Genomic DNA, 72089 nt, shown 5'->3' on the forward strand with positions numbered 1-72089 from the left:
TGTAAAAGTTATGGTCATTTCTACGTTCCGGGCAACCTAGGCTTCACCCTAGGGCGTTGTTCCACCAGATCGAATAGTTAGGGCCCAAGAAGTGAACGCCAGAAGCATAAAATACAATATAAATACAACAGTTGTTCCATCGTATAAAACGAATAATTGCAACCATTATGAAACTTATGGTCATTTCTACGTTCCGGGTAACCTAGGCTTCACCCTAGGGCGTTGCTCCACCAGATCGAATAGCTAGGGCCTTAGAAGTCAACGCCAGAGTCATAAAATACATTATAAATACAACAGCTTTTCCATCGTAAGGAACGTATAATTGCAACCAGTGTGAAAGTTATGGTCATTTCTACGTTCCGGTCAACCTAGGCTTCACTCTAGGACGTTGCTCCACCAGATCGAATAGTTAGGGACTGTGAAGTCAACGCTAGAAGCATTAAATACAATAAAGGTGCAACAGTTTTTCCATCGTATAACAGGAATAGTTGCAACCAGTGTGAAGGTAATGGTATGTTCTACGTTCCGGGCAACCTAGGCTTCACTCTAGGTCGGTGCTCCACCAGATCAAATAGTTACGGCCTAAGAAGTCAACGCCAGAAGCATAAAATACAATATAAATACAACAGCTTTGCCATCGTATAAAATGAATAATTGCAAACAGTGTGAAGGTAATGGTCATTTCTACGTTCCGTGCAACCTAGGCTTCACTCTAGGGCGTTGCTCCACCAGATCGAATAGTTAGGGCCTAAGAAGTCAACGCCAGAAGCATAAAATACGATATACATACAACAGCTTTTCCATCGTAGAAAACGATTAATGTCAACCAGTGTGAATGTTATGGTCATTTCTACGTTCTGGGCAAACTAGGCTTCAGTCTAGGGCCTTGCTCCACCAGCTCGAATAGTTAGGTCCTTAGAAGTCAACGCCCGAAGCATAAAATACAAAATAAATAGAACTGCTTTTCCATCGTATGAAACGAATAATTGCAACCAGTGTGAAAGTTATGGTCATTTCTACGTTCCGGGCAATCTAGGCTTCCCCCTAGGGCGTTGCTCCAACAGATTGCATAGTTAGGGCCTTAGAAGTCAATGCCCGAAGCATAAAATACAATATAAATACAACAGCTTTTCCATCGTAGAAAACGATTAATGGCAACCAGTGTGAAAGTAATGGTCATTTCTACGTTCCGGGTAACCTAGGTTTCGCACTAGGGCGTTGCTCTACCAGATCCAATAGCTAGGGTCTTAGAATTCATCGCCAGAAGCATAAAATACAATATAAGTACAACAGTTTTTCCATCGTATGAAATGAATAATTGCAGACATTGTGAAAGTAATGGTCATTTCTACGTTCCGGGCAACCTAGGCTGCACTCTAGGGTGTTGCTCCACCAGACGGAATAGATAGGGACTTAGAATTCAATGCCAGAAGCATAAAATGCAATACAAATATAACAGCTTTTCCATCGTATAAAACGAATAATAGCAACCAGTGTGAAAGTTATGGTCATTTCCACTTTCCGGGCTACCTAGGCTTCACTCTAGGGCGTTGCTCCACCAGTTCGAATAGTTAGGGCTTTAGAAGTCAACGCCCGAAGCATAATATGCAAAATAAATAGAACAGTATTTCCATTGTATAAAACGAATAACTGTAACCAGTGTGAAAGTACTGGTCATTTCTACGTTCCGGGCAACCTAGGCTTCACTGTAGGGCGTTGCTCCCCAAATCGAATAGTTAGGGCCTTAGAAGTCAACGCCCGAAGCATAAAATACAATATAAGTACAACAGCTTTTCCATCGTATAAAATGAATGATTGCGAACATTGTGAAAGTTATGGTCATTTCTACGTGCCTGGCAACCTACGTGTCACTCTAGGGCGTTGCTGCTCCACATCTGATAGCTACGGCCTTAGAAGTTAACGCCGGAAGCATAAAATACAATATAAATACAACAGCTTTGCCATCTTATAAAATGAATAATTGCAACCAGTGTGAATGTTATGGTCATTTCTACGTTCCGGGAAACCTAGGCTTCAGTCTAGGGCCTTCCTCCACCAGATCGAATAGTTAGGGCCTTAGAAGTCAACGCCAGAAGCATAAAATTCCATAAAGATGCAACAGCTTTGCACCGTATAACAGGAATAACTGCAAACAGTGTGATAGTACTGGTCATTACTACGTTCCGGGTAATCTAGGCTTCACTGTAGGGCGTTGCTCCACCAAATCGAATAGTTAGGGCCTTAGGAGTCAACGCCCGAAGCTTAAAATACAATATAAGTGCAACAGTTTTTCCATCATATAAAATGAATGATTGCGAACATTGTGAAAGTAATGGTCATTTCTACGTTCCGGGCAACCTAGGCTGCACTCTAGGGTGTTGCTCCACCAGATGGAATAGCTGGGGCCTTAGAAGTCAACGCCCGAAGCATAAAATGCAAAATAAATAGAACAGTTTTTCCATCGTATAAAACGAATAATAGCAACCAGTTGAAAGTTATGGTCATTTCTACGTTCCGGGCAACCTAGGCTTCTCGCTAGGGTGTTGCTCCTCCAGATGGAATAGCTGGGGCCTTAGAAGTCAACGCCCGAAGCATAAAATGCAAAATAAATAGAACAGTTTTTCCATCGTATAAAACGGATAACTCCAACCAGTGTGAACGTACTGGTCATTTCTACGTTCCGGGTAACCTGGGTTTCACTCTAGGGCGTTGCTCCACCACATAGAATAGCTAGGCACTTAGAATTCAACGCCAGAAGGATAAAATACAATATAAGTGCAACAGTTTTTCCATCGTATGAAATGAATATTTGCAAACATTGTGATAGTAATCGTCATTTCTACGTTCCGGTCAACCTAGGCTTCACTCTAGGACGATGCTAACAAGATCGAATAGTTTGGGCCTATGAAGTCAACGCCAGAAGCATAAAATACAATAAAGGTGCAACAGTTTTTCCATCGTATAACAGGAATAATTGCAACCAGTGTGAAGGTAATGGATGTTCTACGTTCCCGGAAACCTAGGCTTCACTCTAGGGCGTTGCTCCACCAGATCAAATAGTTAGGGCCTAAGAAGTCGACGCCAGAAGGATAAAATACAATATAAGTACAAGAGTTTTTCCATCGTATGAAATGAATAATTGCAGACATTGTGAAAGTAATGGTCATTTCTACGTTCCGGGCAACCTAGGCTTCACTCTAGGGCGTTGCTCCACCAGTTCGAATAGTTAGGGCCTTAGAAGTCAACGCCCGAAGCATAATATGCAAAATAAATAGAACAGTTTTTCCATTGTATAAAACGAATAACTGTAACCAGTGTGAAAGTGCTGGTCATTTCTACGTTCCGGGCAACCTAGGCTTCACTGTAGGGCGTTGCTCCACCAGATCGAATAGTTAGGGCCTTACAAATCAACGCCAGAAGCATAAAATACAATAAAGATGCAACAGTTTTTCCATCATATAACAGGAATAACTGCAAACAGTGTGAAAGTAATTGTCATTTCTACGTTCCAGGCAACCTAGGCTTCACTCTAGGGCGTTGTTCCTCCAGATCGAATAGTTAGGGCCTAAGAAGTCAACGTCAGAAGCATAAAATACAATATAAATATAACAGTTTTTCCATCGTATAAAACGAATAATAGCAACCAGTGTGAAAGTTATGGTCATTTCGACGTTCCGGGCAACCTAGGCTTCACCCTAGGACGTTGTTCCACCAGATCGAATAGTTAGGGCCTAAGAAGTGAACGCCAGAAGCATAAAATACAATATAAATACAACAGTTTTTCCATCATATAAAACGAATAATTGCAACCAGTATGAAAGTTATGGTCATTTCTACTTTCCGGGCGACCTAGGCTTCACCCTAGGGCGTTGCTCCAACCGGTGGAATAGCTCGGGCCTTAGAAGTCAACGCCAGAAGCATAAAATACGATATAAATACAACAGCTTGTCCATCGTAGAACAGGAATAATTGCAACCAGTGTGAAAGTTATGGTCATTTCTGCGTTCCGGGCAACCTAGGCTTCACTCTAGGTCGTTGCTCCACCAGATCAAACAGTTAGGCCCTTAGAAGTAAACGCCCGAAGCATAAAATACAAAATAAATGGAACAGTTTTTCCATTGTATAAAACGAATAATTGCTACCAGTGTGAAAGTTATGGTCATTTCTACGTTCCGGGCAACCTAGGCTTCACCCTAGGGCGTTGTTCCACCAGATCGAATAGTTAGGGCCTAAGAAGTGAACGCCAGAAGCATAAAATACAATATAAATACAACAGTTTTTCCACTCCATAAAACAAATAATTGAAAACAGTATGAAAGTTATGGTCATTTCTACGTTCAGGGCAACCTAGGCTTCACTCTAGGGCGTTGCTCCACCAGATCCAATGGTTAGGTCCTAAGAAGTCAACGCCAGAAGCATAAAATTCCATATAAATACAACAGCTTTTCCATCGTATAAAACGAGTAGTTGCAAACATTGTGAAAGTAATGGTCATTTCTACGTTCCGGGCAACCTAGGCGTCACTCTAGGGCGTTGCTCCACCTGATCGAATAGTTAGGGCCTTAGAAGTCAACGCCAGAAGCATAAAATGCAATAAAGATGCAACAGTTTTTCCATCGTATAACAGGAATGACTGCAAACAGTGTGAAAGTACTGGTTATTTCTACGTTCCGGGTAACCTAGGTTTCACTCTAGGGCGATGCTCCACCAGATCGAATAGCTAGGGACTTACAATTCAACGCCATAAGAATAAAATACAATATAAGTACAACAGTTTTTTCATCGTATGAAATGAATAATTGCAAACATTGTGAAAGTACTGGTCATTTCTGCGTTCCGGGCAACCTAGACTTCACTCTAGGTCGTCGCTCCACCAGAACAAACAGTTAGGGCCTTAGAAGTAAACGCCCGAAGCATAAAATACAAAATAAAAGGAACAGTTTTTCCATTGTATAAAACGAATAATTGCAACTAGTGTGAAAGTTATGGTCATTTCTACTTTCCCGGCAACCTAGGCTTCACCCTAGGGCGTTGCTCCAACAGATTGAATAGATAGGACCTTAGAGGTCAATGCCCGAAGCATAAAATGCAATAGAAATACAACAGTTTTTCCATCATATAACAGGAATAATTGCAACCAGTTTGAAAGTGATGGTCATTTCTTCGTACCGGGCAACTTAGTCTTCACTCTAGGGCGTTGTTCCAACCGGTGGAATAGCTAGGGCCTTAGAAGTCAATGGCCGACGCATAAAATGCAATAAAAATACAACAGTTTTTACATCCTATAACAGGAATAATTGCAACCAGTGTGAAAGTTATGGTCATTTCTGCGTTCCGGGCAACCTAGGCTTCACTCTAGGTCGTTGCTCCACCGGAACAAACAGACAGGGCCTTAGAAGTAAACGCCCGAAGCATAAAATACTAAATAAATGGAACAGTTTTTCCATTGTATAAAACGAATAATTGCTACCAGTGTGAAAGTTATGGTCATTTCTACGTTCCGGGCAACCTAGGCTTCACCCTACGGCGTTGTTCCACCAGATCGAATAGTTAGGGCCTAAGAAGTGAACGACAGAAGCATAAAATGCAATAGAAATACAACAGTTTTTCCATCATATAAAACGAATAATTGCAACCAGTATGAAAGTTACGGTCATTTCTACTTTCCCGGCAACCTAGGCTTCACCCTAGGGCGTTGCTCGACCAGATCGAATAGCTAGGGCCGTAGAAGTCAACGCCCGAAGCATAAAATGCAAAATAAATACAACAGCTTTTCAATCGTATAAAACGAATAATTGCAACCAGTGTGAAAGTTATGGACATTTCTACATTGCGGCCAACCTAGGCTTCACCCTAGGGCGTTGCTCCACCTGATCGAATAGTTAGGGCCTTATAAGTCAACGCCAAAAGCATACAATGCAATAAAGATGCAACAGTTTTACCATCGTATAACAGGAATAACTGGAAACAGTGTGAAAGTACTGGTCACTTCTTCGTTCCGGGCAGCCTAGGCGTCACTCTAGGGCGTTGCTCCACCTGATCGAATAGTTAGGGCCTTAGAAGTCAACGCCAGAAGCATAAAATGCAATAAAGATGCAACAGTTTTTCCATCGTATAACAGGAATAACTGCAAACAGTGTGAAAGTACTGGTCATTTCAACGTTCCGGGCAATCTAGGCTTCACTCTAGGGCGTTGCCCCACAAGATCGAATAGTTAGGTCCTTAGACGTCAACGCCCGAAGCATAAAATACAAAATAAATGGAACAGTTTTTCCATTGTATAAAACGAATAATTGCTACCAGTGTGAAAGTTATGGTCATTTCTACGTTCCGGGCAACCTAGGCTTCACCCTAGGGCGTTGTTTCACCAGTTCGAATAGTTAGGGCCTAAGAAGTGAACGCCCGAAGCATAAAATACAAAATAAATAGAACAGTTTTTCCATCGTATAAAACGAATGATTGCAACCAGTGTGAAGGTAATGGTCTTATCTACGTTCCGGGCAACCTAGGCTTCACCCTAGGGCGTTGCTCCACCAGATCAAACAGTTAGGGCCTTAGAAGTCAACGCCCGAAGCATAAAATACAAAATAAATGGAACAGTTTTTCCATTGTATAATACGAATAATTGCTACCAGTGTGAAAGTTATGGTCATTTCTACGTTCCGGGCAACCTAGGCTTCACCCTAGGTCGTTTTTTCACCAGTTCGAATAGTTAGGGCCTAAGAAGTGAACGCCAGAAGCATAAAATACAATATAAATACAACAGTTTTTTCATCGTATAAAACGAATAATTGCAACCAGTATGAAAGTTATGGTCACTTCTACTTTCCGGGCAACATAGGCTTCACCCTTGGGCGTTGCACCAGCAGATTGAATAGTTAAGGCCTTAGAAGTCAACGCCCAAAGCATAAAATACAAAATAAATAGAACAGTTTTTCCATCGTATAAAACGAATAATTGCAACCAGTGTGAAGGTAATGGTCTTTTCTACGTTCCGGGCAACCTAGGCTTCACTCTAGGGCGTTGCTCCACCAGATCAAACAGTTAGGGCCTTAGAAGTCAACGCCCGAAGCATAAAATACAAAATAAATGGAACAGTTTTTCCATTGCATAAAATGAATAATTGCAATCAGTGTGAAGGTAATGGTCTTTTCTACGTTCCGGGCAACCTAGGCTTCACTCTAGGGCGGTGCTCCACCAGATCAAATAGGTAGGGCCTTAGAAGTCAACGCCAGAAGCATGAAATACAATATAAATACAAATGCTTTTCTATCGTATAAAACGATTAATTGAAGCCAGTGTGAAAGTTATGGACATTTCTTCATTCCAACTAACCTAGGCTTCACTCTAGGGTATTGCTCCACCAGACCGAATAGTAAGGGCCTTAGAAGTAAACGCAGGAAGCATAAAATACATTAAAAATACATCCGCTTCTCCATCGTATAAAACGAATAATTGCAACCGGTGTGAAAGTTATGGTCATTTCTACGTTCTGTGCAACCTAGGCTTCACCCTAGGGCGTTGCTCCACCAGATCGAATAGTTAGGGCCTTACAAGTCAACGCCAGAAGCATAAAATACAATAAAGGTGCAACAGTTTTTCCATCGTATAACAGGAATAATTGCAACCAGTGTGAAATTTATGGTCATTTCTACGTTCCGGGCATCCTAGGCGTCGCGTTAGGGCGTTGCTCCACCACATCGAATAGTTAGGGCCTTAGAAGTCAACGCCAGAAGCACCAAATACAAAATAAATACAACATTTTTTCCATCGTATAAAACGAATAGTAGCAACCAGTGTGAAAGTTATGGTCATTTCTGCGTTCCGGGCAACCTAGGCTTCACTCTAGGGCGTTGCTCCACCAGATCCAATAGATAGGGCCTTAGAAGTCAACCCCAGGAGCATAAAATACAATAAAGATGCACCAGTTTTTCCAACGTATAACAGGAATAATTGCAAACAGTGTGAAGGTAATGGTATGTTCTACGTTCCGGGCAATCTAGGCTTCACCCTAGGGCGTTGCTCCTCCAGATCAAATAGTTAGTGCCTAAGAAGTCAACGGCAGAAGCATAAAATACAATATAAATACAACAGCTTTTCCATCGTATAGAATATATATTTGCAAGCAGTGTGAAAGTAATAGACATTTCTACATCCCGAGCAAGCTAGGCTTCACTCTAGGGCTTTGCTCCACCAGATCGAGTAGTTAGGGCCTTAGAAGTCAACGCCAGAAGCATGAAATACAATAAAGATGCAACAGTTTTTCCATCGTATAACAGGAATAATTGCAACCAGTGTGAAGGTGATGGTCATTTCTACGTACCGGGCAACCTAGGCTTCACCCTAGGGCGTTGCTCCACCAGATGGAATAGTTAGGGCCTAAGAAGTCAACGCCAGCAGCATAAAATACGATATAAATACAACAGTCTTTCAATCGTATAAAACGAATGATTGCAACCTGTGTGAAGGTTATGGTCATATCTACGTTCCGGACAACCTAGGCTTCACTGTAGGGTGTTGCTCCACCAGATCGAATAGGTAGGGCCATAGAAGTCAACGCCCGAAGTTAAAAATACGATATAAATACAACAGCTTTTCCACCGTATAACAGGAATAATTGCAACCAGTGTGAAACTGATGGTCATTTCTACGTTCCGGGCAACCTAGGCTTCACTCTAGGACGTTGCTCCACCAGATCGAATAGTTAGGGCCTAAGAAGTCAACGCCAGAAGCATAAAATACAATAAAGGTGCAACAGTTTTTCCATCGTATAACAGGAATAATTGCAACCAGTGTGAATGTAATGGTCATTTGTACGTTCCGGGCAACCTAGGCTTCACTCTAGGGCGTTGCTCCACCAGATCGAACAGTTAGTGCCTTAGAAGTCAACGCCCGAAGCATAAAATACAAAATAAATACACCAGATTTTCAATGTATAAAACGAATAATTACTACCAGTGTGAAAGAGTTGGTCACTTCTACGTTCCGGGCAACCCTGGCTTCACCCTTGGGCGTTGTTCCACCAGATCGAGTAGGTAGGGCCATGGAAGTCAACGCCCCAAGCATAAAATACAATAAATATACAAGAGTTTTTCCATCGTATAACAGGAATTATTGCAACCAGTGTGAAAGTGATGGTCATTTCTACGTCCCGGGCAACCTAGGCTTCACCATAGGGCATTGTTCCACCAGATGGAATAGTTGGGGCCCAAGAACTCGACGCCATAAGCATAAAGTACGATATAAATACAACAGCTTTTCCATCGTATAAAACGAATAATGGCAACCAGTGTGAAAGTTATGGTCATTTCTACGTTCCGGGCAACCTAGGCTTCACTCTAGGTCGTTGCTCCACCAGATCGAATAGCTAGGGCCTTAGAAGTCAACGCCAAAATCATAAAATACAATATAAATACAACAGTTGTTCCATCGCATAACAGGAATAATTGCAACCAGTGTGAAAGATATGGTCATAACTACGTTCCGGGCAACCTAGGCTTCACTCTTGGACGTTGCCCCACCAGATCGAATAGCTAGGACCTTAGAATTCAAATACAGAAGCAGAAGATACAATAAAAATGCAACAGTTCTTCAATCGTATAGCATGAATAATAGCAACCAGTGTGAAAGTAACGATCATTTCGACGTTTCGGGCATCCTAGACTTAACTCTGAGGCATTGCTCCACCGGGTCGAAGTGTTAGGGCCTTGGAATTCAACGACAGAAGCATAAACTACAAAATAAATACAACAGTCTTTCAATCGTATAAAACGAATAATTGCAACCTGTGTGATGGTTATGGTCATATCTACGTTCCGGACAAACTAGGCTTCACTGTAGGGTGTTGCTCCACAAGATCGAATAGTTAGGGCCTTAGAAGTCAACGCCCGAAGCATAAAATGCAAAATAAGTAGAACAGTTTTTCCATTGTATAAAACGAATAATTGCAACCAGAGTGAAAGTTATGGACATTTCTACGTTCCGGGCAACCTAGGCTTCACCCTAGTGCGTTGTTTCACCAGATGGATCATTTAGGGCCTAAGAAGTCAACGCCAGAAGGATAAAATACGATGTAAATACAACAGCTTTTCCATCGTATAAAACGAATAATGGTAACCAGTGAGAAAGTTATGGTCATTTCTACGTTCCGGGCAACCTAGGCTTCACTCTAGGGTCTTGCTCCACCAGATCGAATGGTTAGGTCCTAAGAAGTCAACGCCCGAAGAATAAAATGCAAAATAAATTGAACAGTTTTTCCATCGTATAACAGGAATAATTGCCACCAGTGTGAAGGTAATGGTCATTTTTACGTTCCGGGCAACCTAGGCCTCATCCTAGGGCGTTGCTCCACCAGATGGAATAGTTAGGGCCTAAGAAGTCAACGCCAGCAGCATAAAATACGATATAAATACAACAGCTTTTCCATCGTATAAAACGAATAACTGCAACCAGTGTGAAAGTACTGGTCATTTCTACGTTCCGGGTAACCTGGGCTTCACTCTAGTGCGTTGCTCCACCAGATCGAATAGCTAGGGACTCAGAATTCAACGCCAGAAGGATAAAATACAATATAAGTACGACAGTTTTTCCATCGTATAAAATGAATAATTGCAGACATTGTGGAAGTAATGGTCATTTCTACGTTCCGGGTAACCTAGGCGTCACTCTAGGGCGTTGCTCCACCACATCTAGTAGCTACGGCCTTAGAAGTCAACGTCAGAAGCACAAAATACAATAAAAATGCAGCAGTTTTTCCATCGTATAGCATGACTAATTGCAACCAGTGCGAAAGTAATGATCATATGGACATTTCGGGCATCCTAGACTTAACCCTGAGACGTTGCTCCACCAGATCGAAGAGTTAGGGCCTTAGAAGTCAACGCCTGTAGCATAAACGACAAAATAAATACAACAGTCTTTCCATCGTATAAAACGAATAATTGCAACCTGTGTGATGGTTATGGACATATCTACGTTCCGGGCAACCTAGGCTTCACTGTAGGGCGTTGTGCCACCAGATGGAATAGTTAGGGCCTAAGAAGTCAACGCCAGAAGCATAAAATACGATATGAATACAAAAGCTTTTCCATCGTATAAAACGAATAATGGTATCCAGTGTGAAAGTTATGGTCATTTCTACGTTCCGGTCAACCTAGGCTTCACTCTAGGACGTTGCTCCACCAGATCGAATAGTTAGGGCATATGAACTCAACGCCAGAAGCATAAAACACAATAAAGGTGCAGCAGCTTTTCCATCGTGTAACAGGAATAATTGCAACCAGTGTGAAAGTTATGGTCATTTCTACTTCGCGGGCAACCTAGGCTTCACTCTAGGGCGTTGCTCCACCAGATCGAATAGTTAGGGCCTTAGAAGTCAGCGCCCTAAGCATAAAATGCAAAATAAATAGAACAGTTTTTCATTGCATAAAACGAATAACTGCAACCAGTGTGAAAGTACTGGTCATTTCTACGTTCCGGGCAACCTAGGCTTCACTCTAGGGCGTTGCTCCACCAGATCGAATAGTTAGGGCCTATGAAGTCAACGCCAGAAGCATAAAATACAATAATGGTGCAACAGTTTTTCCATCGTATAACAGGAATAATTGCAACCAGTGTGAAGGTAATCGTATGTTCTACGTTCCGGGCAACCTAGGCTTCACTCTAGGGCGTTGCTCCACCAGATCGAATAGTTAGGGCCTTAGAAGTCAACGTCCGAAGCATAAAATGCAAAATAAGTAGAACAGTTTTTCCATTGTATAAAACGAATAATTGCTACCAGAGTGAAAGTTATGGACATTTCTACGTTCCGGGCAACCTAGGCTTCACCCTAGTGCGTTGTTTCACCAGATGGATCAGTTAGGGCCTAAGAAGTCAACGCCAGAAGAATAAAATACGATGTAAATACAACAGCTTTTCCATCGTATAAAACGAATAATGGTAACCAGTGAGAAAGTTATGGTCATTTCTACGTTCCGGGCAACCTAGGCTTCACTCTAGGGTCTTGCTCCACCAGATCGAATGGTTAGGTCCTAAGAAGTCAACGCCCGAAGAATAAAATGCAAAATAAATTGAACAGTTTTTCCATCGTATAACAGGAATAATTGCCACCAGTGTGAAGGTAATGGTCATTTTTACGTTCCGGGCAACCTAGGCCTCATCCTAGGGCGTTGCTCCACCAGATGGAATAGTTAGGGCCTAAGAAGTCAACGCCAGCAGCATAAAATACGATATAAATACAACAGCTTTTCCATCGTATAAAACGAATAACTGCAACCAGTGTGAAAGTACTGGTCATTTCTACGTTCCGGGTAACCTGGGCTTCACTCTAGTGCGTTGCTCCACCAGATCGAATAGCTAGGGACTCAGAATTCAACGCCAGAAGGATAAAATACAATATAAGTACGACAGTTTTTCCATCGTATAAAATGAATAATTGCAGACATTGTGGAAGTAATGGTCATTTCTACGTTCCGGGTAACCTAGGCGTCACTCTAGGGCGTTGCTCCACCACATCTAGTAGCTACGGCCTTAGAAGTCAACGTCAGAAGCACAAAATACAATAAAAATGCAGCAGTTTTTCCATCGTATAGCATGACTAATTGCAACCAGTGCGAAAGTAATGATCATATGGACATTTCGGGCATCCTAGACTTAACCCTGAGGCGTTGCTCCACCAGATCGAAGAGTTAGGGCCTTAGAAGTCAACGCCAGTAGCATAAACGACAAAATAAATACAACAGTCTTTCCATCGTATAAAACGAATAATTGCAACCTGTGTGATGGTTATGGACATATCTACGTTCCGGGCAACCTAGGCTTCACTGTAGGGCGTTGTGCCACCAGATGGAATAGTTAGGGCCTAAGAAGTCAACGCCAGAAGCATAAAATACGATATGAATACAAAAGCTTTTCCATCGTATAAAACGAATAATGGTATCCAGTGTGAAAGTTATGGTCATTTCTACGTTCCGGTCAACCTAGGCTTCACTCTAGGACGTTGCTCCACCAGATCGAATAGTTAGGGCATATGAACTCAACGCCAGAAGCATAAAACACAATAAAGGTGCAGCAGCTTTTCCATCGTGTAACAGGAATAATTGCAACCAGTGTGAAAGTTATGGTCATTTCTACTTCGCGGGCAACCTAGGCTTCACTCTAGGGCGTTGCTCCACCAGATCGAATAGTTAGGGCCTTAGAAGTCAGTGCCCTAAGCATAAAATGCAAAATAAATAGAACAGTTTTTCATTGCATAAAACGAATAACTGCAACCAGTGTGAAAGTACTGGTCATTTCTACGTTCCGGGCAACCTAGGCTTCACTCTAGGGCGTTGCTCCACCAGATCGAATAGTTAGGGCCTATGAAGTCAACGCCAGAAGCATAAAATACAATAATGGTGCAACAGATTTTCCATCGTATAACAGGAATAATTGCAACCAGTGTGAAGGTAATCGTATGTTCTACGTTCCGGGCAACCTAGGCTTCACTCTAGGGCGTTGCTCCACCAGATCGAATAGTTAGGGCCTTAGAAGTCAACGTCCGAAGCATAAAATGCAAAATAAGTAGAACAGTTTTTCCATTGTATAAAACGAATAATTGCTACCAGAGTGAAAGTTATGGACATTTCTACGTTCCGGGCAACCCAGGCTTCACCCTAGTGCGTTGTTTCACCAGATGGATCAGTTAGGGCCTAAGAAGTCAACGCCAGAAGAATAAAATACGATGTAAATACAACAGCTTTTCCATCGTATAAAACGAATAATGGTAACCAGTGAGAAAGTTATGGTCATTTCTACGTTCCGGGCAACCTAGGCTTCACTCTAGGGTCTTGCTCCACCAGATCGAATGGTTAGGTCCTAAGAAGTCAACGCCAGAAGCATAAAATACAATAAAGATGCAATAGCTCTTCTATCGTATAACAGGAATAATTGCAACCAGTGTGAAGGTAATGGTACGTTCGACGTTCCGGGCAACCTAGGCGTCACTCTAGGGCGTTGCTCCACCAGATCGAATAGTTAGGGCCTTAGAAGTCAACGCCCGAAGCATAAAATGCAAAATAAATTGAACAGTTTTTCCATCGTATAACAGGAATAATTGCAACCAGTGTGAAGGTAATGGTCATTTTTACATTCCGGGCAACCTAGGCCTCATCCTAGGGCGTTGTTCCACCAGATGGAATAGTTAGGGCCTAAGAAGTCAACGCCAGCAGCATAAAATATGATATAAGTACAACAGCTTTTCCATCGTATAAAACGAATAACTGCAACCAGTGTGAAGGTAATTGTACGTTCGACGTTCCAGGCAACCTAGGCGTCACTCTAGGGCCTTGCTCCACCAGACCAAATAGTTAGGGCCTAAGAAGTCAACGCCAGAAGCATAAAATACAATATAAATGCATCAGCGTTTCCATCGTATATAATGTATATTTGCAAACAGTGTGAAAGTAATGGTCATTTCTACGTTCCGGGCAACCTAGGCTTCATTCTAGGGCGCTGTTCCACCAGATCGAACAGCTAGGGCCTTAGAAGTCAACGCCCGAAGCATAAAATACAAAAAAATAGAACAGTTTTTCCATGTGTAAAACGAATAATGGCAACCAGTGTGAAAGTTATGGTCATTTCTACGTTCCGGGTAACCTAGGCGTCACTCTAGGGCGTTACTCCACCAGATCGAATGGTTAGGGCCTTAGTAGTCAACGCCAGAAGCATGAAATACGATATAAATACAACAGCTTTTCCATCGTATAAAACGAATAATGGTAACCAGTGTGAAAGTTATGGTCATTTCTACGTTCCAGTCAACCTAGGCTTCACTCTAGGACGTTGCTCCACCAGATCGAATAGTTAGGGACTATGAAGTCAACGCCAGAAGCATAAAATACAAAAAAGATGCAACAGTTTTTCTATCGTACAACAGGAATAACTGCAAACAGTGTGAAAGTACTTGTCATTTCTACGTTCCGGGTAACCTAGGTTTCACTCTAGGGCGTTGCTCCACCAGATCGAATAGCTAGGGCCTTAGAAGTCAACGCCAGAAGCATAAAATACGATATAAATACAACAGCTTTTCCATCGTATAAAACGAATAATGGTAACCAGTGTGAAAGTTATGGTCATTTCTACGTTCCAGTCAACCTAGGCTTCACTCTAGGCCGTTGCTCCACCAGATCGAATAGTTAGGGACTATGAAGTCAAGGCCAGAAGCATAAAATACAAAAAAGGTGCAACAGTTTTTCCATCGTATAACAGGAATAATTGCAACCAGTGTGAAGGTAATGGTATGTTCTACGTTCCGGGCAACCTAGGCTTCGCTCTAGGGCGGTGCTCCACCAGATCAAATAGTTAGGGCCTAAGAAGTCAACGCCAGTAGCATAAATTACAATATAAGTACAACAGATTTTCCATCGTATATAATGTATATTTGCAAACAGTGTGGAAGTAATGGTCACTTCTACGTTCCGGGCAACCTAGGCTTCACTCTAGTGTGTTGCCCCACCAGATGGGATTGCTAGGGACTTAGAATTCAATGCCAGAAGCATAAAATTCAATATAAATATAACACCTTTTCCATCGTATAAAACGAATAATAGCAACCAGTGTGAAAGTTATGGTCATTTCTACTTCCCGGGCAACCTAGGCTTCACTCTAGGGCGTTGCTCCACCAGATCGAAAAGTTAGGGCCTTAGAAGTCAACGCCCGAAGCATAAAATGCAAAATAAATAGAACAGTTGTTCCATTGTATAAAACGAATAACTGCAACCAGTGTGAAATGACTGGTCATTTCTACGTTCCGGGCAGCCTAGGCTTCACCCTAGGGCGTTGTTCCACCAGATGGAATAGTTAGGGCCTAAGAAGTCAACGCCAGAAGGATAAAATACAATATAAGTACAACAGTTTTTCCATCGTATAAAATGAATAATTGCAACCAGTGTGAAAGTAATGATCATTTCTACGTTCCGGTCAACCTAGGCGTCACTCTAGGGCGTAGCTCCACCACATCTAATAGCTACGGCCTTAGAAGTCAACGCCAGGAGCATAAAATACAATATAAGTACAACAGCTTTTCCATCGTATAAAATGAATAATTGCAAACAGTGTGAAAGTAATGGTCTTTTCTACGTTCCGGGCAACCTAGGCTTCACTCTAGGGCGGTGCTCCTCCAGATCAAATAGGTAGGGCCTAAGAAGTCAGCGCCAGAAGCATAAAATACAATATAAATACAACAGCTTTTCCTTCGAATATAATGTATATTTGCAAACAGTGTGAAAGTAATCGTCATTTCTACGTTCCGGGCAATCTAGGCTTCACCCTAGGGCGTTGCTCCACCAGATCGAATAGTTAGTGCCTAAGAAGTCAACGGCAGAAGCATAAAATACAATATAAATACAACAGCTTTTCCATCGTATAAAATATATATTTGCAAACAGTGTGAAAGTAATGGACATTTCTACATCCCGAGCAAGCTAGGCTTCACTCTAGGGCGTTGCTCCAGCAGATCGAGTAGTTAGGGCCTTAGAAGTCAACGCCAGAAGCATGAAATACAATAAAGATGCAACAGTTTTTCCGTCGTATAACAGGAATAATTGCAACCAGTGTGAAGGTGATGGTCATTTCTACGTACCGGGCAACCTAGGCTTCACCCTAGGGCGTTGCTCCACCAGATCGAATAGTTAGTGCCTAAGAAGTCAACGGCAGAAGCATAAAATACAATATAAATACAACAGCTTTTCCATCGTATAGAATATATATTTGCAAACAGTGTGAAAGTAATGGACATTTCTACATCCCGAGCAAGCTAGGCTTCACTCTAGGGCGTTGCTCCACCACATCGAAAAGTTAGGGCCTTAGAAGTCAACGCCAGAAGCACCAATTACAAAATAAATACAACATTTTTTCCATCGTATAAAACGAATAGTAGCAACCAGTGTGAAAGTTATGGTCATTTCTGCGTTCCGGGCAACCTAGGCTTCACTCTAGGGCGTTGCTCCACCAGATCCAATAGATAGGGCCTTACAAGTCAACCCCAGGAGCATAAAATACAATAAAGATGCACCAGTTTTTCCAACATATAACAGGAATAATTGCAAACAGTGTGAAGGTAATGGTATGTTCTACGTTCCGGGCATCCTAGGCTTCACTCTAGGGCGGTGCTCCACCAGATCAAATAGTTAGCGCCTATGAAGTCAGCGCCAGAAGCATAAAATACAATATATATACAACAGCTTTTCCATCCTATAGAATGTATATTTGCAAACAGTGTGAAAGTAATGGACATTTCTACATCCCGAGCAAGCTAGGCTTCACACTAGGGCGTTGCTCCACCAGATCGAGTAGTTAGGGCCTTAGAAGTCAACGCCAGAAGCATGAAATACAATATAAATACAACAGCTTTTCCATCGTATAAAACGTTTATTGAAACCAGTGTGAAAGTTATGTACATTTCTACATTCCGAGCAACCTAGGCTTCACTCTAGGGTGTTGCTCCACCAGACCGAATAGTTAGGGCCTTAGAAGTAAACGCAGGAAGCATAAAACACATTAAAACTACAACAGCTTCTCCATCGTATAAAACGAATAATTGCAACCGGTGTGAAAACTATGGACATTTCTACATTTTGAGCAACCTAGGCTTCACTCTAGGGCGTTGCTCCACCAGACCGAATAGTTAGGGCCTTAGAAGTCAACGCCAGGAGCATAAAATACAATAAATTTGCAACAGTTTTTCCATCGTATAACAGGAATAATTGCAACCAGTGTGAAGATGATGGTCATTTCTACGTTCCGTGCAACCTAGGCGTCACTCGAGGGCGTTGCTCCACCACATCTGATAGCTACGGCCTTAGAAGTCAACGTCAGAAGCATAAAATACAATATAAATACATCAGTATTTCCATTGCATAAAATGAATAATCGCAATCAGTGTGAAGGTAATGGTCTTTTCTACGTTCCGGGCAACCTAGGCTTCACTCTAGGGCGGTGCTCCTCCAGATCAAATAGGTAGGGCCTAAGAAGTCAGCGCCAGAAGCATAAAATACAATATAATTACAACAGCTTTTCCTTCGAATATAATGTATATTTGCAAACAGTGTGAAAGTAATCGTCATTTCTACGTTCCGGGCAATCTAGGCTTCACCCTAGGGCGTTGCTCCACCAGATCGAATAGTTAGTGCCTAAGAAGTCAACGGCAGAAGCATAAAATACAATATAAATACAACAGCTTTTCCATCGTATAGAATATATATTTGCAAACAGTGTGAAAGTAATGGACATTTCTACATCCCGAGCAAGCTAGGCTTCACTCTAGGGCTTTGCTCCACCAGATCGAGTAGTTAGGGCCTTAGAAGTCAACGCCAGAAGCATGAAATACAATAAAGATGCAACAGTTTTTCCATCGTATAACAGGAATAATTGCAACCAGTGTGAAGGTGATGGTCATTTCTACGTACCGGGCAACCTAGGCTTCACCCTAGGGCGTTGCTCCACCAGATGGAATAGTTAGGGCCTAAGAAGTCAACGCCAGCAGCATAAAATACGATATAAATACAATAGCTTTTCCATCGTATAAAACGAATAATTGCAACCAGTGTGAAAGTTATGGTCATTTCTACGTTCCGGGCAACCTAGCCTCCGCTCTAGGGCGTTGCTGCACCAGATCGAATAGCTAGGGACATAGAAGTCAACGCCAGAAGCATAAAATACAATAAAAATACAACAGCTTTTCCATCGTATAAAATGAATAATTGCAAACAGTGTGAAAGTGATGGTCATTTCTAGGTCCCGGGCAACCTAGGCTCCGCTCTAGGGCGTTGCTCCACCAGATCGAATAGCTAGGGACTTAGAATTCAACGCAAGAGGCAAAAAATACAATAAAAATACAACAGTTTTTCCATCGTATAAAAGGAATAATTGCAACCACTGTGAAAGTAATGGCCGTTTCTACGTTCCGGGCAACCTAGGCTTCACTCTAGGACGTTGGTCAACCAGAGCGAATAGTTAGGGCCTAAGAAGCCAACGTCAGAATCATAAAATACAAAATAAATACAACAGTTTTTCCATCGTATAAAAAGGATAATTGCAACCAGTGTTAAAGTTATGGTCACTTCTACGTTCCGGGCAACCTAGGCTTGACACTAGGGCGTTGCTCCTCCAGATGGAATAGGTATGGCTATAGAAGTCAATGCCTGAAGCATAAAATACAATATAAATACAACAGCCTTTCCATCGTATATAATGTATATTAGCAAACAGTGTGAATGTAATGGTCATTTCTACGTTCCGAGCAACCTAGGCTTCACTGTAGGGTGTTGCTCCGCCATATCGAATAGGTAGGGCCTTCGAAGTCAACGCCAGAAGCATAAAATGCAAAATAAGTAGAACAGTTTTTCCATGTATAAAACGAATAATTGCTACCAGTGCGAAAGTTATGGTCATTTCTACGTTCCGGGCAACCTAGGCTTCGCTCCAGGGCGTTGTTGCACCAGATCGAATAGTTAGGGCATTAGAAGTCATCGCCTGAAGCATACAATAAGATAAATATACAACAGTCTTACCATCGTATAACAGGAATAATTGCAACCAGTGCGAAAGTAATGACCATTTCGACGTTTCGGGCATCCTAGGCTTAACTCTGAGGCGTTGTCCCACCACATCGAATAGCTAGGACCTTAGAATTCAAATACAGAAGCATAAAATACAATATAAATACAATAGCTTTTCCATCGTATAAAACGAATAATTGCACACAGTGTGAGAGTTATGGTCATTTCTACGTTCCGGGCAACATAGGCTTCCCTCTTAGACGTTGCCTCACCTGATCGAATAGCTAGAACCTTAGAAGTCAAAGCCAGAAGCAGAAAGAACAATAAAAATGCAACAGTTTTTCCATCGTATAGCATGAATTGTTGCAACAAGTGAGAAATTAATGACCATTTCGACGTTTCGGGCATCCTAGACTTAACTCTGCGGCATTGCTCCACCAGGTCGAAGTGTTAGGGCCTTGGAATTCAACGCCAGAAGCATAAACTACAAAATAAATACAACAGTCTTTCAATCGTATAAAACGAATAATTGCAACCTGTGTGAAGGTTATGGTCATATCTACGTTCCGGACAACCTAGGCTTCACTGTAGGGTGTTGCTCCACCAGATCGAATAGGTAGGGCCATAGAAGTCAACGCCCGAAGTTAAAAATACGATATAAATACAACAGCTTTTCCACCGTATAACAGGAATAATTGCAACCAGTGTGAAACTGATGGCCATTTCTACGTTCCGGGCAACCTAGGCTTCGCTCTAGGGCGTTGTACCACCAGATCGAATAGTTAGGGCCTTAGAAGTCAACGCCAGAAGCATAAAATACAAAATAAATAGAACAGCTCTTACATGTATAAAACGAGTAATTGCTACCAGTGTGAAAGTTATGGTCATTTCTACGTTCCGGGCAACCTAGGCTTCACCCTAGTGCGTTCTTCCACCAGATGGAATAGTTAGTGCCTAAGAAGTCAACGCCAGAAGCATAAAATACGATATAAATACAACAGCTTTTCCATCGTATAAAACGAATAATGGTAACCAGTGTGAAAGTTATGGTCATTTCTACGTTCCGGGCAACCTAGGCTTCACTCTAGGACGTTGCTCCACCAGATCGAATAGTTAGGGCCTAAGAAGTCAACGCCAGAAGCATAAAATACAATAAAGGTGCAACAGTTTTTCCATCGTATAACAGGAATAATTGCAACCAGTGTGAATGTAATGGTCATTTGTACGTTCCGGGCAACCTAGGCTTCACTCTAGGGCGTTGCTCCACCAGATCGAACAGTTAGTGCCTTAGAAGTCAACGCCCGAAGCATAAAATACAAAATAAATACACCAGATTTTCAATGTATAAAACGAATAATTACTACCAGTGTGAAAGATTTGGTCACTTCTACGTTCCGGGCAACCCTGGCTTCACCCTTGGGCGTTGTTCCACCAGATCGAGTAGGTAGGGCCATGGAAGTCAACGCCCCAAGCATAAAATACAATAAATATACAAGAGTTTTTCCATCGTATAACAGGAATTATTGCAACCAGTGTGAAAGTGATGGTCATTTCTACGTTCCGGGCAACCTAGGCTTCACTCTGGGGCGTTGTTCCACCAGATCGAATGGTTAGGGCCTAAGAAGTCGACGCCAAAAGCATAAAATACAATATAAATATAACAGTTATTCCACCGTATAAAACAAATAAATGTTTCCAGTGTGAAAGTTATGATCATTTCTACGTTCCGGGCAACATAGGCTTCACTCTTGGACTTTGCCCCACGAGATCGAGTAGCTCGGACCTTAGAAGTCAGCGCCAGAAGCATAAAATACAATAAAAATACAACAGGTCTTCCATCGTATAGCATGAATAATTGCTGCCAGTGTGAAAGTTATGGTCATTTCTACGTTCCGGGCAACCGAGGCTTCACTCTGGGGTGTTGCTCCAACAGATCGAATAGTTAGGACCTTAGAAGTCAACGCCCGAAGCATAACATACAAAATAAATAGGACAGCTTTTCCATGTATAAAACGAATAATTGTTACCAGTGTGAAAGTTATGGTCATTTCTACGTCCCGGGCAACCTAGGCTTCACCATAGGGCATTGTTCCACCAGATGGAATAGTTGGGGCCCAAGAAGTCGACGCCATAAGCATAAAATACGATATAAATACAACAGCTTTTCCATCGTATAAAACGAATAATGGCAACCAGTGTGAAAGTTATGGTCATTTCTACGTTCCGGGCAACCTAGGCTTCACTCTAGGTCGTTGCTCCACCAGATCGAATAGCTAGGGCCTTAGAAGTCAACGCCAGAATCATAAAATACAATATAAATACAACAGTTGTTCCATCGCATAACAGAAATAATTGCAACCAGTGTGAAAGATATGGTCATAACTACGATCCGGGCAACCTAGGCTTCACTCTTGGACGTTGCCCCATCAGATCGAATAGCTAGGACCTTAGAATTCAAATACAGAAGCAGAAGATACAATAAAAATGCAACAGTTCTTCAATCGTATAGCATGAATAATAGCAACCAGTGTGAAAGTAACGATCATTTCGACGTTTCGGGCATCCTAGACTTAACTCTGAGGCATTGCTCCACCGGGTCGAAGTGTTAGGGCCTTGGAATTCAACGACAGAAGCATAAACTACAAAATAAATACAACAGTCTTTCAATCGTATAAAACGAATAATTGCAACCTGTGTGATGGTTATGGTCATATCTACGTTCCGGACAAACTAGGCTTCACTGTAGGGTGTTGCTCCACCAGATCGAATAGTTAGGGCCTTAGAAGTCAACGCCCAAAGCATAAAATGCAAAATAAGTAGAACAGTTTTTCCATTGTATAAAACGAATAATTGCAACCAGAGTGAAAGTTATGGACATTTCTACGTTCCGGGCAACCTAGGCTTCACCCTAGTGCGTTGTTTCACCAGATGGATCAGTTAGGGCCTAAGAAGTCAACGCCAGAAGAATAAAATACGCTGTAAATACAACAGCTTTTCCATCGTATAAAACGAATAATGGTAACCAGTGAGAAAGTTATGGTCATTTCTACGTTCCGGGCAACCTAGGCTTCACTCTAGGGTCTTGCTCCACCAGATCGAATGGTTAGGTCCTAAGAAGTCAACGCCCGAAGAATAAAATGCAAAATAAATTGAACAGTTTTTCCATCGTATAACAGGAATAATTGCCACCAGTGTGAAGGTAATGGTCATTTTTACGTTCCGGGCAACCTAGGCCTCATCCTAGGGCGTTGCTCCACCAGATGGAATAGTTAGGGCCTAAGAAGTTAACGCCAGCAGCATAAAATACGATATAAATACAACAGCTTTTCCATCGTATAAAACGAATAACTGCAACCAGTGTGAAAGTACTGGTCATTTCTACGTTCCGGGTAACCTGGGCTTCACTCTAGTGCGTTGCTCCACCAGATCGAATAGCTAGGGACTCAGAATTCAACGCCAGAAGGATAAAATACAATATAAGTACGACAGTTTTTCCATCGTATAAAAGGAATAATTGCAACCACTGTGAAAGTAATGGCCGTTTCTACGTTCCAGGCAACCTAGGCTTCACTCTAGGGCGTTGGTCAACCAGAGCGAATAGTTAGGGCCTAAGAAGCCAACGTCAGAATCATAAAATACAAAATAAATACAACAGTTTTTCCATCGTATAAAAAGGATAATTGCAACCAGTGTTAAAGTTATGGTCACTTCTACGTTCCGGGCAACCTAGGCTTGACACTAGGGCGTTGCTCCTCCAGATGGAATAGGTATGGCTATAGAAGTCAATGCCTGAAGCATAAAATACAATATAAATACAACAGCCTTTCCATCGTATATAATGTATATTAGCAAACAGTGTGAATGTAATGGTCATTTCTACGTTCCGAGCAACCTAGGCTTCACTGTAGGGTGTTGCTCCGCCATATCGAATAGGTAGGGCCTTCGAAGTCAACGCCAGAAGCATAAAATGCAAAATAAGTAGAACAGTTTTTCCATGTATAAAACGAATAATTGCTACCAGTGCGAAAGTTATGGTCATTTCTACGTTCCGGGCAACCTAGGCTTCACTGTATGGCGTTCTTCCACCACATCGAATAGCTACGGCATCAGAAGTCCACGCCTGAAGCATAAAATACAATAAAAATACAACAGTCTTTTCATCGTATAACAGGAATAATTGCAACAAGCGTGAAAGTAATGATCGTTTCGACGTTTCGGGCATCCTAGGCTTAACTCTGAGGCCTTGCTCCACCAGATCGAATATTTAGGACCTTAGAAGTCAACCCCAGAAGCATAAAATACAATATAAATACAACAGTTTTTCCATCGTATAAAACGAATAATTGCAACCAGTATGCAACTTATGGTCATTTCTACATTCCGAGCAACCTAGGCTTCACTCTAAGGCGTTGCTCCACCAGATCGAATAGTTACGACCTTAGAAGTCAACGCCAGAAGCATAAAATACGATATAAATACAACAGCTGTTCCATCGTATAAAAGGAATAATTGCAAACAGTGTGAAAGTAATGGTCATTTCTACGTTCCGGGCAACCTAGGCTTCACTCTACGGCGTTGTTCCACCAGATCGAATAGTTAGGGCCTAAGAGGTCAACAACAGGAGAATAAAATACAATAAAAATACAACAGTCTTTCCATCCTATAACAGGAATAATTGCAACCCGTGTGAAAGTGATGGTCATTTCTACGTTCCAGGCAACCTAGGCTTCACTCTAGGGCGTTGTTCCACAAGATCGAATAGTTAGGGCCTAAGTAGTCAACGCCAGGATCATAAAATACAATATAAATAGAACAGTTTTTCCAATGTATAAAACGAATAATTGCTACCAGTGTGAAAGTTATGGTCATTTCTACGTTCCGCGCAACCTGGGCTTTACTCTAGGGCGTTGTTCCACCAGATGGAATAGTTAGGGCCTAAGAAGTCAACGCCAGAAGCATAAAATACGATATAAATACAACAGCTTTTCCATCGTATAAAACAAATAATTGCAACCAGTGTGAAAGTTATGGTCATTTCTACGTTCCGGGCAACCTAGGCTTCACCCTAGGCCGTTGTTCCACCAGATCGAATAGTTAGGGCCTAAGAAGTGAACGCCAGAAGCATAAAATACAAAATAAATCCAACAGCCTTTACACCGTATAAAACGAATAATTGCAAACTGAGTGAAGGTTATGGTCATATCTACGTTCCGGGCAACCTAGCCTTCACTGTCGGGCGTTGCTCCACCAGATCGAAATGTTAGGGCCTAAGAAGTCAACGCCCGAAGCATAAAATTCGATATAAATACAACAGCATTTCCATAGTATTAAATGAATAATTGCAAACACTGTGAAAGTAGTGGTCATTTCTGCGTTCCGTGCAACCTAGGCTTCACTGTATGGCGTTCTTCCACCAGATGGAATAGTTAGGGCCTAAGAAGTCAACGCCAGAAGCATAAAATACGATATAAATACAACAGCTTTTCCATCGTATAAAACAAATAATTGCTACCAGTTTGATAGTGATGGTCATTTCTACGTACCGGGCAACCTAGGCTTCACTCTAGGGCGTTGCTCCACCAGATCGAATAGTTAGGGCCTAAGAAGTCAACGCCAGAAGCATAAAATACGATGTAAATACAACAGCTTTTCCATCGTATAAAACGAATAATTGCAACCACTGTGAAAGTTATGGTCATCTCTACATTCCGAGCAACCTAGGCTTTACTCTAGGGCGTTGCTCCACCAGATCGAATAGTTAGGGCCTTAGAAGTCAACGCCCGAAGCATAAAATACAAAATAAATAGAACGGTTTTTCCATTGTATAAAACGAATAATTGCAAACAGTGTGAAAGTAGTGGTCATTTCTACGTTCCGGGCAACCTAGGCTTCACTCTACGGCGTTGTTCCACCAGATGGAATAGTTAGGGCCTAAGAAGTCAACACCAGAAGAATAGAATACAATAAAAATACAACAGTCTTTCCATCCTATAACAGGAATAATTGCAACCCGTGTGAAAGTGATGGTCATTTCTACGTTCCAGGAAGCCTAGGCTTCACTCTAGGGCGTTGTTCCACAAGATCGAATAGTTAGGGCCTAAGTAGTCAACGCCAGAAGCATAAAATACAATATAATAATAACAGTTTTTCCATTGTATAAAACGAATAATTGCTGCCAGTGTGAAAGTTATGGTCATTTCTACCTTCCGCGCAACATGGGCTTTACTCTAGGGCGTTGTTCCACCAGATGGAATAGTTAGGGCCTAAGAAGTAAACGCCAGAAGCATAAAATACGATATAAATACAACAGCTTTTCCATCGTATAAAACAAATAATTGCAACCAGTGTGAAAGTTATGGTCATTTCTACGTTGCGGGCAACCTAGGCTTCACCCTAGGCCGTTGTTCCACCAGATCGAATAGTTAGGGCCTAAGAAGTGAACGCCAGAAGCATAAAATGCAATAACAATACAGCAGTTTTTCCATCGTATAGCAGGAATAATTGCAACAAGCGTGAAAGTAATGATCATTTCGGCGTTTCGGGCATCCTAGACTTAACTCTGAGGCATTGCTCCACCAAATCGAATAATTAGGGCCTTAGAAGTCAACGCCAGAAGCATAAAATACAATATAAATACAACAGTTTTTCCATCGTATAAAACGAATAATTGCAACCAGTGTGAAAGTTATGGTCATTTCAACTTTCCGAGCAATCTAGGCTTCACTCTATGGCGTTCTTCCACCACATCGAATAGCAACGGCCTCAGAAGTCAACGCCAGAAGCATAAAATACAATATAAATATAACAGCTTTTACATCGTATAAAACGAATATTTGCTACCAGTGTAAAAGTTATAGTCATTTGTACGTTCCGGGCAACCTAGGCTTCACTGTATGGCGTTCTTCCACCACATCGTATAGCTACGGCCTCAGACGTCAACGCCTGAAGTATAAAAGACAATAAAAATCCAACAGTCTTTCCATCCTATAACAGGAATAATTGCAACCCGTGTGAAAGGGATGGTCATTTCTACGTTCCAGGCAACCTAGGCTTCACTCTAGGGCGTTGCTCCACCAGATCAAACAGTTGGGGCCTTAGAAGTCAACGCCCGAAGCATTAAATACAAAATAAATAGAACAGTTTTTCCATTGTTTAAAACGAATGATTGCTATCAGTGTAAAAGTTATGGTCATTTCTACGTTCTGGGCAACCTAGCCTTCACCCTAGGCCGTTGTTCCACCAGATCGAATAGTTAGGGCCTAAGAAGTCAACGCCAGAAGCATAAAATACGATATAAATACAACAGCTCTTCCATCATATAAAACGAATGATAGCAACCAGTGTGAAAGTTATGGTCATTTCTACATTTCGAGCAGCCTAGGCTTCACTCTAGGGCGTTGCTCCACCTGATCGAATAGTTAGGGCCTTAGAAGTCAACGCCCGAAGCATTAATTACAAAATAAATAGAACAGTTTTTCCATTGCATCAAACGAATAATTGCTACCAGTGTGAAAGTGATGGTCATTTCTACGTTCCGCGCAACCTGGGCTTTACTCTAGGACGTTGTTCCACCAGATGGAATAGTTAGGGCCTAAGAAGTCAACGCCAGAAGCATAAAATACGATATAAATACAACAGCTTTTCCATCGTATAAAACAAATAATTGCAACCAGTGTGAAAGTTATGGTCATTTCTACGTTCCCGGCAACCTAGGCTTCACTGTATGGCGTTCTTCCACCACATCGAATAGCTACGGCATCAGAAGTCAACGCCTGAAGTATAAAATACAATAAAAATACAACAGTCTTTCCATCCCATAACAGGAATAAATGCAACCCGTGGGAAAGTGATGGTCATTTCTACGTTCCAGGCAACCTAGGCTTCACTCTAGGGCGTTGCTCCACCAGATCAAACAGTTGGGGCCTTAGAAGTCAACGCCCGAAGCATTAAATACAAAATAAATAGAACAGTTTTTCCATTGTTTAAAACGAATGATTGCTACCAGTGTAAAAGTTATGGTCATTTCTACGTTCTGGGCAACCTAGGCTTCACCCTAGGCCGTTGTTCCACCAGATCGAATAGTTAGGGCCTAAGAAGTGAACGCCAGAAGCATAAAATACAATATAAGTACAACAGTTTTTCCATCATATAAAACGAATGATAGCAACCAGAGTGAAAGTTATGGTCATTTCTACATTTCGAGCAACCTAGGCTTCACTCTAGGGCATTGCTCCACCTGATCGAATAGTTAGGGCCTTAGAAGTCAACGCCCGAAGCATTAAATACAAAATAAATAGAACAGTTTTTCCATTGTATCAAACGAATAATTGCTACCAGTGTGAAAGTTATGGTCATTTCTACGTTCCGCGCAACCTGGGCTTTACTCTAGGACGTTGTTCCACCAGATGGAATAGTTAGGGCCTAAGAAGTCAACGCCAGAAGCATAAAATACGATATAAATACAACAGCTTTTCCATCGTATAAAACAAATAATTGCAACCAGTGTGAAAGTTATGGTCATTTCTACGTTCCGGGCAACCTAGGCTTGACTGTATGGCGTTCTTCCACCACATCGGATAGCTACGGCCTCAGAAGTCAACGCCTGAAGTATAAAATACAATAAAAATACAACAGTCTTTCCATCCTATAACAGGAATAATTGCAACCCGTGTGAAAGGGATGGTCATTTCTGCGTTCCACGCAACCTAGGCTTCACTCTAGGGCGTTGCTCACCCAGATCAAACAGTTAGGTCCTTAGAAGTCAACGCCAGAAGCATAAAATACGATATAAATACAACAGCTTTTCCATCGTATAAAAGGAATAATTGCAAACAGTGTGAAAGTAATGGACATTTCTACGTTCCGGGCAACCTAGACTTCACTGTATGGCGTTCTTCCACCACATCGAATAGCTACGGCCTCAGAAGTCAACGCCTGAAGTATAAAATACAATAAAAACACAACAGTCTTTCCATCCTATAACAGGAATAATTGCAACAAGCGTGAAAGTAATGATCATTTCGGCGTTTTGGGCAACCTAGGCTGCACTCTAGGGCGTTGCTCCACTAGATTGAATAGTTAGGGCCTTAGAAGTCAACGCCCGAAGCATAAAATACAAAATAAATAAAACAGTTTTTCCATCGTATAAAACGAATAATTGCTACCAGTGTAAAAGTTATGGTCATTTCTACGTTCCGGGCAATCTAGGCTGCACTCTAGGGCGTTGCTCCACCAGATCGAATAGTTAGGGCCTTAGAAGTCAACGCCTGAAGTATAAAATACAATAAAAATACAAACAGTCTTTCCATCCTATAACAGGAATAATTGCAACCCGTGTGAAAGTGATGGTCATTTCTACGTTCCAGGCAACCTAGGCATCACTCTAGGGCGCTGCTCCACCAGATCAAACAGTTAGGGCCTTAGAAGTCAACGCCCGAAGCATTAAATACAAAATAAATAGAACTGTTTTTCCATTGTATAAAACGAATAATTGCTACCAGTGTAAAAGGTATGGTCATTTCTACGTTCCGGGCAACCTAGGCTTCACTCTAGGGCGTTGTTCCACAAGATCGAATAGTTAGGGCCTAAGTAGTCAACGCCAGAAGCATAAAATACGATATAAATACAACAGCTTTTCCATCGTATAAAACAAATAATTGCAACCAGTTTGATGGTGATGGTCACTTCTACGTATCGGGCAACCTAGGCTTCACTCTAGGGCGTTGCTCCACCAGATCGAATAGCTAGGGCCTTAGAAGTCAACGCCCGAAACATAAAATACAATATAAATACAACAGTTTTTCCAACGTATAAAACGAATAATTGCAACCAGTGTGAAAGTAATGGTCATTTCTACGTTCCGGGCAACCTAGGCTTCACTCTACGGCGTTGTACCACCAGATCGAATAGTTAGGGCCTAAGAAGTCAACACCAGAAGAATAAAATACAAAATAAATACAACAGCCTTTACACCGTATAAAACGAATAATTGCAACCAGTGTGAAAGTAATGGTCATTTCTACGTTCCGGGCAACATAGGCTTCACTCTACGGCGATGCTCCACCAGATCAAACAGTTAGCGCCTTAGAAGTCAACGCCCGAAGCATAAAATACAAATTAAATAGAACGGTTTTTCCATTGTATGAAACGAATAATTGCTGCCAGTGTAAAAGTTATGGTCATTTCTACTTCCCGGGCAACCTAGGCTTCACCCTAGGGCGTTGTTCCACCAGATGGAATAGTTAGGGCCTAAGAAGTCAACGCCAGAAGCATAAAATACGATATAAATACAACAGCTTTTCCATCGTATGAAACAAATAATTACAACCAGTTTGATAGTGATGGTCACTTCTACGTATCGGGCAACCTAGGCTTCAGTCTAGGGCGTTGCTCCACCAGATCGAATAGCTAGGGCCTTAGAAGTCAACGCCCGGAACATAAAATACAATATAAATACAACAGTTTTTCCAACGTATAAAACGAATAATTGCAACCAGTGTGAAAGTAATGGTCATTTCTACGTTCCGGTTAACCTAGGCTTCACTCTACGGCGTTGTACCACCAGATCGAATAGTTAGGGCCTAAGAAGTCAACACCAGAAGAATAAAATACAAAATAAATACAACAGCCTTTACACCGTACAAAACGAATAATTGCAACCTGTGTGAAGGTTATGGTCATATCTACGTTCCGGGCAACCTAGGCTTCACTGTAGGGCGTTGCTCCAACAGATTGAAGTGTTAGGGCATAAGAAGTCAACGCTCGAAGCATAAAATACAATAGAAATACAACAGTTTTTCCATCGTATAAATCGAATAATTGCAACCATTATGAAACCTATGGTCATTTCTACGTTCCGGGCAACCTAGGCTTCACTCTAGGGCGTTGCTCCACCAGATCGAACAGTTAGGGCCTTAGAAGTCAACGCCCGAAGCATAAAATACAAAATAAATACAACAGTTTTTCCATTGTATAAAACGAATAATTGCTGCCAGTGTGAAAGTTATGGTCATTTCTACTTTCCGAGCAACCTCGGCTTCACTCTAGGGCGTTGCTCCACCAGATCGAATAGTTAGGGCCTTAGAAGTCAACGCCCGAAGCATAAAGTACAAAATAAATAGAACAGGTTTTCCATCGTATAAAACGAATAATAGCAACCAGTGTGAAAGTTATGGTCATTTCTACGTTCCGGGCAACATAGGCTTCACTCTACGGCGATGATCCACCAGATCAAACAGTTGGCGCCTTAGAAGTCAACGCCCGAAGCATAAAATACAAAATAAATAGAACGGTTTTTCCATTGTATAAAACGAATAATTGCTGCCAGTGTAAAAGTTATGGTCATTTCTACTTCCCGGGCAACCTAGGCTTCACCATAGGGCGTTGTTCCACCAGATGGAATAGTTAGGCCCTAAGAAGTGAACGCCAGAAGCATAAAATACAATATAAATACAACAGTTTTTCCATCGTAGAAAACGAATAATTGCAACCAGTGTGAAAGTTATGGTCATTTGTATATTCCGAGCAACCTAGGCTTCACTCTAGGGTGGTGCTCCACCATATCGAATAGCTACGGCCTTAGAAGCCCACGCCTGAAGCATAAAATACAATATAAATACAACAGTTTTTCCATTGTATAAAACGCTTCCCGTGTAAAAGTTATGGTCATTTCTACGTTCCGGGCAACCTAGGCTTCACCCTAGGGCGTTGTTCCACCAGATCGAATAGTTAGGGCCTAAGATGTGAACGCCAGAAGCATAAAATACAATATAAATACAACAGTTTGTCCATCGTATAAAACGAATAATTGCAGCCAGTGTGAAAGTTATGGTCATTTCTACATTCCGAGCAACCTAGGCTTCACTCTAGGGCGTTGCTCCAATAGATTGAATAGTTAGGGCCTTAGAAGTCAACGCACGAAGCATAAAATGCAATAAAAATACAACAGTTTTTCCATCGTATAACAGGATCAATTGCAACCAGTTTGAAAGTGATGGTCATTTCTACGTTCCGGGCAACCTAGGCTTCACTCTAGGGCGTTGCTCCACTAGATCGAATAACTAGGGCCATAGAAGTCAACGCCAGAAGCATAAAATACGATATAAATACAACAGCTTTTCCATCGTATAAAAGGAATAATTGCAAACAGTGTGAAAGTAATGGTCATTTCTACGTTCCGGGCAACCTAGGCTTCACTCTAGGGCGTTGCTCCACCAGATAAAACAGTTAGGGCCTTAGAAGTCAACGCCCGAAGCACAAAATACAAAATAAATAGAACAGTTTTTCCATTGTATAAAACGAATAATTGCTACCAGTGTAAAAGTTATGGTCATTTCTGCTTTCCGGGCAACCTAGGGTTCACCCTAGGGCGTTGTTCCACCAGATCGAATAGTTAGGGCCTAAGAAGTGAACGCCAGAAGCATAAAATACAATACAAATACAACAGCCTTTCAATCGTATAAATGGAATAATTGCACACAGTGTGAAAGTAATGGTCATTTCTACGTTCCGGGCAACCTAGGCTTCACTCTAGGGCGGTGCTCCACCATATCGAATAGTTACGGCCTTAGAAGCCTACGCCTGAAGCATAAAATACAATAAAAATGCAACGGTCTTTTCATCGTATAACAGGAATAATTGCAACAAGCGTGAAAGTAATGATCATTTCGGCGTTTCGGGCATCCTAGACTTAACTCTGAGGCATTGCTCCACCAGATCGAATAGTTAGGGCCTAAGAAGTCAACGCCAGAAGCATAAAATACCATATAAATACAACAGTTTTTCCATTGTATAAAACGAATAGTTGCTACCAGTGTGAAAGTTATGGTCATTTCTACGTTCCGCGCAACCTGGGCTTTACTCTAGGACGTTGTTCCACCAGATGGAATAGTTAGGGCCTAAGAAGTCAACGCCAGAAGCATAAAATACGATATAAATACAACAGCTTTTCCATCCCATAACAGGAATAAATGCAACCCGTGGGAAAGTGATGGTCATTTCTACGTTCCAGGCAACCTAGGCTTCACTCTAGGGCGTTGCTCCACCAGATCAAACAGTTAGGTCCTTAGAAGTCAACGCCAGAAGCATAAAATACGATATAAATACAACAGCTTTTCCATCGTATAAAAGGAATAATTGCAAACAGTGTGAAAGTAATGGACATTTCTACGTTCCGGGCAACCTAGACTTCACTGTATGGCGTTCTTCCACCACATCGAATAGCTACGGCCTCAGAAGTCAACGCCTGAAGTATAAAATACAATAAAAACACAACAGTCTTTCCATCCTATAACAGGAATAATTGCAACAAGCGTGAAAGTAATGATCATTTCGGCGTTTCGGGCAACCTAGGCTGCACTCTAGGGCGTTGCTCCACTAGATTGAATAGTTAGGGCCTTAGAAGTCAACGCCCGAAGCATAAAATACAAAATAAATAAAACAGTTTTTCCATCGTATAAAACGAATAATTGCTACCAGTGTAAAAGTTATGGTCATTTCTACGTTCCGGGCAATCTAGGCTGCACTCTAGGGCGTTGCTCCACCAGATCGAATAGCTACGGCATCAGAAGTCAACGCCTGAAGTATAAAATACAATAAAAATACAACAGTCTTTCCATCCCATAACAGGAATAAATGCAACCCGTGGGAAAGTGATGGTCATTTCTACGTTCCAGGCAACCTAGGCTTCACTCTAGGGCGTTGCTCCACCAGATCAAACAGTTGGGGCCTTAGAAGTCAACGCCCGAAGCATTAAATACAAAATAAATAGAACAGTTTTTCCATTGTTTAAAACGAATGATTGCTACCAGTGTAAAAGTTATGGTCATTTCTACGTTCTGGGCAACCTAGGCTTCACCCTAGGCCGTTGTTCCACCAGATCGAATAGTTAGGGCCTAAGAAGTGAACGCCAGAAGCATAAAATACAATATAAGTACAACAGTTTTTCCATCATATAAAACGAATGATAGCAACCAGAGTGAAAGTTATGGTCATTTCTACATTTCGAGCAACCTAGGCTTCACTCTAGGGCATTGCTCCACCTGATCGAATAGTTAGGGCCTTAGAAGTCAACGCCCGAAGCATTAAATACAAAATAAATAGAACAGTTTTTCCATTGTATCAAACGAATAATTGCTACCAGTGTGAAAGTTATGGTCATTTCTACGTTCCGCGCAACCTGGGCTTTACTCTAGGACGTTGTTCCACCAGATGGAATAGTTAGGGCCTAAGAAGTCAACGCCAGAAGCATAAAATACGATATAAATACAACAGCTTTTCCATCGTATAAAACAAATAATTGCAACCAGTGTGAAAGTTATGGTCATTTCTACGTTCCGGGCAACCTAGGCTTGACTGTATGGCGTTCTTCCACCACATCGGATAGCTACGGCCTCAGAAGTCAACGCCTGAAGTATAAAATACAATAAAAATACAACAGTCTTTCCATCCTATAACAGGAATAATTGCAACCCGTGTGAAAGGGATGGTCATTTCTGCGTTCCACGCAACCTAGGCTTCACTCTAGGGCGTTGCTCACCCAGATCAAACAGTTAGGTCCTTAGAAGTCAACGCCAGAAGCATAAAATACGATATAAATACAACAGCTTTTCCATCGTATAAAAGGAATAATTGCAAACAGTGTGAAAGTAATGGACATTTCTACGTTCCGGGCAACCTAGACTTCACTGTATGGCGTTCTTCCACCACATCGAATAGCTACGGCCTCAGAAGTCAACGCCTGAAGTATAAAATACAATAAAAACACAACAGTCTTTCCATCCTATAACAGGAATAATTGCAACAAGCGTGAAAGTAATGATCATTTCGGCGTTTTGGGCAACCTAGGCTGCACTCTAGGGCGTTGCTCCACTAGATTGAATAGTTAGGGCCTTAGAAGTCAACGCCCGAAGCATAAAATACAAAATAAATAAAACAGTTTTTCCATCGTATAAAACGAATAATTGCTACCAGTGTAAAAGTTATGGTCATTTCTACGTTCCGGGCAATCTAGGCTGCACTCTAGGGCGTTGCTCCACCAGATCGAATAGTTAGGGCCTTAGAAGTCAACGCCTGAAGTATAAAATACAATAAAAATACAAACAGTCTTTCCATCCTATAACAGGAATAATTGCAACCCGTGTGAAAGTGATGGTCATTTCTACGTTCCAGGCAACCTAGGCATCACTCTAGGGCGCTGCTCCACCAGATCAAACAGTTAGGGCCTTAGAAGTCAACGCCCGAAGCATTAAATACAAAATAAATAGAACTGTTTTTCCATTGTATAAAACGAATAATTGCTACCAGTGTAAAAGGTATGGTCATTTCTACGTTCCGGGCAACCTAGGCTTCACTCTAGGGCGTTGTTCCACAAGATCGAATAGTTAGGGCCTAAGTAGTCAACGCCAGAAGCATAAAATACGATATAAATACAACAGCTTTTCCATCGTATAAAACAAATAATTGCAACCAGTTTGATGGTGATGGTCACTTCTACGTATCGGGCAACCTAGGCTTCACTCTAGGGCGTTGCTCCACCAGATCGAATAGCTAGGGCCTTAGAAGTCAACGCCCGAAACATAAAATACAATATAAATACAACAGTTTTTCCAACGTATAAAACGAATAATTGCAACCAGTGTGAAAGTAATGGTCATTTCTACGTTCCGGGCAACCTAGGCTTCACTCTACGGCGTTGTACCACCAGATCGAATAGTTAGGGCCTAAGAAGTCAACACCAGAAGAATAAAATACAAAATAAATACAACAGCCTTTACACCGTATAAAACGAATAATTGCAACCAGTGTGAAAGTAATGGTCATTTCTACGTTCCGGGCAACATAGGCTTCACTCTACGGCGATGCTCCACCAGATCAAACAGTTAGCGCCTTAGAAGTCAACGCCCGAAGCATAAAATACAAATTAAATAGAACGGTTTTTCCATTGTATGAAACGAATAATTGCTGCCAGTGTAAAAGTTATGGTCATTTCTACTTCCCGGGCAACCTAGGCTTCACCCTAGGGCGTTGTTCCACCAGATGGAATAGTTAGGGCCTAAGAAGTCAACGCCAGAAGCATAAAATACGATATAAATACAACAGCTTTTCCATCGTATGAAACAAATAATTACAACCAGTTTGATAGTGATGGTCACTTCTACGTATCGGGCAACCTAGGCTTCAGTCTAGGGCGTTGCTCCACCAGATCGAATAGCTAGGGCCTTAGAAGTCAACGCCCGGAACATAAAATACAATATAAATACAACAGTTTTTCCAACGTATAAAACGAATAATTGCAACCAGTGTGAAAGTAATGGTCATTTCTACGTTCCGGTTAACCTAGGCTTCACTCTACGGCGTTGTACCACCAGATCGAATAGTTAGGGCCTAAGAAGTCAACACCAGAAGAATAAAATACAAAATAAATACAACAGCCTTTACACCGTACAAAACGAATAATTGCAACCTGTGTGAAGGTTATGGTCATATCTACGTTCCGGGCAACCTAGGCTTCACTGTAGGGCGTTGCTCCAACAGATTGAAGTGTTAGGGCATAAGAAGTCAACGCTCGAAGCATAAAATACAATAGAAATACAACAGTTTTTCCATCGTATAAATCGAATAATTGCAACCATTATGAAACCTATGGTCATTTCTACGTTCCGGGCAACCTAGGCTTCACTCTAGGGCGTTGCTCCACCAGATCGAACAGTTAGGGCCTTAGAAGTCAACGCCCGAAGCATAAAATACAAAATAAATACAACAGTTTTTCCATTGTATAAAACGAATAATTGCTGCCAGTGTGAAAGTTATGGTCATTTCTACTTTCCGAGCAACCTCGGCTTCACTCTAGGGCGTTGCTCCACCAGATCGAATAGTTAGGGCCTTAGAAGTCAACGCCCGAAGCATAAAGTACAAAATAAATAGAACAGGTTTTCCATCGTATAAAACGAATAATAGCAACCAGTGTGAAAGTTATGGTCATTTCTACGTTCCGGGCAACATAGGCTTCACTCTACGGCGATGATCCACCAGATCAAACAGTTGGCGCCTTAGAAGTCAACGCCCGAAGCATAAAATACAAAATAAATAGAACGGTTTTTCCATTGTATAAAACGAATAATTGCTGCCAGTGTAAAAGTTATGGTCATTTCTACTTCCCGGGCAACCTAGGCTTCACCATAGGGCGTTGTTCCACCAGATGGAATAGTTAGGCCCTAAGAAGTGAACGCCAGAAGCATAAAATACAATATAAATACAACAGTTTTTCCATCGTAGAAAACGAATAATTGCAACCAGTGTGAAAGTTATGGTCATTTGTATATTCCGAGCAACCTAGGCTTCACTCTAGGGTGGTGCTCCACCATATCGAATAGCTACGGCCTTAGAAGCCCACGCCTGAAGCATAAAATACAATATAAATACAACAGTTTTTCCATTGTATAAAACGCTTCCCGTGTAAAAGTTATGGTCATTTCTACGTTCCGGGCAACCTAGGCTTCACCCTAGGGCGTTGTTCCACCAGATCGAATAGTTAGGGCCTAAGATGTGAACGCCAGAAGCATAAAATACAATATAAATACAACAGTTTGTCCATCGTATAAAACGAATAATTGCAGCCAGTGTGAAAGTTATGGTCATTTCTACATTCCGAGCAACCTAGGCTTCACTCTAGGGCGTTGCTCCAATAGATTGAATAGTTAGGGCCTTAGAAGTCAACGCACGAAGCATAAAATGCAATAAAAATACAACAGTTTTTCCATCGTATAACAGGATCAATTGCAACCAGTTTGAAAGTGATGGTCATTTCTACGTTCCGGGCAACCTAGGCTTCACTCTAGGGCGTTGCTCCACTAGATCGAATAACTAGGGCCATAGAAGTCAACGCCAGAAGCATAAAATACGATATAAATACAACAGCTTTTCCATCGTATAAAAGGAATAATTGCAAACAGTGTGAAAGTAATGGTCATTTCTACGTTCCGGGCAACCTAGGCTTCACTCTAGGGCGTTGCTCCACCAGATAAAACAGTTAGGGCCTTAGAAGTCAACGCCCGAAGCACAAAATACAAAATAAATAGAACAGTTTTTCCATTGTATAAAACGAATAATTGCTACCAGTGTAAAAGTTATGGTCATTTCTGCTTTCCGGGCAACCTAGGGTTCACCCTAGGGCGTTGTTCCACCAGATCGAATAGTTAGGGCCTAAGAAGTGAACGCCAGAAGCATAAAATACAATACAAATACAACAGCCTTTCAATCGTATAAATGGAATAATTGCACACAGTGTGAAAGTAATGGTCATTTCTACGTTCCGGGCAACCTAGGCTTCACTCTAGGGCGGTGCTCCACCATATCGAATAGTTACGGCCTTAGAAGCCTACGCCTGAAGCATAAAATACAATAAAAATGCAACGGTCTTTTCATCGTATAACAGGAATAATTGCAACAAGCGTGAAAGTAATGATCATTTCGGCGTTTCGGGCATCCTAGACTTAACTCTGAGGCATTGCTCCACCAGATCGAATAGTTAGGGCCTAAGAAGTCAACGCCAGAAGCATAAAATACCATATAAATACAACAGTTTTTCCATTGTATAAAACGAATAGTTGCTACCAGTGTGAAAGTTATGGTCATTTCTACGTTCCGCGCAACCTGGGCTTTACTCTAGGACGTTGTTCCACCAGATGGAATAGTTAGGGCCTAAGAAGTCAACGCCAGAAGCATAAAATACGATATAAATACAACAGCTTTTCCATCGTATAAAACAAATAATTGCAACCAGTGTGAAAGTTATGGTCATTTCTACGTTCCGGGCAACCTAGGCTTGACTGTATGGCGTTCTTCCACCACATCGGATAGCTACGGCCTCAGAAGTCAACGCCTGAAGTATAAAATACAATAAAAATACAACAGTCTTTCCATCCTATAACAGGAATAATTGCAACCCGTGTGAAAGGGATGGTCATTTCTGCGTTCCACGCAACCTAGGCTTCACTCTAGGGCGTTGCTCACCCAGATCAAACAGTTAGGTCCTTAGAAGTCAACGCCAGAAGCATAAAATACGATATAAATACAACAGCTTTTCCATCGTATAAAAGGAATAATTGCAAACAGTGTGAAAGTAATGGACATTTCTACGTTCCGGGCAACCTAGACTTCACTGTATGGCGTTCTTCCACCACATCGAATAGCTACGGCCTCAGAAGTCAACGCCTGAAGTATAAAATACAATAAAAACACAACAGTCTTTCCATCCTATAACAGGAATAATTGCAACAAGCGTGAAAGTAATGATCATTTCGGCGTTTCGGGCAACCTAGGCTGCACTCTAGGGCGTTGCTCCACTAGATTGAATAGTTAGGGCCTTAGAAGTCAACGCCCGAAGCATAAAATACAAAATAAATAAAACAGTTTTTCCATCGTATAAAACGAATAATTGCTACCAGTGTAAAAGTTATGGTCATTTCTACGTTCCGGGCAATCTAGGCTGCACTCTAGGGCGTTGCTCCACCAGATCGAATAGTTAGGGCCTTAGAAGTCAACGCCTGAAGTATAAAATACAATAAAAATACAAACAGTCTTTCCATCCTATAACAGGAATAATTGCAACCCGTGTGAAAGTGATGGTCATTTCTACGTTCCAGGCAACCTAGGCTTCACTCTAGGGCGTTGTTCCACCAGATCGAATAGTTAGGGCCTGAGAAGTCAACGCCAGAAGCATAAAATACAATATAAATATAACAGTTTTTCCATCGTATAAAACGAATAATAGCAACCAGTGTGAAAGTTATGGTCATTTCTACGTTCCGGCAACCTAGGCTTCACTCTAGGGCGTTGCTCCACCAGATCGGATAGTTAGGGCCTTAGAAGTCAACGCCCGAAGCATAAAATACAAAATAAATAGAACAGTTTTTCCATCGTATAAAACGAATAATTGCTACCAGTGTGAAAGTTATGGTCATTTCTACTTTCCGGGCAACCTAGATTTCACCCTAGGGCGTTGTTCCACCAGATGGAATAGTTAGGGCCTAAGAAGTCAACGCCAGAAGCATAAAATACGATATAAATACAACAGCTTTTCCATCGTATGAAACGAATAATTGCAACCAGTGTGAAAGTTATGGTCATTTCTACGTTCCGGGCAACCTAGGCTTCCCCCTAGGGCGTTGCTCCAACAGATTGCATAGTTAGGGCCTTAGGAGTCAACGCCAGAAGCATAAAATACGATATAAATACAACAGTTTTTCCATCGTATAAATCGAATAATTGCAACCAGTATGAAAGTTATGGTCATTTCTGCTTTCCGGGCAACCTAGGCTTCACCCTAGGGCGTTGTTCCACCAGATGGAATAGTTAGGGCCTAAGAAGTCTACGCCAGAAGCATAAAATGCGATATAAATACAACAGCTTTTCCATCGTATAAAAGGAATAATTGCAAACAGTGTGAAAGTAATGGTCATTTCTACGTTCCGGGCAACCTAGGCTTCACTCTAGGGCGTTGCTCCACCAGATCAAACAGTTAGGGCCTAAGAAGTGAACGCCAGAAGCATAAAATACAATATAAATACAACAGCTTTTCCATCGTATAAAACGAATAATTGCTACCAGTGTAAAGGTTATGGTCATTTCTACGTTCCGGGCAACCTAGGCTTCACTCTAGGGCGGTGCTCCACCATATCGAATAGTTACGGCCTTAGAAGCCTACGCCTGAAGCATAAAATACAATAAAAATACAACGGTCTTTTCATCGTATAACAGGAATAATTGCAACAAGCGTGAAAGTAATGACCATTTCGGCGTTTCGGGCATCCTAGACTTAACTCTGAGGCATTGCTCCACCAGATCGAATAGTTAGGGCCTAAGAAGTCAACGCCAGAAGCATAAAATACCATATAAATACAACAGTTTTTCCATTGTATAAAACGAATAATTGCTACCAGTGTAAATGTTATGGTCATTTCTACGTTCCGGGCAACCTAGGCTTCACCCTAGGGCGTTGTTCCACCAGATCGAATAGTTAGGTCCTTAGAAGTCAACGCCAGACGCATAAAATACGATATAAATACAGCAGCTTTTCCATCGTATAAAAGGAATAATTGCAAACAGTGTAAAAGTTATGGTCATTTCTACGTTCCGGGCAACCTAGGCTTCACTCTACGGCGTTGTACCACCAGATCGAATAGTTAGGGCCTAAGAAGTCAACACCAGAAGAATAAAATACAAAATAAATACAACAGCCTTTACACCGTATAAAACGAATAATTGCAACCAGTGTGAAAGTAATGGTCATTTCTACGTTCCGGGCAACATAGGCTTCACTCTACGGCGATGCTCCACCAGATCAAACAGTTAGCGCCTTAGAAGTCAACGCCCGAAGCATAAAATACAAATTAAATAGAACGGTTTTTCCATTGTATGAAACGAATAATTGCTGCCAGTGTAAAAGTTATGGTCATTTCTACTTCCCGGGCAACCTAGGCTTCACCCTAGGGCGTTGTTCCACCAGATGGAATAGTTAGGGCCTAAGAAGTCAACGCCAGAAGCATAAAATACGATATAAATACAACAGCTTTTCCATCGTATGAAACAAATAATTACAACCAGTTTGATAGTGATGGTCACTTCTACGTATCGGGCAACCTAGGCTTCAGTCTAGGGCGTTGCTCCACCAGATCGAATAGCTAGGGCCTTAGAAGTCAACGCCCGGAACATAAAATACAATATAAATACAACAGTTTTTCCAACGTATAAAACGAATAATTGCAACCAGTGTGAAAGTAATGGTCATTTCTACGTTCCGGTTAACCTAGGCTTCACTCTACGGCGTTGTACCACCAGATCGAATAGTTAGGGCCTAAGAAGTCAACACCAGAAGAATAAAATACAAAATAAATACAACAGCCTTTACACCGTACAAAACGAATAATTGCAACCTGTGTGAAGGTTATGGTCATATCTACGTTCCGGGCAACCTAGGCTTCACTGTAGGGCGTTGCTCCAACAGATTGAAGTGTTAGGGCATAAGAAGTCAACGCTCGAAGCATAAAATACAATAGAAATACAACAGTTTTTCCATCGTATAAATCGAATAATTGCAACCATTATGAAACCTATGGTCATTTCTACGTTCCGGGCAACCTAGGCTTCACTCTAGGGCGTTGCTCCACCAGATCGAACAGTTAGGGCCTTAGAAGTCAACGCCCGAAGCATAAAATACAAAATAAATACAACAGTTTTTCCATTGTATAAAACGAATAATTGCTACCAGTGTGAAAGTTATGGTCATTTCTACTTTCCGAGCAACCTCGGCTTCACTCTAGGGCGTTGCTCCACCAGATCGAATAGTTAGGGCCTTAGAAGTCAACGCCCGAAGCATAAAGTACAAAATAAATAGAACAGGTTTTCCATGGTATAAAACGAATAATTGCTACCAGTGTAAAAGTTATGGTCATTTCTACGTTCCGTGCAACCTAGGCTTCACTCTAGGGCGGTGCTCCACCATATCGAATAGCTACGGCCTTAGAAGCCTACGCCTGAAGCATAAAATACAATAAAAATACAACGGTCTTTTCAACGTATAACAGGAATAATTGCAACAAGCGTGAATGTAATGACCATTTCGGAGTTTCGGGCATCCTAGACTTAACTCTGAGGCATTGCTCCACCAGATCGAATAGTTAGGGCCTAAGAAGTCAACGCCAGAAGCATAAAATACAATATAAATACAACAGTTTTTCCATTGTATAAAACGAATAATTGCTACCAGTGTAAAAGTTATGATCATTTCTTCGTTCCGGGCAACCTAGGCTTCACCCTAGGGCGTTGTTTCACCAGATCGAATAGTTAGGGCCTAGGAAGTGAACGCCAGAAGCATAAAATACAATATAAATACAACAGTTTTTCCATCGTATAAAACGAATAATTGCAACCACTGTGAAAGTTATGGTCACTTCTACATTCCGAGCAACCTAGGCTTCACTCTAGGGTGTTGCTCCAACAGATTGAATAGTTAGGGCCTTAGAAGTCAACGCCCGAAGCATAAAATACAAAATAAATAGAACAGTTTTTCCATTGTTTAAAACGAATAATTGCTACCAGTGTAAAAATTATGGTCATTCCTACGTTCCGGGCAACCTAGGCTTCACCCTAGGGCGTTGTTCCACAAGATCGAATAGTTAGGGCCTAAGAGGTGAACGCCAGAAGCATAAAATGCAATAAAAATACAACAGTCTTTCCATCCTATAACAGGAATAATTGCAATCCGTGTGAAAGTGATGGTCATTTGTACGTTCCAGGCAACGTAGGCTTCACTCTAGGGCGTTGCTCCACGAGATCGAATTGTTAGGGCCAAAGAAGTCAACGCCCGAAGCATAAAATACAAAATAAATAGAACAGTTTTTCCATCGTATAAAAGGAATAATTGCAAACAGTGTTAAAGTAATGGTCATTTCTACGTTCCGGGCAACCTAGGCTTCACTCTAGGGCGTTGTTCCACCAGGTCGAATAGTTAGGGCCTAAGAAGTGAACGCCAGAAGCATAAAATACAATATAAATACAACAGCTTTTTCATCGTATAAAACGAATAATTGCAACCAGTGTGAAAGTTATGGTCATTTCTACATTCCGAGCAACCTAGGCTTCACTCTAGGGCGTTGCTCCACCAGATCGAATAGTGAGGTCCTTAGAAGTCAACGCCAGAAGCATAAAATACGATATAAATACAGCAGCATTTCCATCGTATAAATGGGATAATTGCAAACAGTGTGAATGTAATGGTCATTTCTACGTTCCGGGCAACCTAGGCTTCACTCTACGGCGTTGTTCTGCCAGATCGAATAGTTAGGGCCTAAGAAGTCAACACCAGAAGAATAAAATACAAAATAAATACAACAGCCTTTACAACGTATAAAACGAATAATTGCAACCTGTGTGAAGGTTATGGTCATACCTACGTTCCGGGCAACCTAGGCTTCACTGTAGGGCGTTGCTCCACCAGATCGAATAGTTAGGGCCTAGGAAGTGAACGCCAGAAGCATAAAGTACAATATAAATACAACAGTTTTTCCATCGTATAAATCGAATAATTGCAACCAGTGTGAAAGTAATGGTCATTTCTACGTTCCGGGCAGCCTAGGCTTCACTCTAAGGCGTTGCTCCACTAGATCGAATAGCTAGGGCCTTAGAAGTCAACGCCAGAAGCATAAAATACGATATAGATACAACAGCTTTTCCATCGTATAAAAGGAATAATTGCAAACAGTGTGAAAGTAATGGTCATTTCTACGTTCCGGGCAACCTAGGCTTCACTCTAGGGCGTTGCTCCACCAGATCAAACAGTTAGGGCCTTAGAAGTCAACGCCCGAAGCATAAAATACAAAATAAATACAACAGTTTTTCCATTGTATAAAACGGATAATTGCTACCAGTGTAAAAGTTATGATCATTTCTACGTTCCGGGCAACCTAGGCTTCACCCTAGGGCGTTGTTCCTCCAGATCGCATAGTTAGGGCCTAAGAAGTGAACGCCAGAAGCATAAACTACAATATAAATACAACAGCCTTTCCATCGTATAAATGGAATAATTGCACACAGTGTGAAAGTAATGGTCATTTCTACGTTCCGGGCAACCTAGGCTTCACTCTAGGGCGTTGCTCCACCAGATCAAACAGTTAGGGCCTTAGAAGTCAACGCCCGAAGCATAAAGTACAATACAAATAGAACAGTTCTTCCATGGTATAAAACGAATAATTGCTACCAGTGTAAAAGTTATGGTCATTTCTACGTTCCGTGCAACCTAGGCTTCACTCTAGGTCGTTGTTCCACCAGATCGAATAGTTAGGGCCTAGGAAGTGAACGCCAGAAGCATAAAATACAATATAAATACAACAGTTTTTCCATCGTATAAAACGAATAATTGCAACCAGTGTGAAAGTTATGGTTATTTCTACATTCCGAGCAACCTAGGCATCACTCTAGGGCGTTGTTCCACCAGCTCGAATTGTTAGGGCCTAAGAAGTGAACGCCAGAAGCATTAAATACAATAAAAATACAACAGCTTTTCCATCGTAAAGAACGTATAATTGCAACCAGTGTGAAAGTTATGGTTATTTATACATTCCGAGCAACCTAGGCTTCATTCTAGGGCGTTGCTCCACCAGATCGAATAGTTAGGTCCTTAGAAGTCAACGCCAGAAGCATAAAATACGATATAAATACAACAGCTTTTGCATCGTATAAATGGAATAATTGCAAACAGTGTGAAAGTAATTGTAATTTCTACGTTCCGGGCAACCAAGGCTACACTCTAGGGCGTTACTCCACCAGATCAAACAGTTAGGGCCTTAGAAGTCAACGCCCGAAGCATAAAATACAAAATAAATAGAACAGTTTTTCCATCGCAGAAAACGAATAATTGCAACCAGTGTGAAAGTTATGGTCATTTCTATATTCCGAGCAACCCAGGCTTTACTGTAGGGCGTTGCTCTACCAGGTCGAATGGTTAGGGCCTAAGAAGTGAACGCCAGAAGCATAAAATACAATATAAATACAACAGTTTTTCCATCGTATAAAACGAATAATTGCAACCTGTGTGAAGGTTACGGTCATATCTACGTTCCGGGCAACCTAGATTTCACCCTAGGGCGTTGTTCCACCAGATGGAATAGTTAGGGCCTAAGAAGTCAACGCCAGAAGCATAAAATACGATATAAATACAAAAGCTTTTCCATCGTATGAAACGAATAATTGCAACCAGTGTGAAAGTTATGGTCATTTCTAAGTTCCGGGCAACCTAGGCTTCCCCCTAGGGCGTTGCTCCAACAGATTGCATAGTTAGGGCCTTAGAAGTCAATGCCCGAAGCATAAAATGCAATAAAAATACAACAGTTTTTCCATCGTATAACAGGATTAATTGCAACCAGTTTGAAAGTGATAGTCATTTCTACGTTCCGGGCAACCTGGGCTTCACTCTAGGGCGATGCTCCACTAGATCGAATAGCTAGGGCCTTAGAAGTCAACGCCAGAAGCATAAAATACGATATAAATACAACAGCTTTTCCATCATATAACAGGAATAATTGCAACCCGTTTGAGAGTGATGGTCATTTCTACGTTCCGGGCAACCTAGGCTTCACCCTAGGGCGTTGTTCCGCCAGATCGAATAGTTAGGGACTAACAAGTGAACGCCAGAAGCATAAAGTACAATATAAATACAACAGTTTTTCCATCGTATAAATCGAATAATTGCAACCAGTGTGAAAGTAATGGTCATTTCTACGTTCCGGGCAGCGTAGGCTTCACTCTAAGGCGTTGCTCCACTAGATGGAATAGCTAGGGCCTTAGAAGTCAACGCCAGAAGCATAAAATACGATATAGATACAACAGCTTTTCCATCGTATAAAAGGAATAATTGCAAACAGTGTGAAAGTAATGGTCATTTCTACGTCCCGGGCTACCTAGGCTTCACCCTAGGGAGTTGCTCCACCAGATTAAACAGTTAGGGCCTTAGAAGTCAACGCCCGAAGCTTAAAATACAAAATAAATAGAACAGTTTTTCCATTGTGTAAAACGAATAATTGCAACCAGTGTGAAAGTTATGGTCATTTCTATATTCCGAGCAACCTAGGCTTTACTGTAGGGCGTTGCTCTACCAGGTCGAATGGTTAGGGCCTAAGAAGTGAACGCCAGAAGCATAAAATACAATATAAATACAACAGTTTTTCCATCGTATAAAACGAATAATTGCAACCTGTGTGAAGGTTATGGTCATATCTACGTTCCGGGCAACCTAGATTTCACCCTAGGGCGTTGTTCCACCAGATGGAATAGTTAGGGCCTAAGAAGTCAACGCCAGAAGCATAAAATACGATATAAATACAAAAGCTTTTCCATCGTATGAAACGAATAATTGCAACCAGTGTGAAAGTTATGGTCATTTCTACGTTCCGGGCAACCTAGGCTTCCCCCTAGGCCGTTGCTCCAACAGATTGCATAGTTAGGGCCTTAGAAGTCAATGCCCGAAGCATGAAATGCAATAACAATACAACAGTTTTTCCATCGTATAACAGGATTAATTGCAACCAGTTTGAAAGTGATAGTCATTTCTACGTTCCGGGCAACCTGGGCTTCACTCTAGGGCGATGCTCCAACAGATTGAATAGTTAGGGCCTTAGAAGTCAACGCCCGAAGCATAAAATACAAAATAAATAGAACAGTTTTTCCATTGTTTAAAACGAATAATTGCTACCAGTGTAAAAATTACGGTCATTCCTACGTTCCGGGCAACCTAGGCTTCACCCTAGGGCGTTGTTCCACAAGATCGAATAGTTAGGGCCTAAGAGGTGAACGCCAGAAGCATAAAATGCAATAAAAATACAACAGTCTTTCCATCCTATAACAGGAATAATTGCAATCCGTGTGAAAGTGATGGTCACTTGTACGTTCCAGGCAACCTAGGCTTCACTCTAGGGCGTTGCTCCACGAGATCGAATTGTTAGGGCCAAAGAAGTCAACGCCCGAAGCATAAAATACAAAATAAATAGAACAGTTTTTCCATCGTATAAAAGGAATAATTGCAAACAGTGTTAAAGTAATGGTCATTTCTACGTTCCGGGCAACCTAGGCTTCACTCTAGGGCGTTGTTCCACCAGGTCGAATAGTTAGGGCCTAAGAAGTGAACGCCAGAAGCATAAAATACAATATAAATACAACAGCTTTTTCCATCGTATAAAACTAATAATTGCAACCAGTGTGAAAGTTATGGTCATTCCTACATTCCGAGCAACCTAGGCTTCACTCTAGGGCGTTGCTCCAACAGATTGAATAGTTAGGGCCGTAGAAGTCAACGCGCGAAGCATAAAATGCAATAAAAATACAACAGTTTTTCCATCGTAGAACAGGATTAATTGCAACCAGTTTGAAAGTGATGGTCACTTCTACGTTCCGGGCAACCTAGGCTTCACTCTAGGGCGTTGCTACACTAGATCGAATAGCTAGGGCCTTAGAAGTCAACGCCAGAGTCGTAAAATACATTATAAATACAACAGCTTTTCCATCGTAAAGAACGTATAATTGCAACCAGTGTGAAAGTTATGGTTATTTCTACATTCCGAGCAACCTAGGCTTCATTCTATGGCGTTGCTCCACCAGATCGAATAGTTAGGTCCTTAGAAGTCAACGCCAGAAGCATAAACTACGATATAAATACAACAGCTTTTGCATCGTATAAAAGGAATAATTGCAAACAGTGTGAAAGTAATTGTCATTTCTACGTTCCGGGCAACCTACGCTACTCTCTAGGGCGTTGCTCCACCAGATCAAACAGTTAGGGCCTTAGAAGTCAACGCCCGAAGCATAAAATACAAAATAAATAGAAAAGTTTTTCCATCGCAGAAAACGAATAATTGCAACCAGTGTAAAAGTTATGGTCATTTCTACGTTCCGGGCAACCTAGGCTTCACCCTAGGGCGTTGTTCCACCAGATCGAATAGTTAGGGCCCAAGAAGTGAACGCCAGAAGCATAAAATACAATATAAATACAACAGTTGTTCCATCGTATAAAACGAATAATTGCAACCATTATGAAACTTATGGTCATTTCTACGTTCCGGGCAACCTAGGCTTCACCCTAGGGCGTTGCTCCACCAGATCGAATAGCTAGGGCCTTAGAAGTCAACGCCAGAGTCATAAAATACATTATAAATACAACAGCTTTTCCATCGTAAAGAACGTATAATTGCAACCAGTGTGAAAGTTATGGTCATTTCTACGTTCCGGTCAACCTAGGCTTCACTCTAGGACGTTGCTCCACCAGATCGAATAGTTAGGGACTGTGAAGTCAACGCTAGAAGCATTAAATACAATAAAGGTGCAACAGTTTTTCCATCGTATAACAGGAATAGTTGCAACCAGTGTGAAGGTATTGGTATGTTCTACGTTCCGGGCAACCTAGGCTTCACTCTAGGTCGGTGCTCCACCAGATCAAATAGTTACGGCCTAAGAAGTCAACGCCAGAAGCATAAAATACAATATAAATACAACAGCTTTGCCATCGTATAAAATGAATAATTGCAAACAGTGTGAAGGTAATGGTCATTTCTACGTTCCGTGCAACCTAGGCTTCACTCTAGGGCGTTGCTCCACCAGATCGAATAGTTAGGGCCTAAGAAGTCAACGCCAGAAGCATAAAATACGATATACATACAACAGCTTTTCCATCGTAGAAAACGATTAATGTCAACCAGTGTGAATGTTATGGTCATTTCTACGTTCTGGGCAAACTAGGCTTCAGTCTAGGGCCTTGCTCCACCAGCTCGAATAGTTAGGTCCTTAGAAGTCAACGCCCGAAGCATAAAATACAAAATAAATAGAACAGTTTTTCCATTGTATAAAACGAATAATTGCTACCAGTGTAAAAGTTATGGTCATTTCTACGTTCCGGGCAACCTAGGCTTCACCCTAGGGCGATGTTCCACCAGATCGAATAGTCAGGGCCTAAGAAGTGAACGCCAGAAGCATAAAATGCAATAAAAATACAACAGTCTTTCCATCCTATAACAGGAATAATTGCAACCCGTGTGAAAGCGATGGTCATTTGTACGTTCCAGGGAACCTAGGCTTCACTCTAGGGCGGTGCTCCACCATATCGAATAGCTACGGCCTTAGTAGCCTACGCCTGAAGCATAAAATACAATAAAAATACAACGGTCTTTTCATAGTATAACAGGAATAATTGCAACAAGCGTGAAAGTAATGATCATTTCGGCGTTTCGGGCATCCTAGACTTAACTCTGAGGCATTGCTCCAGCAGATCGAATAGTTAGGGCCTAAGAAGTCAACGCCAGAAGCATAAAATAAAATATAAATACAACAGGTTTTCCATTGTATAAAACGAATAATTGCTACCAGTGTAAATGTTATGGTCATTTCTACGTTCCGGGCAACCTAGGCTTCACCCTAGGGCGTTGTTCCACCAGATCGAATAGTTAGGGCCTAAGAAGTCAACGCCAGAAGCATAAAATACGATATAAATACAACTGCTTTTCCATCGTATGAAACGAATAATTGCAACCAGTGTGAAAGTTATGGTCATTTCTACGTTCCGGGCAATCTAGGCTTCCCCCTAGGGCGTTGCTCCAACAGATTGCATAGTTAGGGCCTTAGAAGTCAATGCCCGAAGCATAAAATACAATATAAATACAACAGCTTTTCCATCGTATAAAATGAATAATTGCAAACAGTGTGAAAGTAATGGTCATTTCTACGTTCCGGGCAACCTAGGCTGCACTCTAGGGTGTTGCTCCACCAGATGGAATAGCTAGGGCCTTAGAAGTCAACGCCCGAAGCATAAAATGCAAAATAAATATAACAGCTTTTCCATCGTATGAAACGAATAACAGCAACCAGTCTGAAAATACTGGACATTTCTACGTTCCGCGTAACCTAGGTTTCACACTAGGGCGTTGCTCCACCAGATCGAATAGCTAGGGACTTAGAAGTCAACGCCAGGGGCATAAAATACAATATAAATACAACAGCTTTTCCATCGTATAAAATGAATAATTGCAGACATTGTGAATGTAATGGTCATTTCTACGTTCCAGGCAACCAAGGCTTCACTGTAGGGCGTTGCTCCACCCAAATCGAATAGTTAGGGCCTTAGAAGTCAACGCCCGAAGCATAAAATACAATATAAGTACAACAGCTTTGCCATCGTATAAAATGAATAATTGCAAACAGTGTGAAGGTAATGGCCATTTCTACGTTCCGAGCAACCTAGGCTTCACTCTAGGGCGTTGCTCCACCAGATCGAATAGTTAGTGCCTTAGAAGTCAACGCCAGAAGCATAAAATACAATATAAATACAACAGTTTTTCCATCGTATAGAACGAATAATTGCTACCCGTATGGAAGTGATGGTCATTTCTACGTTCCGGGCAACCTAGGCCTCACTCTAGGGTGTTGTTCCACCAGATTGAATAGTTAGGGCCTAAGAAATCAGCGCCAGAAGCAAAAAATACAATATAAATATAACAGTTTTTCCATCGTATAAAACGAATAATAGCAACCAGCGTGAAAGTTATGGTCATTTCTACGTTTCGGGCAACCTAGGCTTCACCCCAGGGCGTTGTTCCACCAGATCGAATAGTTAGGGCCGAAGAAGTGAACTCCAGCAGCATAAAATACAATATAAATATAACAGTTTTTCCATCGTATAAAACGAATAACTGTAACCAGTGTGAAAGTACTGGTCATTTCTACGTTCCGGGCAACCTAGGCTTCACAGTAGGGCGTTGCTCCACCAAATCGAATAGTTAGGGCCTTAGAAGTCAACGCCCGAAGCATAAAATACAATATAAATACAACAGCTTTTCCATCGTATAAAACGAATAATGGTAACCAGTGTGAAAGATATGGTCATTTCTACGTTCCGGTCAACCTAGGCTTCACTCTAGGACGTTGCTCCACCAGACCGAATAGTTAGGGCCTGTGAAGTCAACGCCAGAAGCATTAAAAACAATAAAGGTGCAACAGTTTTTCCATCGTATAACAGGAATAATTGCAACCAGTGTGAAGGTAATGGTATGTTCTTCGTTCCGGGCAACCTAGGCTTCACTCTAGGGCGGTGCTCCACCAGATCAAATAGTTACGGCCTAAGAAGTCAACGCCAGAAGCATAAATTACAATATAAGTACAACAGCTTTTCCATCGTATAAAATGAATAATTGCAAACAGTGTGAAAGTAATGGTCATTTCTACGTTCCGGGCAACCTAGGCTGCACTCTAGGGTGTTGCTCCACCAGAGGGAATAGCTAGGGCCTTAGAAGTCAACGCCCGAAGCATAAAATGCAAATTAAATATAACAGCTTTTCCATCGTATGAAACGAATAACAGCAACCAGTCTGAAAGAACTGGTCATTTCTACGTTCCGGGTAACCTAGGTTTCACACTAGGGCGTTGCTCCACCAGATCGAATAGCTAGGGACTTAGAATTCAACGCCAGAAGGATAAAATACAATATAAGTACAACAGTTTTTCCATCTTATAAAATGAATAACTGTAACCAGTGTGAAAGTACTGGTCATTACTACGTTCCGGGCAACCTATGCTTCACTGTAGGGCGTTGCTCCACCAGATCGAAGTGTTAGGGCCTAAGAAGTCAACGCCAGAAGCATTAAATACAATATAAATGCAACAGTTTTTCCATCGTATAAAACTAATAATTGCAACCAGTGTGAAAGTTATGGTCATTTCTACATTCCGAGCAACCGAGGCTTCACTCTAGGGCGTTGCTCCAACAGATTGAATAGTTAGGGCCTTAGAAGTCAACGCCCGAAGCATAAAATGCAATAAAAATACAACAGTTTTTCCATCGTATAACAGGGTTAATTGCAACCAGTTTGAAAGCGATGGTCATTTCTACGTTCCGGGCAACCTAGGCTTCACTCTAGGGCGTTGCTCTACTAGATCGAATAGATAGGGCCATAGAAGTCAACGCCCGAAGCATAAAATGCAATAAAAATACAACAGTTTTTCCATCGTATAACAGGATTAATTGCAACCAGTTTGAAAGTGATGGTCATTTCTACGTTCCGGGCAACCTAGGCTTCACTCTAGGGCGTTGCTTCACTAGATCGAATAGCTAGGGCCTTAGAAGTCAACGCCAGAGGCATATAATACAATATAAATACAACAGCTTTTCCATCGTAAAAAACGAATAATTGCAAACAGTGTGAAAGTAACTGTCATTTCTTCGTTCCGGGCAACCTAGGCTTCACTCTAGGGCGTTGCTCCACCAGATCAAACAGTTAGGGCCTTAGAAGTCAACGCCCGAAGCATAAAATGCAAAATAAAAAGAACAGTTTTTCCATTGTATAAAACGAATAATTGCTACCAGTGTAAATGTTATGGTCATTTCTACGTTCCGGGCAACCTAGGCTTCACCCTAGGGCGTTGTGCCACCAGATCGAATAGTTAGGGCCCAAGCAGTGAACGCCAGAAGCATAAAATACAATATAAATACAACAGTTTTTCCATCGTATAAAACGAATAATTGCAACCAGTGTGAAAGTTCTGGCCATTTCTACATTCCCAGCAACCTAGGCTTCACTCTAGGGCGTTGCTCCACCAGATCGAATAGTTAGGTCCTTAGAAGTCAACGCCAGAAGCATAAAATGCAATAAAAATACAACAGTTTTTCCATCGTATAACAGGATTAATTGCAACAAGTTTGAAAGTGATGGCCTTTTCTACGTTCCGGGCTACCTAGGCTTCACTCTAGGGCGTTGCTCCACTAGATCGAATAGCTAGGTCCTTAGAAGTCGACGCCAGAAGCATAAAATACGATATAAATACAACAGCTTTTCCATCCTATAACAGGAATAATTGCAACCCGTGTGAGAGTGATGGTCATTTCTACGTTCCGGGCATCCTAGGCTTCACCCTAGGGCGTTGTTCCACCAGATCGAATAGTTAGGGACTAACAAGTGAACGCCAGAAGCATAAAATACGATATAAATACAACAGCTTTTCAATCCTATAAAAGGAATAATTGCAAACAGTGTGAAAGTATTTGTCATTTCTACGTTCCGGGCAACCTAGGCTACACTCTAGGGCGTTGCTCCACCAGATCAAACAGTTAGGGCCTTAGAAGTCAACACCCGAAGCATAAAATACAATATAAATACAACAGCTTTGCCATCTTATAAAATGAATAATTGCAACCAGTGTGAATGTTATGGTCATTTCCACTTTCCGGGCAACCTAGGCTTCACTCTAGGGCGTTGCTCCACCAGTTCGAATAGTTAGGGCCTTAGAAGTCAACGCCCGAAGCATAATATGCAAAATAAATAGAACAGTTTTTCCATTGTATAAAACGAATAACTGGAATCAGTGTGAAAGTACTGGTCATTTCTACGTTCCGGGCAACCTAGGCTTCACAGTAGGGCGTTGCTCCACCAAATCGAATAGTTAGGGCCTTAGAAGTCAACGCCCGAAGCATAAAATACAATATAAATACAACAGCTTTTCCATCGTATAAAACGAATAATGGTAACCAGTGTGAAAGATATGGTCATTTCTACGTTCCGGTCAACCTAGGCTTCACTCTAGGACGTTGCTCCACCAGACCGAATAGTTAGGGCCTGTGAAGTCAACGCCAGAAGCATTAAAAACAATAAAGGTGCAACAGTTTTTCCATCGTATAACAGGAATAATTGCAACCAGTGTGAAGGTAATGGTATGTTCTTCGTTCCGGGCAACCTAGGCTTCACTCTAGGGCGGTGCTCCACCAGATCAAATAGTTACGGCCTAAGAAGTCAACGCCAGAAGCATAAATTACAATATAAGTACAACAGCTTTTCCATCGTATAAAATGAATAATTGCAAACAGTGTGAAAGTAATGGTCATTTCTACGTTCCGGGCAACCTAGGCTGCACTCTAGGGTGTTGCTCCACCAGAGGGAATAGCTAGGGCCTTAGAAGTCAACGCCCGAAGCATAAAATGCAAAATAAATATAACAGCTTTTCCATCGTATGAAACGAATAACAGCAACCAGTCTGAAAGAACTGGTCATTTCTACGTTCCGGGTAACCTAGGTTTCACACTAGGGCGTTGCTCCACCAGATCGAATAGCTAGGGACTTAGAATTCAACGCCAGAAGGATAAAATACAATATAAGTACAACAGTTTTTCCATCTTATAAAATGAATAACTGTAACCAGTGTGAAAGTACTGGTCATTACTACGTTCCGGGCAACCTATGCTTCACTGTAGGGCGTTGCTCCACCAGATCGAAGTGTTAGGGCCTAAGAAGTCAACGCCAGAAGCATTAAATACAATATAAATGCAACAGTTTTTCCATCGTATAAAACTAATAATTGCAACCAGTGTGAAAGTTATGGTCATTTCTACATTCCGAGCAACCGAGGCTTCACTCTAGGGCGTTGCTCCAACAGATTGAATAGTTAGGGCCTTAGAAGTCAACGCCCGAAGCATAAAATGCAATAAAAATACAACAGTTTTTCCATCGTATAACAGGGTTAATTGCAACCAGTTTGAAAGCGATGGTCATTTCTACGTTCCGGGCAACCTAGGCTTCACTCTAGGGCGTTGCTCTACTAGATCGAATAGATAGGGCCATAGAAGTCAACGCCCGAAGCATAAAATGCAATAAAAATACAACAGTTTTTCCATCGTATAACAGGATTAATTGCAACCAGTTTGAAAGTGATGGTCATTTCTACGTTCCGGGCAACCTAGGCTTCACTCTAGGGCGTTGCTTCACTAGATCGAATAGCTAGGGCCTTAGAAGTCAACGCCAGAGGCATATAATACAATATAAATACAACAGCTTTTCCATCGTAAAAAACGAATAATTGCAAACAGTGTGAAAGTAACTGTCATTTCTTCGTTCCGGGCAACCTAGGCTTCACTCTAGGGCGTTGCTCCACCAGATCAAACAGTTAGGGCCTTAGAAGTCAACGCCCGAAGCATAAAATGCAAAATAAAAAGAACAGTTTTTCCATTGTATAAAACGAATAATTGCTACCAGTGTAAATGTTATGGTCATTTCTACGTTCCGGGCAACCTAGGCTTCACCCTAGGGCGTTGTGCCACCAGATCGAATAGTTAGGGCCCAAGCAGTGAACGCCAGAAGCATAAAATACAATATAAATACAACAGTTTTTCCATCGTATAAAACGAATAATTGCAACCAGTGTGAAAGTTCTGGCCATTTCTACATTCCCAGCAACCTAGGCTTCACTCTAGGGCGTTGCTCCACCAGATCGAATAGTTAGGTCCTTAGAAGTCAACGCCAGAAGCATAAAATGCAATAAAAATACAACAGTTTTTCCATCGTATAACAGGATTAATTGCAACAAGTTTGAAAGTGATGGCCTTTTCTACGTTCCGGGCTACCTAGGCTTCACTCTAGGGCGTTGCTCCACTAGATCGAATAGCTAGGTCCTTAGAAGTCGACGCCAGAAGCATAAAATACGATATAAATACAACAGCTTTTCCATCCTATAACAGGAATAATTGCAACCCGTGTGAGAGTGATGGTCATTTCTACGTTCCGGGCATCCTAGGCTTCACCCTAGGGCGTTGTTCCACCAGATCGAATAGTTAGGGACTAACAAGTGAACGCCAGAAGCATAAAATACGATATAAATACAACAGCTTTTCAATCCTATAAAAGGAATAATTGCAAACAGTGTGAAAGTATTTGTCATTTCTACGTTCCGGGCAACCTAGGCTACACTCTAGGGCGTTGCTCCACCAGATCAAACAGTTAGGGCCTTAGAAGTCAACACCCGAAGCATAAAATACAATATAAATACAACAGCTTTGCCATCTTATAAAATGAATAATTGCAACCAGTGTGAATGTTATGGTCATTTCCACTTTCCGGGCAACCTAGGCTTCACTCTAGGGCGTTGCTCCACCAGTTCGAATAGTTAGGGCCTTAGAAGTCAACGCCCGAAGCATAATATGCAAAATAAATAGAACAGTTTTTCCATTGTATAAAACGAATAACTGGAATCAGTGTGAAAGTACTGGTCATTTCTACGTTCCGGGCAACCTAGGCTTCACTGTAGGGCGTTGCTCCACCAAATCGAATAGTTAGGGCCTTAGAAGTCAACACCCGAAGCATAAAATACAATATAAATACAACAGCTTTGCCATCTTATAAAATGAATAATTGCAACCAGTGTGAATGTTATGGTCATTTCTACGTTCCGGGAAACCTAGGCTTCAGTCTAGGGCCTTCCTCCACCAGATCGAATAGTTAGAGCCTTAGAAGTCAACGCCAGAAGCATAAAATTCCATAAAGATGCAACAGCTTTGCATCGTATAACAGGAATAACTGCAAACAGTGTGATAGTACTGGTCATTACTACGTTCCGGGTAATCTAGGCTTCACTGTAGGGTGTTGCTCCACCAAATCGAATAGTTAGGGCCTTAGAAGTCAACGCCCGAAGCATAAAATACAATATAAATACAACAGCTTTTCCATCGTATAAAATGAATAATTGCAAACAGTGTGAAAGTAATGGTCATTTCTACGTTCCGGGCAACCTAGGCTGCACTCTAGGGTGTTGCTCCACCAGATGGAATAGCTAGGGCCTTAGAAGTCAACGCCCGAAGCATAAAATACAATATAAATACAACAGCTTTTCCATCGTATAAAACGAATAATGGTAACCAGTGTGAAAGATATGGTCATTTCTACGTTCCGGTCAACCTAGGCTTCACTCTAGGACGTTGCTCCACCAGACCGAATAGCTAGGGCCTGTGAAGTCAACGCCAGAAGCATTAAAAACAATAAAGGTGCAACAGTTTTTCCATCGTATAACAGGAATAATTGCAACCAGTGTGAAGGTAATGGTATGTTCTTCGTTCCGGGCAACCTAGGCTTCACTCTAGGGCGGTGCTCCACCAGATCAAATAGTTACGGCCTAAGAAGTCAACGCCAGAAGCATAAATTACAATATAAGTACAACAGCTTTTCCATCGTATAAAATGAATAATTGCAAACAGTGTGAAAGTAATGGTCATTTCTACGTTCCGGGCAACCTAGGCTGCACTCTAGGGTGTTGCTCCACCAGGTGGAATTTCTAGGGACTTAGAATTCAACGCCCGAAGCATAAAATGCAAAATAAATAGAACAGTTTTTCCATTGTATAAAACGAATAACTGCAACCAGTCTGAAAGTACTGGTCATTTCTACGTTCCGGGTAACCTAGGTATCACACTAGGGCGTTGCTCCACCAGATCAAATAGTTACGGCCTAAGAAGTCAACGCCAGAAGCATAAATTACAATATAAGTACAACAGCTTTTCCACCGTATATAATGTATATTTGCAAACAGTGTGGAAGTAATGGTCACTTCTACGTTCCGGGCAACCTAGGCTTCACTCTAGGGTGTTGCTCCACCAGATGGAATTGCTAGGGACTCAGAATTCAACGCCCGAAGCATAAAATGCAAAATAAATAGAACAGTTTTTCCATTGTATAAAACGAATAACTGCAACCAGTCTGAAAGTACTGGTCATTTCTACGTTCCGGGTAACCTAGGTTTCACACTAGGGCGTTGCTCCACCAGATCGAATAGCTAGGGACTTCGAACTCAACGCCAGAAGGATAAAATACAATATAAGTACAAAATTTTTCCATCGTATAAAATGAATAATTGCAGACATTGTGAAAGTAATGGTCATTTCTACGTTCCGGTCAACCCAGGTGTCTCTCTAGGGCGTTGCTCCACCACATCTAATAGCTACGGCTTTAGAAGTCGACGCCAGGAGCATAAAATACAATATAAATACAACAGCTTTTCCATCGTATAAAATGAATAATTGCAAACAGTGTGAAAGTAATAGTCATTTCTACGTTCCGGGCAACCTAGGCTGCACTCTAGGGTGTTGCTCCACCAGATGGAATAGCTAGGGCCTTAAAAGTCAACGCCCGAAGCATAAAATGCAAAATAAATATAACAGCTTTTCCATCGTATGAAACGAATAACAGCAACCAGTCTGAAAGAACTGGTCATTTCTACGTTCCGGGTAACCTAGGTTTCACACTAGGGCGTTGCTCCACCAGATCGAATAGCTAGGGACTTAGAATTCAACGCCAGAAGGATAAAATACAATATAAGTACAACAGTTTTTCCATCTTATAAAATGAATAACTGTAACCAGTGTGAAAGTACTGGTCATTTCTACGTTCCGGGCAACCTAGGCTTCACTGTAGGGCATTGCTCCACCAAATCGAATAGTTAGGGCCATAGAAGTCAACGCCCGAAGCATAAAATACAATATAAGTACAACAGTTGTTCCATCGTATAAAATGAATAATTGCGAACATTGAGAAAGTAATGGTCATTTCTACGTGCCTGGCAACCTACGTGTCACTCTAGGGCGTTGCTGCTCCACATCTGATAGCTACGGCCTTAGAAGTTAACGCCGGAAGCATAAAATACAATATAAATACAACAGCTTTTCCATCGTAGAAAACGATTAATGGCAACCAGTGTGAATGTTATGGTCATTTCTACGTTCCGGGCAACCTAGGCTTCAGTCTAGGGCCTTGCTCCACCAGCTCGAATAGGTAGGGCCTTAGAAGTCAACGCCAGAAGCATAAAATACGATAAAGGTGCAACAGCTTTTCATCGTGTAGCAGGAATAACTGCAAACAGTGTGATAGTACTGGTCATTACAACGTTCCGGGTAATCTAGGCTTCACTCTAGGGCGCTGCTCCACCGGATCGAATAGCTAGGGACTTAGAAGTAAACGCCCGAAGCATAAAATACAAAATAAATAGAACAGTTTTTCCATCGTATAAAACGAATAATAGCAACCAGTTGAAAGTTATGGTCATTTCTACGTTCCGGGCGACCTAGGCTTCACCCCAGGGCGTTGTTCCACCAGATCGAATAGTTAGTGCCTTAGAAGTCAACGCCAGAAGCATAAAATTCAATAAGGATGCAACAGCTTTTGCATCGTATAAAAGGAATAACTGCAAACAGTGTGAAAGTACTGGTCATTTCTACGTTCCGGGTAACCTGGGCTTCTCTCTAGGGCGGTGCTCCACCAGATCAAATAGTTACGGCCTAAGATGTCAACGCCAGAAGCATAAATTACAATATAAGTACAACAGCTTTTCCATCGTATATAATGTATATTTGCAAACAGTGTGGAAGTAATGGTCATATCTACGTTCCGGGCAACCTAGGCTTCTCGCTAGGATGTTGCTCCACCAGATGGAATAGCTGGGGCCTTAGAAGTCAACGCCCGAAGCATAAAATGCAAAATAAATAGAACAGTTTTTCCATTGTATAAAACGGATAACTCCAAACAGTGTGAAAGTAATGGTCATTTCTACGTTCCGGGTAACCTAGGTTTCACACTAGGGCGTTGCTCTACCAGATCCAATAGCTAGGGACTTAGAATTCATCGCCAGAAGGATAAAATACAATATAAGTACAACAGTTTTTCCATCGTATGAAATGAATAATTGCAGACATTGTGAAAGTAATGGTCATTTCTACGTTCCGGGCAACCTAGGCTGCACTCTAGGGTGTTGCTCCACCAGACGGAATAGATAGGGACTTAGAATTCAATGCCAGAAGCATAAAATGCAATATAAATATAACAGCTTTTCCATCGTATAAAACGAATAATAGCAACCAGTGTGAAAGTTATGGTCATTTCCACTTTCCGGGCAACCTAGGCTTCACTCTAGGGCGTTGCTCCAGCAGTTCGAATATTTAGGGCCTTAGAAGTCAACGCCCGAAGCATAATATGCAAAATAAATAGAACAGTTTTTCCATTGTATAAAACGAATAACTGTAACCAGTGTGAAAGTACTGGTCCTTTCTACGTTCCGGGCAACCTAGGCTTCACTGTAGGGCGTTGCTCCACCAAATCGAATAGTTAGGGCCTTAGAAGTCAACGCCCGAAGCATAAAATACAATATAAATACAACAGTTTTTCCATTGTATAAAACGAATAATTGCTACCAGTGTAAAAGTTATGGTCATTTCTACGCTCCGGGCAACCTAGGCTTCAGCCTAGGGCGTTGTTCCACCAGGTCGAATAGTTAGGGCCTAAGAAGTGAACGCCAGAAGCATAAAATACAATATAGATGCAACAGCTTTTCCATCGTATAAAACGAATAATTGCAACCAGTGTGAATGTTATGGTCATTTCTACATTCCGAGCAACCTAGGCTTCACTCTAGGGCGTTGCTCCACCAGATCGAATAGTTAAGTCCTTAGAAGTCAACGCCAGAAGCATAAAATACGATATTAATACAGCAGCTTTTCCATCGTATAAAAGGGATAATTGCAAACAGTGTGAAAGTAATGGTTATTTCTACGTTCCGGGCAACCTAGGCTTCACTCTACGGCGTTGTTCTACCAGATCGAATAGTTAGGGCGTAAGAAGTCAACACCAGAAGAATAAAATATAAAATAAGTACAACAGCCTTTACACCGTATAAAACGAATAATTGCAACCTGTGTGAAGGTTCTGGTCATACCTACGTTCCGGGCAACCTATGCTTCACTGTAGGGCGTTGCTCCACCAGATCGAAGTGTTAGGGCCTAAGAAGTCAACGCCAGAAGCATTAAATACAATATAAATACAACAGTTTTTCCATCGTATAAAACTAATAATTGCAACCAGTGTGAAAGTTATGGTCATTTCTACATTCCGAGCAACCGAGGCTTCACTCTAGGGCGTTGCTCCAACAGATTGAATAGTTAGGGCCTTAGAAGTCAACGCCCGAAGCATAAAATGCAATAAAAATACAACAGTTTTTCCATCGTATAACAGGGTTAATTGCAACCAGTTTGAAAGCGATGGTCATTTCTACGTTCCGGGCAACCTAGGCTTCACTCTAGGGCGTTGCTCTACTAGATCGAATAGATAGGGCCATAGAAGTCAACGCCCGAAGCATAAAATGCAATAAAAATACAACAGTTTTTCCATCGTATAACAGGATTAATTGCAACCAGTTTGAAAGTGATGGTCATTTCTACGTTCCGGGCAACCTAGGCTTCACTCTAGGGCGTTGCTTCACTAGATCGAATAGCTAGGGCCTTAGAAGTCAACGCCAGAGGCATATAATACAATATAAATACAACAGCTTTTCCATCGTAAAAAACGAATAATTGCAAACAGTGTGAAAGTAACTGTCATTTCTTCGTTCCGGGCAACCTAGGCTTCACTCTAGGGCGTTGCTCCACCAGATCAAACAGTTAGGGCCTTAGAAGTCAACGCCCGAAGCATAAAATGCAAAATAAAAAGAACAGTTTTTCCATTGTATAAAACGAATAATTGCTACCAGTGTAAATGTTATGGTCATTTCTACGTTCCGGGCAACCTAGGCTTCACCCTAGGGCGTTGTTCCACCAGATCGAATAGTTAGGGCCCAAGAAGTGAACGCCAGAAGCATAAAATACAATATAAATACAACAGTTTTTTCATCGTATAAAACGAATAATTGCAACCAGTGTGAAAGTTCCGGCCATTTCTACATTCCCAGCAACCTAGGCTTCACTCTAGGGCGTTGCTCCACCAGATCGAATAGTTAGGTCCTTAGAAGTCAACGCCAGAAGCATAAAATGCAATAAAAATACAACAGTTTTTCCATCGTATAACAGGATTAATTGCAACAAGTTTGAAAGTGATGGCCATTTCTACGTTCCGGGCAACCTAGGCTTCACTCTAGGGCGTTGCTCCACTAGATCGGATAGCTAGGGCCTTAGACGTCGACGCCAGAAGCATAAAATACGATATAAATACAACAGCTTTTCCATCCTATAACAGGAATAACTGCAACCCGTGTGAGAGTGATGGTCATTTCTACGTTCCGGGCATCCTAGGCTTCACCCTAGGGCGTTGTTCCACCAGATCGAATAGTTAGGGACTAACAAGTGAACGCCAGAAGCATAAAATACAATATAAATACAACAGTTTTTCCATCGTATAAATCGAATAATTGCAACCAGTGTGAAAGTAATGGTCATTTCTACGTTCCGGGAAACCTAGGCTTCAGTCTAGGGCCTTCCTCCACCAGATCGAATAGTTAGGGCCTTAGAAGTCAACGCCAGAAGCATAAAATTCCATAAAGGTGCAACAGCTTTGCATCGTGTAACAGGAATAACCGCAAACAGTGTAATAGTACTGGTCATTACTACGTTCCGGGTAATCTAGGCTTCACTGTAGGGCGTTGCTCCACCAAATCGAATAGTTAGGGCCTTAGAAGTCAACGCCCGAAGCATAAAATGCAAAATAAATATAACAGCTTTTCCATAGTATGGAACGAATAACAGCAACCAGTCTGAAAGTACTGGACATTTCTACGTTCCGGGTAACCTAGGTTTCACACTAGGGCGTTGCTCCACCAGATCGAATAGCTAGGGACTTAGAAGTCAACGCCAGGGGCATAAAATACAATATAAATACAACAGCTTTTCCATCGTATAAAATGAATAATTGCAGACATTGTGAAAGTAATGGTCATTTCTACGTTCCAGGCAACCAAGGCTTCACTGTAGGGCGTTGCTCCACCCAAATCGAATAGTTAGGGCCTTAGAAGTCAACGCCCGAAGCATAAAATACAATATAAGTACAACAGCTTTGCCATCGTATAAAATGAATAATTGCAAACAGTGTGAAAGTAATGGCCATTTCTACGTTCCGAGCAACCTAGGCTTCACTCTAGGGCGTTGCTCCACCAGATCGAATAGTTAGTGCCTTAGAAGTCAACGCCAGAAGCATAAAATACAATATAAATACAACAGTTTTTCCATCGTATAAAACGAATAATTGCTACCCGTATGGAAGTGATGGTCATTTCTACGTTCCGGGCAACCTAGGCCTCACTCTAGGGTGTTGTTCCACCAGATTGAATAGTTAGGGCCTAAGAAATCAGCGCCAGAAGCATAAAATACAATATAAATATAACAGTTTTTCCATCGTATAAAACGAATAATAGCAACCAGCGTGAAAGTTATGGTCATTTCTACGTTTCGGGCAACCTAGGCTTCACCCCAGGGCGTTGTTCCACCAGATCGAATAGTTAGGGCCGAAGAAGTGAACTCCAGCAGCATAAAATACAATATAAATACAACAGCTTTTCCATCGTATAAAACGAATAATGGTAACCAGTGTGAAAGATATGGTCATTTCTACGTTCCGGTCAACCTAGGCTTCACTCTAGGACGTTGCTCCACCACACCGAATAGTTAAGGCCTGTGAAGTCAACGCCAGAAGCATTAAAAACAATAAAGGTGCAACAGTTTTTCCATCGTATAACAGGAATAATTGCAACCAGTGTGAAGGTAATGGTATGTTCTTCGTTCCGCGTAACCTAGGCTTCACTCTAGGGCGGTGCTCCACCAGATCAAATAGTTACGGCCTAAGAAGTCAACGCCAGAAGCATAAATTACAATATAAGTACAACAGCTTTTCCATCGTATAAAATGAATACTTGCAAACAGTGTGAAAGTAATGGTCATTTCTACGTTCCGCGCAACCTAGGCTGCACTCTAGGGTGTTGCTCCACCAGGTGGAATTTCTAGGGACTTATAATTCAACGCCCGAAGCATAAAATGCAAAATAAATAGAACAGTTTTTCCATTGTATAAAACGAATAACTGCAACCAGTCTGAAAGTACTGGTCATTTCTACGTTCCGGGTAACCTAGGTATCACACTAGGGCGTTGCTCCACCAGATCGAATAGCTAGGCACTTAGAATTCAACGCCAGAAGGATAAAATACAATATAAGTACAACAGTTTTTCCATCTTATAAAATGAATAACTGTAACCAGTGTGAAAGTACTGGTCATTTCTACGTTCCGGGTAATCTAGGCTTCACCCTAGGGCGCTGCTCCACCGGATCGAATAGCTAGGGACTTAGAATTCAACGCCAGAAGAATAAAATGCAATATAAGTACAACAGTTTTTCCATCGTATAAAATGAATAATTGCTACCTGTGTTGAAGTTATGGTCATTTCTACGTCCCGGGCAACCTAGGCTTCACTGTAGGGCGTTGCTCCACCAAATCGAATAGTTAGGGCCTTAGAAGTCAACGCCAGAAGCATAAAATTCCATAAAGGTGCAACAGCTTTGCATCGTGTAACAGGAATAACCGCAAACAGTGTGATAGTACTGGTCATTACTACGTTCCGGGTAATCTAGGCTTCACTGTAGGGCGTTGCTCCACCAAATCGAATAGTTAGGGCCTAAGAAGTCAACGCCCGAAGCATAAAATACAATATAAGTGCAACAGTTTTTCCATCGTATAAAATGAATGATTGCGAACATTGTGAAAGTAATGGTCATTTCAACGTGCCTGGCAACCTACGTGTCACTCTAGGGCGTTGCTGCTCCACATCTGATAGCTACGGCCTTAGAAGTTAACGCCGGAAGCATAAAATACAATATAAATACAACAGCTTTGCCATCTTATAAAATGAATAATTGCAACAAGTGTGAATGTTATGGTCATTTCTACGTTCCGGGAAACCTAGGCTTCAGTCTAGGGCCTTCCTCCACCAGATCGAATAGTTAGGGCCTTAGAAGTCAACGCCAGAAGCATAAAATTCCATAAAGGTGCAACAGCTTTGCATCGTGTAACAGGAATAACCGCAAACAGTGTAATAGTACTGGTCATTACTACGTTCCGGGTAATCTAGGCTTCACTGTAGGGCGTTGCTCCACCAAATCGAATAGTTAGGGCCTAAGAAGTCAACGCCCGAAGCATAAAATGCAAAATAAATATAACAGCTTTTCCATCGTATGAAACGAATAACAGCAACCAGTCTGAAAGAACTGGTCATTTCTACGTTCCGGGTAACCTAGGTTTCACACTAGGGCGTTGCTCCACCAGATCGAATAGCTAGGGACTTAGAATTCAACGCCAGAAGGATAAAATACAATATAAGTACAACAGTTTTTCCATCTTATAAAATGAATAACTGTAACCAGTGTGAAAGTACTGGTCATTTCTACGTTCCGGGCAACCTAGGCTTCACTGTAGGGCATTGCTCCACCAAATCGAATAGTTAGGGCCATAGAAGTCAACGCCCGAAGCATAAAATACAATATAAGTACAACAGTTGTTCCATCGTATAAAATGAATAATTGCGAACATTGAGAAAGTAATGGTCATTTCTACGTGCCTGGCAACCTACGTGTCAATCTAGGGCGTTGCTGCTCCACATCTGATAGCTACGGCCTTAGAAGTTAACGCCGGAAGCATAAAATACAATATAAATACAACAGCTTTTCCATCGTAGAAAACGATTAATGGCAACCAGTGTGAATGTTATGGTCATTTCTACGTTCCGGGCAACCTAGGCTTCAGTCTAGGGCCTTGCTCCACCAGCTCGAATAGGTAGGGCCTTAGAAGTCAACGCCAGAAGCATAAAATACGATAAAGGTGCAACAGCTTTTCATCGTGTAGCAGGAATAACTGCAAACAGTGTGATAGTACTGGTCATTACAACGTTCCGGGTAATCTAGGCTTCACTCTAGGGCGCTGCTCCACCGGATCGAATAGCTAGGGACTTAGAAGTTAACGCCCGAAGCATAAAATACAAAATAAATAGAACAGTTTTTCCATCGTATAAAACGAATAATAGCAACCAGTTGAAAGTTATGGTCATTTCTACGTTCCGGGCGACCTAGGCTTCACCCCAGGGCGTTGTTCCACCAGATCGAATAGTTAGTGCCTTAGAAGTCAACGCCAGAAGCATAAAATTCAATAAGGATGCAACAGCTTTTGCATCGTATAAAAGGAATAACTGCAAACAGTGTGAAAGTACTGGTCATTTCTACGTTCCGGGTAACCTGGGCTTCTCTCTAGGGCGGTGCTCCACCAGATCAAATAGTTACGGCCTAAGATGTCAACGCCAGAAGCATAAATTACAATATAAGTACAACAGCTTTTCCATCGTATATAATGTATATTTGCAAACAGTGTGGAAGTAATGGTCATTTCTACGTTCCGGGCAACCTAGGCTTCTCGCTAGGGTGTTGCTCCACCAGATGGAATAGCTGGGGCCTTAGAAGTCAACGCCCGAAGCATAAAATGCAAAATAAATAGAACAGTTTTTCCATTGTATAAAACGGATAACTCCAACCAGTGTGAACGTACTGGTCATTTCTACGTTCCGGGTAACCTGGGTTTCACGCTAGGGCGTTGCTCCACCACATAGAATAGCTAGGCACTTAGAATTCAACGCCAGAAGGATAAAATACAATATACGACCAAAAGTTTTTCCATCGTATAACATGAATAATTGCAGACATTGTGAAAGTAATGGTCATTTCTACGTTCCGGTCAACCTAGGTGTCACTCTAGGGCGTTGCTCCACCACATCTAATAGCTACGGCTTTAGAAGTCAACGCCAGGAGCATAAAATACAATATAAATACAACAGCTTTTCCATCGTATAAAATGAATAATTGCAAACAGTGTGAAAGTAATGGTCATTTCTACGTTCCGGGTAACCTAGGTTTCACACTAGGGCGTTGCTCTACCAGATCCAATAGCTAGGGACTTAGAATTCATCGCCAGAAGGATAAAATACAATATAAGTACAACAGTTTTTCCATCGTATGAAATGAATAATTGCAGACATTGTGAAAGTAATGGTCATTTCTACGTTCCGGGCAACCTAGGCTGCACTCTAGGGTGTTGCTCCACCAGACGGAATAGATAGGGACTTAGAATTCAATGCCAGAAGCATAAAATGCAATATAAATATAACAGCTTTTCCATCGTATAAAACGAATAATAGCAACCAGTGTGAAAGTTATGGTCATTTCCACTTTCCGGGCAACCTAGGCTTCACTCTAGGGCGTTGCTCCAGCAGTTCGAATAGTTAGGGCCTTAGAAGTCAACGCCCGAAGCATAATATGCAAAATAAATAGAACAGTTTTTCCATTGTATAAAACGAATAACTGTAACCAGTGTGAAAGTACTGGTCCTTTCTACGTTCCGGGCAACCTAGGCTTCACTGTAGGGCGTTGCTCCACCAAATCGAATAGTTAGGGCCTTAGAAGTCAACGCCCGAAGCATAAAATACAATATAAATACAACAGTTTTTCCATTGTATAAAACGAATAATTGCTACCAGTGTAAAAGTTATGGTCATTTCTACGCTCCGGGCAACCTAGGCTTCAGCCTAGGGCGTTGTTCCACCAGGTCGAATAGTTAGGGCCTAAGAAGTGAACGCCAGAAGCATAAAATACAATATAGATGCAACAGCTTTTCCATCGTATAAAACGAATAATTGCAACCAGTGTGAATGTTATGGTCATTTCTACATTCCGAGCAACCTAGGCTTCACTCTAGGGCGTTGCTCCACCAGATCGAATAGTTAAGTCCTTAGAAGTCAACGCCAGAAGCATAAAATACGATATTAATACAGCAGCTTTTCCATCGTATAAAAGGGATAATTGCAAACAGTGTGAAAGTAATGGTTATTTCTACGTTCCGGGCAACCTAGGCTTCACTCTACGGCGTTGTTCTACCAGATCGAATAGTTAGGGCCTAAGAAGTCAACACCAGAAGAATGAAATACAAAATAAGTACAACAGCCTTTACACCGTATAAAACGAATAATTGCAACCTGTGTGAAGGTTATGGTCATACCTACGTTCCGGGCAACCTATGCTTCACTGTAGGGCGTTGCTCCACCAGATCGAAGTGTTAGGGCCTAAGAAGTCAACGCCAGAAGCATTAAATACAATATAAATACAACAGTTTTTCCACCGTATAAAGCTAATAATTGCAACCAGTGTGAAAGTTATGGTCATTTCTACATTCCGAGCAACCGAGGCTTCACTCTAGGGCGTTGCTCCAACAGATTGAATAGTTAGGGCCTTAGAAGTCAACGCCCGAAGCATAAAATGCAATAAAAATACAACAGTTTTTCCATCGTATAACAGGGTTAATTGCAACCAGTTTGAAAGCGATGGTCATTTCTACGTTCCGGGCAACCTAGGCTTCACTCTAGGACGTTGCTATACTAGTTGGAATAGTTAGAGCCATAGAAGTCAACGCCAGAAGCATAAAATACGATATAAATACAACAGCTTTTCAATCCTATAAAAGGAATAATTGCAAACAGTGTGAATGTTATGGTCATTTCCACTTTCCGGGCAACCTAGGCTTCACCCTAGGGCGTTGCTCCACCAGTTCGAATAGTTAGGGCCTTAGAAGTCAACGCCCGAAGCATAATATGCAAAATAAATAGAACAGATTTTCCATTGTATAAAACGAATAACTGGAATCAGTGTGAAAGTACTGGTCATTTCTACGTTCCGGGCAACCTAGGCTTCACTGTAGGGCGTTGCTCCACCAAACCGAATAGTTAGGGCCTTAGAAGTCAACACCCGAAGCATAAAATACAACATAAATACAACAGCTTTGCCATCTTATAAAATGAATAATTGCAACCAGTGTGAATGTTATGGTCATTTCTACGTTCCGGGAAACCTAGGCTTCAGTCTAGGGCCTTCCTCCACCAGATCGAATAGTTAGAGCCTTAGAAGTCAACGCCAGAAGCATAAAATTCCATAAAGATGCAACAGCTTTGCATCGTATAACAGGAATAACTGCAACCAGTGTGATAGTACTGGTCATTACTACGTTCCGGGTAATCTAGGCTTCACTGTAGGGTGTTGCTCCACCAGATGGAATAGCTAGGGCCTTAGAAGTCAACGCCCGAAGCATAAAATGCAAAATAAATATAACAGCTTTTCCATAGTATGGAACGAATAACAGCAACCAGTCTGAAAGTACTGGACATTTCTACGTTCCGGGTAACCTAGGTTTCACACTAGGGCGTTGCTCCACCAGATCGAATAGCTAGGGACTTAGAAGTCAACGCCAGGGGCATAAAATACAATATAAATACAACAGCTTTTCCATCGTATAAAATGAATAATTGCAGACATTGTGAAAGTAATGGTCATTTCTACGTTCCAGGCAACCAAGGCTTCACTGTAGGGCGTTGCTCCACCCAAATCGAATAGTTAGGGCCTTAGAAGTCAACGCCCGAAGCATGAAATACAATATAAGTACAACAGCTTTGCCATCGTATAAAATGAATAATTGCAAACAGTGTGAAAGTAATGGCCATTTCTACGTTCCGAGCAACCTAGGCTTCACTCTAGGGCGTTGCTCCACCAGATCGAATAGTTAGTGCCTTAGAAGTCAACGCCAGAAGCATAAAATACAATATAAATACAACAGTTTTTCCATCGTATAAAACGAATAATTGCTACCCGTATGGAAGTGATGGTCATTTCTACGTTCCGGGCAACCTAGGCCTCACTCTAGGGTGTTGTTCCACCAGATTGAATAGTTAGGGCCTAAGAAATCAGCGCCAGAAGCATAAAATACAATATAAATATAACAGTTTTTCCATCGTATAAAACGAATAATAGCAACCAGCGTGAAAGTTATGGTCATTTCTACGTTTCGGGCAACCTAGGCTTCACCCCAGGGCGTTGTTCCACCAGATCGAATAGTTAGGGCCGAAGAAGTGAACTCCAGCAGCATAAAATACAATATAAATACAACAGCTTTTCCATCGTATAAAACGAATAATGGTAACCAGTGTGAAAGATATGGTCATTTCTACGTTCCGGTCAACCTAGGCTTCACTCTAGGACGTTGCTCCACCACACCGAATAGTTAAGGCCTGTGAAGTCAACGCCAGAAGCATTAAAAACAATAAAGGTGCAACAGTTTTTCCATCGTATAACAGGAATAATTGCAACCAGTGTGAAGGTAATGGTATGTTCTTCGTTCCGCGTAACCTAGGCTTCACTCTAGGGCGGTGCTCCACCAGATCAAATAGTTACGGCCTTAGAAGTCAACGCCAGAAGCATAAAATTCCATAAAGGTGCAACAGCTTTGCATCGTGTAACAGGAATAACCGCAAACAGTGTGATAGTACTGGTCATTACTACGTTCCGGGTAATCTAGGCTTCACTGTAGGGCGTTGCTCCACCAAATCGAATAGTTAGGGCCTAAGAAGTCAACGCCCGAAGCATAAAATACAATATAAGTGCAACAGTTTTTCCATCGTATAAAATGAATGATTGCGAACATTGTGAAAGTAATGGTCATTTCAACGTGCCTGGCAACCTACGTGTCACTCTAGGGCGTTGCTGCTCCACATCTGATAGCTACGGCCTTAGAAGTTAACGCCGGAAGCATAAAATACAATATAAATACAACAGCTTTGCCATCTTATAAAATGAATAATTGCAACAAGTGTGAATGTTATGGTCATTTCTACGTTCCGGGAAACCTAGGCTTCAGTCTAGGGCCTTCCTCCACCAGATCGAATAGTTAGGGCCTTAGAAGTCAACGCCAGAAGCATAAAATTCCATAAAGGTGCAACAGCTTTGCATCGTGTAACAGGAATAACCGCAAACAGTGTAATAGTACTGGTCATTACTACGTTCCGGGTAATCTAGGCTTCACTGTAGGGCGTTGCTCCACCAAATCGAATAGTTAGGGCCTAAGAAGTCAACGCCCGAAGCATAAAATGCAAAATAAATATAACAGCTTTTCCATCGTATGAAACGAATAACAGCAACCAGTCTGAAAGAACTGGTCATTTCTACGTTCCGGGTAACCTAGGTTTCACACTAGGGCGTTGCTCCACCAGATCGAATAGCTAGGGACTTAGAAGTCAACGCCAGGGGCATAAAATACAATATAAATACAACAGCTTTTCCATCGTATAAAATGAATAATTGCAGACATTGTGAAAGTAATGGTCATTTCTACGTTCCAGGCAACCAAGGCTTCACTGTAGGGCGTTGCTCCACCCAAATCGAATAGTTAGGGCCTTAGAAGTCAACGCCCGAAGCATAAAATACAATATAAGTACAACAGCTTTGCCATCGTATAAAATGAATAATTGCAAACAGTGTGAAAGTAATGGCCATTTCTACGTTCCGAGCAACCTAGGCTTCACTCTAGGGCGTTGCTCCACCAGATCGAATAGTTAGTGCCTTAGAAGTCAACGCCAGAAGCATAAAATACAATATAAATACAACAGTTTTTCCATCGTATAAAACGAATAATTGCTACCCGTATGGAAGTGATGGTCATTTCTACGTTCCGGGCAACCTAGGCCTCACTCTAGGGTGTTGTTCCACCAGATTGAATAGTTAGGGCCTAAGAAATCAGCGCCAGAAGCATAAAATACAATATAAATATAACAGTTTTTCCATCGTATAAAACGAATAATAGCAACCAGCGTGAAAGTTATGGTCATTTCTACGTTTCGGGCAACCTAGGCTTCACCCCAGGGCGTTGTTCCGCCAGATCGAATAGTTAGGGCCGAAGAAGTGAACTCCAGCAGCATAAAATACAATATAAATACAACAGCTTTTCCATCGTATAAAACGAATAATGGTAACCAGTGTGAAAGATATGGTCATTTCTACGTTCCGGTCAACCTAGGCTTCACTCTAGGACGTTGCTCCACCACACCGAATAGTTAAGGCCTGTGAAGTCAACGCCAGAAGCATTAAAAACAATAAAGGTGCAACAGTTTTTCCATCGTATAACAGGAATAATTGCAACCAGTGTGAAGGTAATGGTATGTTCTTCGTTCCGCGTAACCTAGGCTTCACTCTAGGGCGGTGCTCCACCAGATCAAATAGTTACGGCCTAAGAAGTCAACGCCAGAAGCATAAATTACAATATAAGTACAACAGCTTTTCCATCGTATAAAATGAATACTTGCAAACAGTGTGAAAGTAATGGTCATTTCTACGTTCCGCGCAACCTAGGCTGCACTCTAGGGTGTTGCTCCACCAGGTGGAATTTCTAGGGACTTATAATTCAACGCCCGAAGCATAAAATGCAAAATAAATAGAACAGTTTTTCCATTGTATAAAACGAATAACTGCAACCAGTCTGAAAGTACTGGTCATTTCTACGTTCCGGGTAACCTAGGTATCACACTAGGGCGTTGCTCCACCAGATCGAATAGCTAGG

Source organism: Calliopsis andreniformis, unplaced genomic scaffold (assembly GCF_051401765.1).
Source record: "Calliopsis andreniformis isolate RMS-2024a unplaced genomic scaffold, iyCalAndr_principal scaffold0025, whole genome shotgun sequence".
In the NCBI taxonomy this organism is placed as follows: domain Eukaryota; kingdom Metazoa; phylum Arthropoda; class Insecta; order Hymenoptera; family Andrenidae; genus Calliopsis; species Calliopsis andreniformis.